The sequence below is a fragment of the Salvelinus namaycush genome, unplaced genomic scaffold (assembly GCF_016432855.1).
Source record: "Salvelinus namaycush isolate Seneca unplaced genomic scaffold, SaNama_1.0 Scaffold112, whole genome shotgun sequence".
Lineage (NCBI taxonomy): Eukaryota > Metazoa > Chordata > Actinopteri > Salmoniformes > Salmonidae > Salvelinus > Salvelinus namaycush.
This window is the reverse complement of record NW_024057809.1, coordinates 337,550-409,638: the sequence shown is the minus strand read 5'-3', so window position 1 is coordinate 409,638 and position 72,089 is coordinate 337,550.

The following is a 72,089-nucleotide window of genomic DNA, read 5'->3' as shown; positions in this document are numbered from 1 at the left end:
TGACTTGTGGGTTGATACCATTACTTTTACATTTTACTTTGTACAAATTCAAAAAGGGCACTCGCACATCTGAGCAATCGTATTTGCAGTTGCATGGCAACAATTGAACAAGATGAAGGAAAAGGGAAACCGAAAACACTGCTCTTGATAGTATCACCGATATTTAATAAGCTTAAGGCCACACGGCCTTCGTCAGAGCTATCAAGAGCAGTGTGCGGTTTCCTGTTTCCTTTTTCCTTCACATTTTACTTTGTAAAAAACAGTTATGGGACTGTTTTATTTACTACAACTCTCTTTAATATTTATCACATTTATTGTAAATAAGAACATTTTAAATGTTGCACTAGGCCTTCTAAATAATTCATATTGGGCGGGAAACAATCGATGCCAGACAACCTGATCAGCTGATTGAAACTACACCTGAAACGATACCACATGTTCACACATAAGAGTTAGCCTATAGACACGTTTACATTGGCAGTCGGATGAGTGACAATATATTAGGCCTATTATTTGTCAAATTGTACATGAAGAGATGGGCGCATCGCTTTATCAAATCCGCCACATGCAGGTAAAACATTGTGATTTCTATATAGTATCTGAAAAAGCATATTCTGCACTTTTTATGACACTTACCTTTGATAAATAACTGAATTCAAGAGGTGCAGCTCTTTTTTTCAAATGTAACTTTTTCCAAGAATATTCGTGCTGTCCCTGCATTCAGCTCATGACCACTCGGCAGCATAGCTCTGGCTACTAAGCAAAAACTAGTAACATAATAAACGTAACATTAAAATATGCTATTCTGTTGTTAATTGATGAATGGGCGCCAGCAACCAGAAATAAACGAATAATGGTGCATGTGATTTCAGTTAAGTTTTTGTTTGCGCCAAGGTCGAAACCAAGTACTTGCTCAATGTCTTTCCCTATCTGGTGAAAGATGAAACCAGGCCAGCGGGTCAGAGACTGGTGTTGAAACCAAGTACTTGTTCAATGTCTTCCCCTATCTGGTGAAAGATGAAACCAGGCCAGCGGGTGAGATACTAGTGTTGAAACTCGTGGACAAAGGCAGGAATATGACCATGGTCAACTTCTTCACATTAATTACCCCTGACAGACTTGTTGATTGCAAAGAAGACGAGCCTTCTCGGAATAGTGAACAAATAAAGGCGGGAGCCTTTATTTTAAACCATAAAAATAAGACATAATGTCAAGCTGGCAGGTGCACAGGAAACAAGGCCCATGAAACTGTTTGCAGTGCAACTGATTTGTTTTTGGGGCTTGTTCACACTAATCCCCGAAGCTGTGGACCCGAAACTTAAAGAGAAGAAATTCACCTGGCTGGTTAAAGTATTAATATTATTATCTGTTAGTTTCTGTTAGACTTTATTAATACTATAACTCTGTTACTAATCAAACCTATAAATCAAGTAGATCAAATTGATTCCACTTTAGTGTTTTATTGTCAGGGAAACAGAAATAGGCTGTAGGCCTTTGTGTTTTCTAGGACTGTAGAATTATACAAAACAAATCCTTGACTCTCTAAACAAATAACTATTGTTTTTTATTGATATTTTCCCGTTATTTCTTCATGCAATTAATCATTTACAAGAGTTTATGCACTATTTATAAAGCATTTATTTATCAAGCATGTTTTCACACCTTGCAGGTTGATATGCATCTGATGCTAAAGAGGCCCGGCAACATTCTCTAGTGGGTTCTGATATGCTGAAAGGCCATTCAAACTGATCTAGATTAGAATCCATTCTCTAGTGGTTCTGATATGCTGAAAGGCCATTCAAACTGATCTAGATTAGAATCCATTCTCTAGTGGGTTCTGATATGCTGAAAGGCAATTCAAACTGATCTAGATTAGAATCCATTCTCTAGTGGTTCTGATATGCTGAAAGGCCATTCAAACTGATCTAGATTAGAATCCATTCTCTAGTGGTTCTGATATGCTGAAAGGCCATTCAAACTGATCTAGATTAGAATCCATTCTCTAGTGGTTCTGATATGCTGAAAGGCCATTCAAACTGATCTAGATTAGAATCCATTCTCTAGTGGGTTCTGATATGCTGAAAGGCAATTCAAACTGATCTAGATTAGAATCCATTCTCTAGTGGTTCTGATATGCTGAAAGGCCATTCAAACTGATCTAGATTAGAATCCATTCTCTAGTGGTTCTGATATGCTGAAAGGCAATTCAAACTGATCTACATTAGAATCCATTCTCTAGTGGGTTCTGATATGCTGAAAGGCCATTCAAACTGATCTAGATTAGAATCCATTCTCTAGTGGGTTCTGATATGCTGAAAGGCCATTCAAACTGATCTAGATTAGAATCCATTCTCTAGTGGTTCTGATATGCTGAAAGGCAATTCAAACTGATCTAGATTAGAATCCATTCTCTAGTGGTTCTGATATGCTGAAAGACCATTCAAACTGATCTAGATTAGAATCCATTCTCTAGTGGTTCTGATATGCTGAAAGGCCATTCAAACTGATCTAGATTAGAATCCATTCTCTAGTGGGTTCTGATATGCTGAAAGGCCATTCAAACTGATCTAGATTAGAATCCATTCTCTAGTGGTTCTGATATGCTGAAAGGCAATTCAAACTGATCTAGATTAGAATCCATTCTCTAGTGGTTCTGATATGCTGAAAGACCATTCAAACTGATCTAGATTAGAATCCATTCTCTAGTGGTTCTGATATGCTGAAAGGCCATTCAAACTGATCTAGATTAGAATCCATCTTCCCCTTGTGTCCTAAACAACAGCCGACACTATTGTCCCCAGATGGTACTAGTTGGTCGGAACTTGGTCCCCAGATGGGACTTCCTGTTGACACCAAATAAGGAGTTTCCTCTTGTGTCCCCACATTGATCACCTTCCCAGTCCCCACAATGTCATCTACCCTGATTTCAATGAATCAATTACATTTGAAGAGGTGTATTTATTATAGATTATTGTTTAAGATTTGTTGATATTTTCGTTTCGTCTCCAGGTTGTCAGGAAAGGGGTGTCCCCAGAATGTGGTGTGAGAACAGGTGTCCCCAGAATGTGGTGTGAGAACAGGTGTCCCCAGAATATGGTGTGAGAACAGGTGTCCCCAGAATGTGGTGTGAGAACAGGTGTCCCCAGAATGTGGTGTGAGAACAGGTGTCCCCAGAATGTGGTGTGAGAACAGGTGTCCCCAGAATGTGGTGTGAGAACAGGTGTCCCCAGAATGTGGTGTGAGAACAGGTGTCCCCAGAATGTGGTGTGAGAACAGGTGTCCACAGAATGTGGTGTGAGAACAGGTATCCCCAGAAAGTGATATAAACACGTGTGTGTGTGTCCTTTATCCTCCTCAGTGGGGAAAGAGAGAAATAAATAAGTAAATTTAAAGACGAACGTCGTCCTGATTAATTTCTGCTGACTAATCTCTCCTTTTGTCTCTCTCTCTCTCTCTTTCCCTCTGTTCTGACTCTCTACCATCCCTCTCTCTCTCTCCCCCTCAGGGCTCCAGATCCTCTATCTGTTTTGACTCTCTACCCTCCCAGTATAGTATACACAGACTGGACAACAGGACAATGATCCTAAGCCCGGACTTGAACCCGATCGAACATCTCTGGAGAGACCTGAAAAAAGCAGTGCAGCGACGCTCCCCATCCAACCTGACAGAGCTTGAGAGGATCTGCAGAGAAGAATGGGAGAAACTCCCCAAATACAGGTGTGCCAAGCTTGTAGCGTCATACCCAAGAAGACTTAAGGCTGTAATCGCTGCCAAAGGTGCTTCAACAAAGTACTGAGTAAAGGGTCTGAATACTTATCACATTTACATATCTAAGTTTTTTTTAAATATACTTTTGCACACATAAAATAAAGTTTTTGCTTTGTAATTCTGGGTTATTGTGTGTAGATTGATGAGGGAAAAAAACAATGTAATCCATTTTATAATAAGGCTGTAACGTGACAAAATGTGTAAAAAGTCAAGGGGTCTGAATACTTTCTGAATGCACTGTATATCAGTATATTAGACTCTCTCTCTCTGCAGTGATGTTGTTTTCATCACTTCTGGTTTAACACTGACATCAAGTGATGATTGTCCAAACTGCACCCCTGTGAGAGAGAGCAGAGAGCGAGAGAGAGCAGAGAGCGAGAGAGAGCAGAGAGCGAGAGAGAGCAGAGAGAGAGCGAGAGAGAGCGAGAGAGAGCAGAGAGCGAGAGAAGAGAGCAGAGCACAGAGAGCAGAGAAAAGAGAGAGCAGGCTGAGAGAGCAGAGCGAGAGAGCAGAGAACAGAAAGAGAGAGATCAGAGAAAAGAGAGAGAGAACAGAGGGAGTGAGTGAGAGAGCAGAGAGAAGAGATAGCAGAGAGCAGAGAAAAGAGAAAGAGCAGAGAACAGAGCGAGAGAGTAGAGAGCAGGCTGAGAGAGTAGAGAGCAGGCTGAGAGAGTAGAGAGAAGGCTGAGAGAGCAGAGAGAAGGCTGAGAGAGGAGAGAGCATTAGAGAGAGGGAGAGACCGGAGAGCAGAGAACAAAAAGAGAGAGATCAGAGAGAGCAGAGAAAAGAGAGAGAGCAGAGAGAGAGCAGAGGGAGTGAGTGAGAGAGCAGAGAACAGAGAGAAGAGAGAGCAGAGAGGGCAGAGAAAAGAGAAAGAGCAGCAGAGCAGAGAACAGAGAGAGCAGAGAGCGAAGAGGGAGAGCGAGCAGAGAGAGAGAGCAGAGAGAGAGCAGAGCGAGAGAGTAGAGCGAGAGAGTAGAGAGCAGGCTGAGAGAGTAGAGAGCATTAGAGAGAGGGAGAGAGCGGAGAGCAGGCTGAGAGAGCAGAGAGGGAGAGAGCAGAGAACAGAAAGAGATCAGAGAGAGCAGAGCAAAGAGAGAGAGAACAGAGAGAACAGAGGGAGTGAGAGCAGAGAGGGCAGAGAGAGAGAGCGCAGAGAGCAGAAAGAGAGAGAGAGCAGAGAGCAGAAAGAGAGAAGGGAGAGGGCAGAGAAGAGAGAGGGCAGAGAGCAGAGAGAGCAGAGGGAGAGAGAGAGAGAGCAGAGAGAGCAGAGAGAGCAGAGAGAGAGAACAGAGGGAGTGAGTGAGAGAGCAGAGAACAGAGAGAAGAGATAGCAGAGCAGAGAACAGAGCGAGAGAGTAGAGAGCAGGCTGAGAGAGGAGAGAGCAGAGAGAGCAGAGAACAAAAAGAGAGAGAGCAGAGAAAAGAGAGAGAGCAGAGAGAAGAGAGAGCATAGAGGGCAGAGAAAAGAGAAAGAGCAGAGAGAGAAGAGAGCGAAGAGGGAGAGAGAGCAGAGTGAGAGAGCAGAGCTAGAGAGCAGGCTGAGAGAGCAGAGAGCATTAGAGAGAGAGAGGGAGAGACCGGAGAGCAGGCTGAGAGAGCAGAGAGGGAGAGAGCAGAGAACAGAAAGAGATCAGAGAGAGCAGAGCAAAGAGAGAGCAGCAGAGCGAGAACAGAGAGAGCAGAGGGAGTGAGAGCAGAGAGGGCAGAGAGAGAGCAGAAAGAGAGAGAGAGCAGAGAGCAGAACGAGAGAGAGAGAGAGAAGGGAGAGAGCAGAGAGAGCGCAGAGAGAGCAGAGAGGGAGAGAGCAGAGAGAGCAGAGAGGGAGAGGGAGCAGAGAGGGAGAGCAGAAAGAGAGAGAGAGTGAGAGAGTAGAGAGAGAGCAGAAAGCAGGCTGAGAGAGCAGAGAGAGAGAGAGCAGAGAGAGCAGAAAGAGAGAGAGAGAGAAGGGAGAGAGCAGAGAAGAGAGAGGGAGAGAGCAGAAAGCAGGCTGAGAGAGCAGAGAGAGAGCAGAGAGTGAAAGAGAGAAGAGAGAGGACAGAGAGTAGAGAGCAGAAAGAGAGCAGAGAGAGCAGAGAACAGAGAGAGAGCGAGCAGAGAGCAGGCTGAGAGAGTGAGAGAGCAGAGAGAGAGTAGAGAGCAGAGAGAGAGCAGGGAGAGAGATTAGAGAGAGAGCAGAGAGCAGAATGAGAGAGCAGAGAGAGAGAGCAGGAAGATTTGAGAACAGAGCAGAGAGAGGGAAGAGAGCAGAGTGAGAGAGAAGAGAGGGAGAGAGTGAGAGCAGAGAGTGCTGAGAGAGAACAGAGAGCAGAGAGTGCTGAGAGAGCAGAGAAAAGAGAGAACAGCAGAGCAGAGAGAGCAGGCTGGGAGAGAAGAGAGAGCAGGCTGAGAGAGAAGAGAGAGCAGAGAGCGAGAGAGAGCAGGGAAGGAGAGAGCAGAGAGAGAGAGCAGAGAGATAGATCAGGGAGAAGAGAGAGGGCAGAGAGAGCAGGCTGAGAAATCAAAGAGAGAGTGAGAGAGAAGAGAGAGCCGAGAGCGAGAGAGAGCAGGGAGTGATAGAGCAGAGATAGCAGAGAGCAGAGAGAAAGATTAGAGAGCAGAGAGAGCAGAGAGCGAGAGATAGAGCAGAGAGTAGAGAGAACAGAGCAGAGAGAGCAGAGAGCAGGCTGAGAAATCAAAGAGAGAGTGAGCGAGCAGAGAGAGAGAGCAGAGAGCAGGGAGGGATAGAGCAGAGAGATAGCAGAGAGAGAGAGAGAACAGAGAGAGCAGAGAGAGAGAGCAGAGAGAACAGAGCAGAGAACAGAGAGAAGAGAGAGAGCAGAGAGCAGAGAGAGAACAGAGAGAGCAGAGCAAAGAGAGAGAGCAGCAGAGCGAGAACAGAGAGAGCAGAGGGAGTGAGAGCAGAGGGCAGAGAGAGCAGAGAGCAGAAAGAGAGAGAGAAGGGAGAGAGCAGAGAAGAGGGCAGAGAGGGAGCAGAGAGGGAGCAGAGAGGGAGAGAGAACAGAGCAGAGGAGAGAGAGAAGAGAGAGAGCAGAGAGGGAGAGCAGAGAGAGAGCAGAGAGAGAGCAGAAAGAGATCAGAGAGAGAGAGCAGAGAACAGAGAGAGCAGAGCAAAGAGAGAGAGCAGCAGAGAACGAGAGCAGAGAGAGAGAGCAGAGAACAGAGAGAGCAGAGAGCGAAGAGGGAGAGAGAGCAGAGTGAGAGAGCAGAGCGAGAGAGTAGAGAGAAGACAGCAGGCTGAGAGAGCAGAGAGCATTAGAGAGAGAGAGGGAGAGACCGGAGAGCAGGCTGAGAGAGCAGAGAGAGCAGAGAGGGAGAGAGCAGAGAACAGAAAGAGATCAGAGAGAGCAGAGCAAAGAGAGAGAGCAGCAGAGCGAGAACAGAGAGAGCAGAGGGAGTGAGAGCAGAGAGCAGAAAGAGAGAGAAGGGAGAGAGCAGAGAAGAGGGCAGAGAGAGCCGAGAGGGAGCAGAGAGGGAGAGAGTGAGAGAGTAGAAAGCAGGCTGAGAGAGCAGAGAGTGAAAGAGAGAGAAGGGAGAGAGAGAGAGCAGAGAGAGCAGAGAGGGAGAGAGTGAGAGAGTAGAAAGCAGGCTGAGAGAGCAGAGAGAGAAGAGAGAGGACAGAGAGCAGAGAGCAGAAAGAGAGCAGAGTGAGAGAGCAGAGAACAGAGAGAGAGCGAGCAGAGAGCAGGCTGAGAAAGCAAAGAGAGTGTAGAGAGCAAAGAGAGAGCAGGGAGAGAGATCAGAGAGAGAGCAGAGAGCAGAATGAGAGAGCAGAGAGAGAGAGCAGGAAGATTTGAGAACAAAGCAGAGAGAGGGAAGAGAGCAGAGTGAGAGAGCAGAGAGTGCTGAGAGCAGAGAGCAAGAGAGCAGAGAAAAGAGAGAACAGGAGAGCAGAGAGAGAGCAGGCTGGGAGAGAAGAGAGAGCGAGAGAGAGTAGGGAGGGAGAGAGCAGAGAGAGAGAGCAGATAGATAGAGCAGAGAGAAGAGAGAGGGCAGAGAGAGCAGAGAGCAGAGAAAGCGAGAGAGCAGAGAGCAGGCTGAGAAATCAAAGAGATAGTGAGAGAGCAGAGAGAGCAGAGAGAGAGAGCAGAGAGAGCAGAGAAAACAGCAGAGCAGAGAGCGAGAGAGAGCAGGGAGGGATAGAGCAGAGAGAGAGCAGAGAGAGAGCAGAGAGTGAGAGATAGAGCAGAGAGAGAGAGAGCAGAGAGAGGGGAGAGCAGAGAACAGAGGGCAGAGAGAGAAGAGAGCAGAGAGGGAGAGCAGAGAGAGAGAGCAGAGAGAGAGCAGAGTGAGAGATAGAGCAGAGAGGGCAGAGAGAGCAGAGAGCAGAGAGCGGGCAGAGAGAGCAGAGAGCAGAGAGAGGGCAGAGAGAAAGGGCAGAGAGAGAGAGCAAAGATAGACAGCAGAGAGAGCAGAGATAGAGAGAGTAGAGTGAGAGAGAACAGAGAGCAGAGAGTGCTGAGAGAGAGCAGAGAAAAAGAGAGAACAGCAGAGAGAGAAGAGAGCAGAGAGGGAGAGCAGAGAGCAGAGAGAGAGAGAACAGAGAGGGCAGAGAGAGAGAGCAGAGCAGAGAGAACAGAGAGCAGGGAGAGCAAGAGAGAGCAGAGCAGAGAGCAGGGAGAGCAGAGAGAGAACAGAGAGAGAGCAGAGAGAGTGAACTCTGTTACTATAGTAACCCTGCATCACAACACTCTGTTGTACAATTTGTTTAATTCAATTCCACATATTTAATTGTTTGTATTTCATTTCATATTTGTTTCATGTTTCAACCAGTCGCAGGTTAACGTCAACCTGACAGAGGAAACGTAACATCAATAACCAAACTGTTTTCACAATTAACATGCTTTTCTTGTTTCAAGTATGTTTTATTATGAAAAGTACAATATATCCTTGTATACTTGTACAACTATGGAGCGTATGTCCATATATAATTATACAATTTGTTATTCAACATAAAATACAACAAATGATCACATTGGTATTTTAACAGTGTTATTGTAAGAGGTCCTCACAATTATAGGAAGACGCGCATGTGTGTGAGTGTGTGTTTGTCCAGCGTGTGTGTGTGTGTGTTTGTCCAGCGTGTGAGTCCAGTGTGTGTGTGTGTGTGTGTGTGTGGTTGTCCAGTGTGTGTGTGTGTGTGTGTGGTTGTCCAGTGTGTGTGTGTGTGTGTGTGTGTGGTTGTCCAGTGTGTGTGTGTGTGTGTGTGTGGTTGTCCAGTGTGTGTGTGTGTGTGTGTGTGGTTGTCCAGTGTGTGTGTGTGTGTGTGTGGTTGTCCAGTGTGTGTGTGTGTGTGTGTGGTTGTCCAGTGTGTGTGTGTGTGTGTGTGGTTGTCCAGTGTGTGTGTGTGTGTGTGTGTGTGTGTGTGTGTGTGTGGTTGTCCAGTGTGTGTGTGTGTGTGTGTGTGTGGTTGTCCAGTGTGTGTGTGTGGTTGTCCAGTGTGTGTGTGTCCAGTGTGTGTGTGTGCGTCTGTCCAGTGTGTGTGTGTGTGTGTGTGTGTGTGTGTGTGGTTGTCCAGTGTGTGTGTGTGAGTGTGGTTGTCCAGTGTGTGTGTGTGTGTGTGTGTGTGTGTGGTTGTCCAGTGTGTGTGTGTGTGTGTGGTTGTCCAGTGTGTGTGTGTGTGTGTGTGTGGTTGTCCAGTGTGTGTGTGTGTGTGTGGTTGTCCAGTGTGTGTGTGTGTGTGTGTGGTTGTCCAGTGTGTGTGTGTGTGGTTGTCCAGTGTGTGTGTGTGTGTGTGTGTGTGTGTGTGGTTGTCCAGTGTGTGTGTGTGTGTGTGTGTGTGGTTGTCCATTGTGTGTGTGTGTGTGTGTGGTTGTCCAGTGTGTGTGTGTGTGTGTGTGTGTGGTTGTCCAGTGTGTGTGTGTGGTTGTCCAGTGTGTGTGTGTGTGTCCAGTGTGTGTGTGTGCGTCCAGTGTGTGTGTGTGTTTGTGTGTGTGTGTGTCAGGTTATTATTTACAGGGACACTGAGGAGTCAACATAATCAACCCCAAACCCTGGATAGAGGGGCTCAGTGAATGTGATCAGGTGGATGTGATCAGGTGGGTCAGTGTGTCAGAGGAGGCTCTATAGAAGGACAGAGTGCCGGCTGACCAGTCCAGATACACTCCTACTCTGTGGGAGCTGGAGGGGAGGACGTCTATGGGAGTGGAGTTATTATTGTGCCAAGCTCTGTAACGGTTGTCATAGCAGAACAGACACCAGGACTTGTCATTACCTTTTTCTCTTCCTCTCCTGTTGATTCCTTTATATGTCACTCCTATATCAGCCCTTCTCCCACTCCACTCTACCTCCCAGTAACAGCGCCCAGTCAGACCCTCTCTACACAGCACCTGTCCACAGTCCTCAAATCTCTCTGGGTGATCAGGATACGGCTGCTCCTCTGTCCTACATGTCACCTTTCTGTTCTCCTCAGACAGAGAGAGGAGTCTGTGTGCTGTGTTTGGGTCCAGTGTGAGATCACAGACATCTGATGGATGAAACCAGACACAATATTAGAAATCATCATCATTCACATTAGAATGTTAACTCACTTTTCACTAATTCATTTAATGTAGATGTTTCTAGGTATCAAAAGGAGAAGTGAAGGTAACTTGAGACTTGTTGAATGATCATATGTTATACTGTATGGTAATATAAAACACACTTATTCCCATTAATTACACACACACACACACACACACACACACACACACACACACACACACACACACACACACACACACACACACACAAACACACACACACTGTCAAAGCAACTCTTTGTAAACGTTGGTGTCCCTGATTTCTGCTTCTGTAGAACTACAGCTGATATTTAATATGACCAAGTCAGTAATGATGGTGGTCTTTAACTTTGACTTTACTTGAATTAAGACTTATTCTTAGTCATATTCTTCACAGCAGTCAACACTCACATTTTCTAAGCCCAGGTTTCATTGTGTTCTCTCCACCATGTTCCACACTGTAGCGGTAAGCAGAAGAACAGACAGTCATTGAGGGATACACCTGAACTCACACACACACACACACACACACACACACACACACACACACACTGGACACACACACAGTCAGCATATAACTTTGTCCAAGTGGTGGTCAGAATGTTTGTCTTAACCAGCCTGATAAGTCAAACATGTCTGATATGAACATGGACATAAACCCTCTACATACTTGAGTTTCTCCAGTCTGCAGTGTGGATCCTCCAGTCCAGCAGAGAGCAGTCTGACTCCTGAGTCTCCTGGGTGATTGTAGCTCAGGTCCAGCTCTCTCAGGTGTGAGGGGTTTGACCTCAGAGCTGAGACCAGAGAAGCACAGCCTTCCTCTGTGACTAGACAGCCTGACAGCCTGACAAAGAGTCAAATCATATTAAAATCACACTGATATTCTTTGGTGGTGAAAATAGTGGCAGTATATTTTTCTCCATATTCATGTCACACCCTGATCTGTTTCACCTGTCTTGTGATTGTCTCCACCCCCTCCAGGTGTCACTTATTTCCCTGGTGTATATATCCCTGTGTTTCCCTGGTGTATATATCCCTGTGTTTCCCTGGTGTATATATCCCTGTGTTTCCCTGGTGTACATATCCCTGTGTTTCCCTGGTGTATATATCCCTGTGTTTCCCTGGTGTATTTATCCCTGTCTATCCCTGGTGTATATATCCCTGTGTTTCCCTGGTGTATATATCCCTGTGTTTCCCTGGTGTATATATCCCTGTGTTTCCCTGGTGTATATATCCCTGGTGTTTCCTCGGTGTATTTATCCCTGTGTTTTCCTGGTGTATATATCCCTGTGTTTCCCTGGTGTATATATCCCTGGTGTTTCCTCGGTGTATATATCCCTGTGTTTCCCTGGTGTATATATCCCTGTGTTTCCCTGGTGTATATATCCCTGGTGTTTCCTCGGTGTATATATCCCTGTGTTTCCCTGGTGTATATATCCCTGTGTTTCCCTGGTGTATATATCCCTGTGTTTCCCTGGTGTATATATCCCTGTGTTTCCCTGGTGTATATATCCCTGTGTTTCCCTGGTCATATATCCCTGTGTTTCCCTGGTGTATATATCCCTGTGTTTCCCTGGTGTACTTATCCCTGTGTTTCCCTGGTGTATTTATCCCTGTCTATCCCTGGTGTATATATCCCTGTGTTTCCCTGGTGTATATATCCCTGTGTTTCCCTGGTGTATATATCCCTGTGTTTCCCTGGTGTATATATCCCTGTGTTTCCCTGGTGTATATATCCCTGTGTTTCCCTGGTGTATATATCCCTGTGTTTCCCTGGTGTATATATCCCTGTGTTTCCCTGGTCATATATCCCTGTGTTTCCCTGGTGTATATATCCCTGTGTTTCCCTGGTGTACTTATCCCTGTGTTTCCCTGGTGTATATATCCCTGTGTTTCCCTGGTGTATATATCCCTGTGTTTCCCTGGCGTATATATCCCTGTGTTTCCCTGGTGTATATATCCCTGTGTTTCCCTGGTGTATATATCCCTGTGTTTCCCTGGTGTATATATCCCTGTGTTTCCCTGGTGTATATATCCCTGTGTTTCCTGTTTCTCTGTACCAGTTCGTCTTGTATGTTCATCAAGTCAACCAGCGTTTTTCCCTACTCCTGCCTCTATTATTTTTTGATAGTCCTCCCGGTTTTTGTCCCTTGCCTGTTTTCTGGACTCTGTACCCGCCTGCCTGACCATTCTGCCTGTCCTGACCTCTAGCCTGCCTGACCATTCTGCCTGTCATGACCTCTAGCCTGCCTGACCATTCTGCCTGTCCTGACCTCAAATCTGCCTGCCACACTGTACCTCCTGGACTCTGATCTGGTTATGACCTTTTGCCTGTCCACGACCATTCTCTTGCCTTCCCCTTTTAGTATATTAATAAATATCAAAGACTCTAACCATCTGCCTCCCGTGCCATCTGGGTCTCGCCTTGTGCCTTAAACCACACTGCTATTCTTTGAGGGTATCACCTTTTATTTGAAGTATTCTGACCAATTCACTCATAGTGTATTAAAGTAGTCAAAAGTATAGTATTTTGTCCCATATTATTTGAACAATGACTACATCAAGCCTGTGACTGCCATGATTAAGAAAGAATCATGAATAATAATGAGTGAGAAAGTTAGAGGCTACAACAAAACATGCTAACATCTCACCGTTACCAATAACAGAGGCTAAAACAAAACATGCTAACCTCTCACCATTACCAATAACAGAGGCTACAACAAAACATGCTAACCTCTTACCATTACCAATAACAGAGGCTACAAAAAAAACATGCTAACCTCTCACCATTACCAATAACAGAGATTACAACAAAACATGCTAACCTCTCACCATTACCAATAACAGAGGCCACAACAAAACATGCTAACCTCTCACCATTACCAATAACAGAGATTACAACAAAACATGTTAACCTCTCACCATTACCAATAACAGAGGCTACAACAAAACATGCTAACCTCTCACCATTACCAATAACAGAGGCCACAACAAAACATGCTAACCTCTCCATTACCAATAACAGAGGCTACAACAAAACATGCTAACCTCTCACCATTACCAACAACAGAGGCTACAACAAAACATGCTAACCTCTCACCATTACCAACAACAGAGGCTACAAAAAAAAACATGCTGACCTCTCACCATTACCAACAACAGAGGCTACAACAAAACATGCTAACCTCTCACCATTACCAACAACAGAGGCTACAAAAAAAAACATGCTGACCTCTCACCATTACCGATAACAGAGGCTACAACAAAACATGCTAACCTCTCACCATTACCAATAACAGAGGCCACAACAAAACATGCTAACCTCTCCATTACCAATAACAGAGGCTACAACAAAACATGCTAACCTCTCCATTACCAATAACAGAGGCTACAACAAAACATGCTAACCTCTCACCATTACCAACAACAGAGGCTACAAAAAAAAACATGCTGACCTCTCACCATTACCGATAACAGAGGCTACAACAAAACATGCTAACCTCTCACCATTACCAATAACAGAGGCCACAACAAAACATGCTAACCTCTCACCATTACCAATAACAGAGGCTACAACAAAACATGCTAACCTCTCACCATTACCAATAACAGAGGCGACAACAAAACATGCTAACCTCTCACCATTACCAATAACAGAGGCGACAACAAAACATGCTAACCTCTCACCATTACCAATAACAGAGGCGACAACAAAACATGCTAACCTCTCACCATTACCGATAACAGAGGCGACAACAAAACATGCTAACCTCTCACCATTACCAATAACAGAGGCTACAACAAAACATGCTAACCTCTCACCATTACCAATAACAGAGGCGACAACAAAACATGCTAACCTCTCACCATTACCAATAACAGAGGCCACAACAAAACATGCTAACCTCTCACCATTACCAATAACAGAGATTACAACAAAACATGTTAACCTCTCACCATTACCAATAACAGAGGCTACAACAAAACATGCTAACCTCTCACCATTACCAATAACAGAGGCCACAACAAAACATGCTAACCTCTCCATTACCAATAACAGAGGCTACAACAAAACATGCTAACCTCTCACCATTACCAACAACAGAGGCTACAACAAAACATGCTAACCTCTCACCATTACCAACAACAGAGGCTACAAAAAAAAACATGCTGACCTCTCACCATTACCAACAACAGAGGCTACAACAAAACATGCTAACCTCTCACCATTACCAACAACAGAGGCTACAAAAAAAAACATGCTGACCTCTCACCATTACCGATAACAGAGGCTACAACAAAACATGCTAACCTCTCACCATTACCAATAACAGAGGCCACAACAAAACATGCTAACCTCTCCATTACCAATAACAGAGGCTACAACAAAACATGCTAACCTCTCCATTACCAATAACAGAGGCTCCAACAAAACATGCTAACCTCTCACCATTACCAACAACAGAGGCTACAAAAAAAAACATGCTGACCTCTCACCATTACCGATAACAGAGGCTACAACAAAACATGCTAACCTCTCACCATTACCAATAACAGAGGCCACAACAAAACATGCTAACCTCTCACCATTACCAATAACAGTGGCTACAACAAAACATGCTAACCTCTCACCATTACCAATAACAGAGGCGACAACAAAACATGCTAACCTCTCACCATTACCAATAACAGAGGCGACAACAAAACATGCTAACCTCTCACCATTACCAATAACAGAGGCGACAACAAAACATGCTAACCTCTCACAATTACCAATAACAGAGGCGACAACAAAACATGCTAACCTCTCACCATTACCAATAACAGAGGCTACAACAAAACATGCTAACCTCTCACCATTACCAATAACAGAGGCGACAACAAAACATGCTAACCTCTCACCATTACCAATAACAGAGGCTACAACAAAACATGCTAACATCTCACCATTACCAATAACAGAGACTACAACAAAACATGCTAACCTCTCACCATTATCAATAACAGAGGCTACAACAAAACATACTAACCTCTCACCATTACCAATAACAGAGGCTACAACAAAACATGCTAACCTCTCACCATTACCAATAACAGAGGCGACAACAAAACATGCTAACCTCTCACCATTACCAATAACAGAGGCTACAACAAAACATGCTAACCTCTCACCATTACCAATAACAGAGGCTACAACAAAACATGCTAACCTCTCACCATTACCAAAAATAGAGGCGACAACAAAACATGCTAACCTCTCACCATTACCAATAACAGAGACTACAACAAAACATGCTAACCTCTCCATTACCAATAACAGAGGCTACAACAAAACATGCTAACCTCTCACCATTACCAATAACAGAGGCTACAACAAAACATGCTAACCTCTCACCATTACCAATAACAGAGGCGACAACAAAACATGCTAACCTCTCACCATTACCAATAACAGAGGCTACAACAAAACATGCTAACATCTCACCATTACCAATAACAGAGACTACAACAAAACATGCTAACCTCTCACCATTATCAATAACAGAGGCTACAACAAAACATACTAACCTCTCACCATTACCAATAACAGAGGCTACAACAAAACATGCTAACCTCTCACCATTACCAATAACAGAAGCGACAACAAAACATGCTAACCTCTCACCATTACCAATAACAGAGGCTACAACAAAACATGCTAACCTCTCACCATTACCAATAACAGAGGCTACAACAAAACATGCTAACCTCTCACCATTACCAAAAATAGAGGCGACAACAAAACATGCTAACCTCTCACCATTACCGATAACAGAGGCTACAACAAAACATGCTAACCTCTCACCATTACCAATAACAGAGGCCACAACAAAACATGCTAACCTCTCACCATTACCAATAACAGTGGCTACAACAAAACATGCTAACCTCTCACCATTACCAATAACAGAGGCGACAACAAAACATGCTAACCTCTCACCATTACCAATAACAGAGGCTACAACAAAACATGCTAACCTCTCACCATTACCAATAACAGAGGCGACAACAAAACATGCTAACCTCTCACAATTACCAATAACAGAGGCGACAACAAAACATGCTAACCTCTCACCATTACCAATAACAGAGGCTACAACAAAACATGCTAACCTCTCACCATTACCAATAACAGAGGCGACAACAAAACATGCTAACCTCTCACCATTACCAATAACAGAGGCTACAACAAAACATGCTAACATCTCACCATTACCAATAACAGAGACTACAACAAAACATGCTAACCTCTCACCATTATCAATAACAGAGGCTACAACAAAACATACTAACCTCTCACCATTACCAATAACAGAGGCTACAACAAAACATGCTAACCTCTCACCATTACCAATAACAGAAACGACAACAAAACATGCTAACCTCTCACCATTACCAATAACAGAGGCTACCACAAAACATGCTAACCTCTCACCATTAACAATAACAGAGGCTACAACAAAACATGCTAACCTCTCACCATTACCAAAAATAGAGGCAACAACAAAACATGCTAACCTCTCACCATTACCAATAACAGAGGCGACAACAAAACATGCTAACCTCTCACCATTACCAATAACAGAGACTACAACAAAACATGCTAACCTCTCACCATTACCAATAACAGAGGCTACAACAAAACATGCTAACCTCTCACCATTACCAATAACAGACACTACAACAAAACATGCTAACCTCACCATTACCAATAACAGAGACTACAACAAAACATGCTAACCTCTCACCATTACCAATAACATAGGCTACAACAAAACATGCTAACCTCTCACCATTACCAATAACAGAGGCTACAACAAAACATGCTAACCTCTCACCATTACCAATAACAGAGACTACAACAAAACATGCTAACCTCACCATTACCAATAACAGAGACTACAACAAAACATGCTAACCGCTCACCATTACCAATAACAGAGGCTACACCACAACATACTAACCTCTCACCAATACCAATAACAGAGACTACAACAAAACATGCTAACCTCTCACCATTACCAATAACAGAGGCTACAACAAAACATGCTAACCTCTCACCATTACCAATAACAGAGGCTACAACAAAACATGCTAACCTCTCACCATTACCAATAACAGAGGCGACAACAAAACATGCTAACCTTTTACATTTTTACTAACGACATGCCACTTTGAGTAAGACCAGTGTGTCTATGTATGTGGATGACTCAACATGTCAGCGACTGAAATGACTGCAACACTTAACCTCTCATAATGTCTGGAACAGAGTGAATGAAATGGAACACATGGAAACCACGTGTTTGATACCATTCCACTTATTCCCCCCAGACATTACAAGCCTCTCCTCCACAATTAACTAAGAGCTGCAGTTAGTTTCAGAGTGGGTGGCAAGGAATAAGTTAGCCCTAAATATATATAAAACTAAAAACATTGTATTTGGGAAAAATCACTCACTAAAACTTAAACCTCAAATAAATATTGTAATAAATCATGTGGAAATTTAGCAAGTTGAGATGACTAAACTACTTGAAGAAACCCTGGATTGTAAACTGTCATGGTCAAAACATATTGATACAACAGTAGCTAAGATGGGGAGAAGTCTGTCCATAATAAAGCACTGCTATGCCTTGTTATCAAAGCTATCAACAAGGCAGGTCCTACAGGCCCTAGTTTCTACCTTCTTAACACCATCAACAAGGCAGGTCCTACAGGCCCTAGTTTCTACCTTCTTAACAACACTATCAACAAGGCAGGTACTACAGGCCCTAGTTTCTACCTTCTTAACAACACTATCAACAAGGCAGGTCCTACAGGCCCTAATTTCTACCTTCTTAACAACACTATCAACAAGGCAGGTCCTACAGGCCCTAGTTTCTACCTTCTTAACAACACAATCAACAAGGCAGGTCCTACAGGCCCTAGTTTCTACCTTCTTAACAACACTATCAACAAGGCAGGTCCTACAGGCCCTAGTTTCTACCTTCTAAACAACACTATCAACAAGGCAGGTCCTACAGGCCCTAGTTTCTACCTTCTTAACAACACTATCAACAAGGCAGGTCCTACAGGCCCCAGTTTCTACCTTCTTAACAACACTATCAACAAGTCAGGTCCTACAGGCCCTAGTTTCTACCTTCTTAACAACACTATCAACAAGGCAGGTCCTACAGGCCCTAGTTTCTACCTTCTTAACAACACTATCAACAAGGCAGGTCCTACAGGCCCTAGTTTCTACCTTCTTAACAACACTATCAACAAGGCAGGTACTACAGGCCCTAGTTTCTACCTTCTTAACAACACTATCAACAAGGCAGGTCCTACAGGCCCTAGTTTCTACCTTCTTAACAACACTATCAACAAGGCAGGTCCTACAGGCCCTAGTTTCTACCTTCTTAACAACACAATCAACAAGGCAGGTCCTACAGGCCCTAGTTTCTACCTTCTTAACAACACTATCAACAAGGCAGGTCCTACAGGCCCTAGTTTCTACCTTCTAAACAACACTATCAACAAGGCAGGTCCTACAGGCCCTGGTTTCTACCTTCTTAACAACACTATCAACAAGGCAGGTCCTACAGGCCCTAGTTTCTACCTTCTTAACAACACTATCAACAAGTCAGGTCCTACAGGCCCTAGTTTCTACCTTCTTAACAACACTATCAACAAGGCAGGTCCTACAGGCCCTAGTTTCTACCTTCTTAACAACACTATCAACAAGGCAGGTCCTACAGGCCCTAGTTTCTACCTTCTTAACAGTACTATCAACAAGGCAGGTCCTACAGGCCCCAGTTTCTACCTTCTTAACAACACTATCAACAAGGCAGGTCCTACAGGCCCTAGTTTCTACCTTCTTAACAACACTATCAACAAGGCAGGTCCTACAGGCCCTAGTTTCTACCTTCTTAACAGTACTATCAACAAGGCAGGTCCTACAGGCCCTAGTTTCTACCTTCTTAACAACACTATCAACAAGGCAGGTCCTACAGGCCCTAGTTTTATCGCATCTTGACTACTGTTCAGTCGTGTGGTCAGGTGCCACAAAAAAGGATTTAGGAAAGTTGCAATTGGCTCAGAACAGGGCAGCACGGATGGCCCTTGGATGTATACAGAGAGCTAACATTAATAATATGCATGTCAATCTCTCCTGGCTGAAAGTGGAGGAGAGATTGACTTCATCACTACCAGTATTTGTAAAATGTGCTGACATTCTGAATGTACCGAGCTGTCCTTTTAAACAACTAGCTCACAGCTCAGACACCCATGTATACCCCACAAGACATGCCACAAGAGGTCTCTTCACAGTCTGCAAGTCCAGAACAGACTATGGGAGGCACACAGTACTACATAGAGCCATGACTACATGGAACTCTATTCCACATCAAGTAACTGAAAATTAGATTTAAAAAACAGATAAAAAACACCTTATGGAACAGAGGGGCCTGTAAAGAGATACACACACACACACACACACACACACACACACACACACACACACACACACACACACACACACACACACACACACACACACACACACACACACACACACACAACAACATACTCACGATAAACATGGATTTAGTACTGTAGATATGTGGTAGGGGCCTGAGGGCACAGTGTGTTGTGAAGTCTGTGAATGTATTGTAATGTTTTAAAAGTCTATGAACTGCCTTAATTTTGCTGGACCCCAGGAAGAGTAGCTGCTGCTTTGGCAGGAACTAATGGGGATCTATAATAAATACAATACAATACAAATACTTGTTGACCAACTACAGGAATACTGACCTCAGAGTCTCCAGTTTACAGTGGGGATTCCCCAGTCCAGCAGAGAGCAGCTTCACTCCTGAATCCTTCAGGTCATTGTTACTCAGGTCCAGCTCTCTCAGGTGTGAGGGGTTTGACCTCAGAGCTGAGACCAGAGAAGCACAGCCTTCCTCTGTGACTAGACAGCCTGACAGCCTGCAAAGAGTCAAATCATATTAAAATCACACTGCTGTTCTTTGGTGGTGAAAATAGTGGCAGTATATTTTTTCAACCTATTTAGATACATCAGTGTCCTGAAACCTGCCATATCTATTCATAAATGGATGTTTCATTATTAGAAATGACAAATTATCAAAGTATTGCTTGTAGAGAGAAAAATGTGTATTACAAATATGTGAGTAGACTGACCAGACCAGTTTAAAAGCAGTACCAGTCAAAAGACAGACAGAGAGGTATCATATTTAGATTGTATTGAGTATACAGTCCACACCATATCTATTTTGACAGTGAAGCTAACATTTTAAATGTGGCTCTATACTACAACATTTTGGATTTCAGATCAAATGTTTCATATGAGGTGACATTGACACATTTGAAGTTTGTTTTGGTTTTGTTTTGCCCAATAGTATCTGAATTGTTGATGATGACAGGAGTTATTTTCTTTCTAAGTGAGTAGATAACATGTTTCTAAACACTACTAAATTAATCCTGATGATGCCTTGATTAATACAAATCATGAATAATAATGAGTGAGAAAGTTACATAGGCTACAACAAAACATGCTAACCTCTCACCATTACCAATAACAGAGGCTACAACAAAACATGCTAACCTCTCACCATGACCAATAACAGAGGCTACAACAAAACATGCTAACCTCTCACCATTACCAATAACAGAGGCTACAACAAAACATGCTAACCTCTCACCAATACCAATAACAGAGACTACAACAAAACATGCTAACCTCTCACCATTACCAATAACAGAGGCTACAACAAAACATGCTAACCTCTCACCATTACCAATAACAGAGGCTACAACAAAACATGCTAACCTCTCACCAATACCAATAACAGAGACTACAACAAAACATGCTAACCTCGCACCATTACCAATAACAGAGGCTACAACAAAACATGCTAACCTCTCACCATTACCAATAACAGAGGCTACAACAAAACATGCTAACCTCTCACCAATACCAATAACAGAGACTACAACAAAACATGCTAACCTCTCACCATTACCAATAACAGAGGCTACAACAAAACATGCTAACCTCTCACCATTACCAATAACAGAGGCTACAACAAAACATGCTAACCTCTCACCATTACCAATAACAGAGGCTACAACATGCTAACCTCTCACCAATACCAATAACAGAGAATACAACAAAACATGCTAACCTCTCAACATTACCAATAACAGAGGCTACAACAAAACATGCTAACCTCTCACCATTACCAATAACAGAGGCTACAACAAAACATGCTAACCTCTCACCATTACCAATAACAGAGACAACAAAACATGTTAACCTCTCACCATTACCAATAACAGAGGCTACAACAAAACATGCTAACCTCTCACCATTACCAATAACAGAGGCTACAACAAAACATGCTAACCTCTCACCATTACCAAAAACAGAGGCTACAACAAAACATGCTAACCTCTCACCATTACCAATAACAGAGACTACAACAAAACATGCTAACCTCTCACCATTACCAAAAACAGAGGCTACAACAAAACATGCTAACCTCTCACCATTACCAATAACAGAGACTACAACAAAACATGCTAACCTGTTACCAATAACAGAGGGGGTATGATATTTTCAAAACATGAATGTAGAAGTGTTCAGAAACATCTTCTATTCTTACTGACAATACAAGTGAAGTGACTCCAAAATGACAGGACATTATTCACCATTCAGTTACTATGAGGAAAAACGTAATCCAAAATTGGACGAATCTCTGAACTTTTTACGAAATGTATTTGTCCAAATAATTAAGACTTCTTCAAATGGGAAAACGACATACATACAGTGCTATCATTTCTAAACAGTAAAATATATATGTATAAATACCTTTAAATAAAAGGTGACATTCTCTACTGTCACCTCATATGAAACATTTGATCTCAAATCCAAAACTGTCCAAACACATATGTTGTGGACTATGTGTGCCTGGTAAACACATGTGGATCTGGTGAACAGTTATCACTTGTTGACCAACTACAGGAATACTGACCTCAGAGTCTCCAGTTTACAGTGGGGATTCCCCAGTCCAGCAGAGAGCAGCTTCACTCCTGAGTCTCCTGGGTGATTGTAGCTCAGGTCCAGCTCTCTCAGGTGTGAGGGGTTTGACTCCAGAGCTGAGACCAGAGAAGCACAGCCTTCCTCTGTGACTCCACAGCCTGACAGCCTGACAAAGAGATCATCATGACTTCACAAACACACTGTTAATTTAACACCAAGAGTGTAGAAGGACAATGGCAGATGCATTTGGTTCATTCTCTCAAACAACATATAGATTCATCTTCCGTCTCCTAGAATTGTATGGTCATAATTTATACTAATGTCAAAACCAATGCATTGATACAATATGTTTTTCAATTGAATAATATACACATATTATTATGCATATTTTTCTCTAAACTGAATATTTCTTCCTGATGATTAGTTCTTATATGTCATTTTTATTTACTCACAGAACAGCTCTGGAGGCTTTGACCACTGGCAGCAGCCTCAGAAGACCTTCCTCTGATCTGGAGTATTTCTTCAGGTCAAACACATCCAGCTCCTTTTCTGAAGTCAGCAACACAAAGACCAGAGCTGACCACTGTGCAGGTGACGGGTTGGGTTTTGAGTGACTTCCTGATCTCAGGAAGCTTTGGATCTCCTTCACTAGAGAATGGTCATTCAGTTCATTCAGACAGTGGAACAGATTGATGCTCCTCTCTGGAGAGGGATTCTCCCCGATCTTCTCCTTGATGTACTTGACTGTTTCTTCATGGGTCTGTGAGCTGCTTCTTGTCTTTGTCAGTAGACCTTGTAAGTGCTTCTGATTGGACTCCAGTGAGAGGCCCAGAAGGAAGCGGAGGAAAAGGTCCAGGTTTCCCGTCTCACTTTGTAAGGCTTTATCCACAGCACTCTTGTAGACAGTAACTTTAGGCTTGTCTCTGAACAGCGCAAAACAGTTGCTGGACATTGATTGCGGTTCATCCATTAGATTCTCTTTGTTGTTGATGAATGAGAGGAACACATATACAGCAGCCAGAAACTCCTGAATGCTCAGATGAACAAAGCAGTACACCTTGTCCTGGTACAGCCCACATTCCTCTTTAAAGATCTGTGTGCACAATCCTGAGTACACTGAGGCTTCATTGACATCAATGCAAGCCTCTTTCAGGTCTTTTTCATAGAAAATCAGATTGCCCTTCACAAGCTGCTGAAAAGCCAGTTTTCCCAGTGACAGAATGCTCTCTTTATTCCAGTGTGGACCTGTCTCTTCTTTCCCAAGATACTTTTCATTCTTCTGTTTGGTATGAAACACCACAAGGTGTGTGTACATCTCAGTTAGAGTCTTGGGCATCTCTTCTCTCTTATGTTCCAGCATGTGTTCAAGGACTGTTGCAGAAATCCAACAGAAGACTGGAATGTGGCACATGATGTGGAGGCTCCTTGATGTCTTTATGTGTGAGATGATTCTGTTGGCCAGGTCCTCATCACTGAATCTCTTCCTGAAGTACTCCTCCTTCTGTGGGTCACTGAACCCTCGTACCTCTGTCACCTGGTCAACACACCCTGAAGGGATCTTATTGGCTGCTGCAGGTCGGGTAGTAATCCAGAGGAGAGCAGAGGGAAGCAGATTTCCCTTGATGAGATTTGTCAGCAGAACATCCACTGAGGTTGACTCTGTGACGTCCCAACAGATCTTGTTCTTCTGGAAGTCTAGGGGCAGTCGGCACTCATCCAGACCATCAAAGATGAACAAAACTTTGTACTTGTTGTAGATGGAGATTCCTGATTGTTTGGTTTCCATTGAGAAGTGATTGAGAAGTTCGATGAAAGTGTGTTTGTCCTCTTTCATCAAATTCAGCTCCCGGAAAGGGAATGAAAATACAAATTGGACATCCTGATTTGCTTTTCCTTCAGCCCAGTCCAGAATGAACTTCTGCACAGAGACTGTTTTTCCAATGCCAGCGACTCCCTTTGTCAGCACAGTTCTGATAAGTTTGTCTTGTCCAGTTAAGGGTTTGAAGATGTCGTTACATTTGATTGCAGTCTCTGGTCTTGCTTGTTTCCTGGTTGTTGTCTCAATCTGTCTCAGCTCATGTTCATTATTGACCTCTCCTGTTCCACCCTCTGTGATGTAGAGCTCTGTGTAGATCTTATTGAGAAGTGTTGGGTTTCCTTGTTTAGCGATCCCCTCAAAAACACATTGAAACTTCTTCTTTAGATTAGATTTGAGTTCACGTTGGCAAATCACAGCAAGCTCATCTGAATCTAGAAATAACACAGAGGATATTAATATTACGTCTGTTTAAATGCCTACAGTATTGTAGGACTGTTAAAAAGTTTTACATTAAATTATAATAAATTATTCTCTTAACTGACTCTATAAATGTGTAAATGTTTTCATAATGCATTACAGACTGTTGTGACTGATTATATTATTATTGGTATTATTGATGGTATTATTAATGTTGTCTCTCTCCCTGTCTAAATTAATCACCACAACACATCCCTGCTGCTACTTGATGAGGTCACTAGGTGTTGTGTTAAGGCTGCTACAATATCATTGAGTTACACAGCTACTTTAGCTGTACTTTAGCTACAGCTTTTAAATGTTATAAAACACCATTCAACATGAGGCATACAGATCTTACATTTCTCCAGTGTGTCAGCAAGCTCCTTCTGGTTCATTTTCCTCAGGATGTGCAGTGTGATCTTCAGAGCCCCCTCTCTGGCACTGCTCTCCTGCTTCTCATCTTCAGCATCCACCACTTCCTTATCCTGCTTCTGACTCTCAAAGCCTTCTGGGAGTTCTGGACTAAGAATCCTCTTGAACATCTTCATCTCGTTCTTCACAAATGTCATAATTTTCTCTTCAAGCAACTGAAATAAATAAAATAAATAAGTTAAGCAAGAGACAAAATGCTTTCTCATCAACACATTAATGAATGATTGACATATCAACTTTAATTGAGGTAAACAAAAACAAATGTACATAACAGGACCACATACACTGAATATGGAGGCCAGGTCTGTTTGATGACTCTGGGAAGACTGACCACTGAGAATCTCTGACTCTGATCTCTCCTGTTGGTTTCTGTGGACAAAACATGAGATTACATCTCTTCATCCAGGGAGTACACGCGCACACACACACACACACACACACACACACACACACACACACACACACACACACACACACACACACACACACACACACACACACACACACACACACACACGGGGGGAATGTTGTGTTTCATTATTATTGTTTTAGGACTATGACAATGGACAAAAGGATTAGCCTATGGATTATGAAAACAACAAAAGAAATGGGAAAATGGGAGAGGAGAAATGACTAGAGACAGTGTTGTTTAACTCACTGACCAGGACCCATGAGTTCTTCTTACCTTTGTTCAGTAGAAAAGTCTCCCTCTCTAAACTGTATAGGTTGATTCATAGACTTGTCACTCTTCATGGACACACAGCTGGGTACAGGGGAGGCTGGTCTCTCCTGCTTGATTGGACTTCAACACAACAGAGACAAACATTACATCTCTCATCTACTCTGAGCTCAGATGGGAAACATAAGAACAGTTTCATTCCAAAACACTATATATAACTATTCAGAAATGTTCGTAAATTAGCTTTTAATGTTTAAAGAAGTTATGTTTATGTTAAGTTATGTTTTTTTTGCTAAATGAGGAGATGGCACATGGGTACCTGCTTCTATAAACCAATGAGGAGAAGGCACGTGGGTACCTGCTTCTATAAACCAATGAGGAGATGGTACGTAGGTACCTGCTTCTATAAACCAATGAGGAGAAGGCACGTGGGTACCTGCTTCTATAAACCAATGAGGAGATGGTACGTAGGTACCTGCTTCTATAAACCAATGAGGAGATGGTACGTAGGTACCTGCTTCTATAAAACAATGAGGAGATGGCACGTGGGTACCTGCTTCTATAAACCAATGAGGAGATGGCACGTGGGTACCTGCTTCTATAAACCAATGAGGAGATGGCACGTGGGTACCTGCTTCTATAAACCAATGAGGAGATGGCACGTGGGTACCTGCTGCTATAAACCAATGAGGAGATGCTGCGCGAACTGCGTCACAAACAGAACTGACTTCTAGACGCTCGTTGGCGCGCGCGAGCAGTGTGTCATTTTTAATAACGAAATTAATTTAGCGACGCGAGCGTTGTAGTCAGCCTGTCCGCCTCGCTAAAAGGCTGGTGTCGTTACTCTGCCTTCTCCGGGGGCATGTTGAGGTAAATTTACTAACCGGGAGGGTTGAATTATGTAATTTATTGGTGGGCTGGAAGACGCACTCTTGTCTTTTCTATTCCGAGGTTGTTTACTCGCAATATCAGATATTAAGATGTTTTTTATAATGAATGTTTACTGAGGTTGAGGTTCTGACTAGTGATTATTTACCCGGTGTTCAATACCTGCTATTGAGGCGCCCTGAAAATAATATTCAAAAGATTGGTCCTTGGACACAGAGGGGTTAAACACTAAAGTTACCGTCCATCTAGTGAAGAGAGGAGAACCGGACAGAGGTAGCCAGCATCCGTCAACGAGAGAGGGAGAAGCCCTCCACGGATTTAACAGGTGGAAGAAACAACCGGGGAGCTCCATCTGTCCACAAGAAATGCAGACAGCCGGTGATGAAGTAGTGGTAGCTATGGTAACTAGGATGCTGCTGGTATAGTAGCTAGCTAGCTTACCGAGCTGTACCGACTAGCTAGCTGGTCGTTCTGTACCTCGTCTAGATGATGAATCCGGTGAACCACAAAATGAAACAAGGATAGAGAGTGAAAAGGATCTGGCTACACTCATACTGTCCCTGACCGTAAAGAAAAAAGCAAATTGAACACTGAACTTCGGTGTCTCAACACTGTAGTGAACTCGGTATACCGACTAGCTAGCCAAGCTAGTCGGTACACCTCGTGAGCTGTCCTAAGTAGTTAAGAGTTAACAGCAGGTGTCTTGATAATACTATAGAATAATGCAGTGAGTCAGTGGTTCCTGCGCCACATGTAATTGCATTGCAGTAGTTAAAAATAATGTTTTGATATTTTTATATGATCAATCCATAAATAATATAGACCTACATGCAACAGTATGTCTTGTGCTTTTGACAATGATTTATGTATAGTAATTATGTATAACAAGTGATTCCATGTACATGTATGTCTGCATAGCATTTTGTCTTCATTTTGTCAGATTAACTCATGCTTATTTCTGAAGATTAGCTCAGGTTTTCACCCAGAGGCTAAGGAGTTGGAGCTGTGGCTGGAGTTGGACCTGTGGCAGGAGTTGGACCTGTGGCAGGAGTTGGACCTGTGGCTGAAAGGTGGCTGGTTCGAATCCCGGGCCGGGCGCTGGAAAAAACGGGCGGGATTGATCTGACCACTGGAGGGCTGCTGGGTTCACATCCTCAAAACATTAACCTTTCGTTGATCAGAACTCTAGAGGTTCTTCTTCACTGAACCCAAAAATATATATCACTTTTATTGATTTCATATTTTAAGGAAGTGATAGAAGCCTTTTTGGTTCTATAAGGAACCTTCTTTTCTAAACATGTTTTTCTTTTGATTATTTAATTATCTACATCATGTTATTTCAAGTTCTCCCTTTGGAGCGCAACATCACATTGTTAAATAATAATCCTAAATTGGGCATGGCTATAAATTGGGCAATTGAAGGCATCTAGGGCGTAATATGTGTCTGATGAAAATGAACATTGTATGCAACGTTGTAGGCAACATTATTGGGACGGGACTTGATGCTACTATGCCAAAGATATTTAGAGTTGTTAAACGGGTGTGAAGAGTGTGTTGATATAACGGTAATATTGTCAAAATTCTGCTTGTAACAACGATCAGAATTGGTTAAAACAATATGCATTCCATTATATTAGGCAATAATTAAGAGTAGACAAAGTGGTCTTGTCATGTGAAAATTATATCAAATGTCTTAGTACTGAGTACGAGTACTGTCAGGGTGGAGCGGAACCCCTGCAGTACCTCCACAGACCCCGGATTGAGAACCCCTGCAGTACCTCCACAGACCCCGGATTGAGAACCCCTGCAGTACCTCCACAGACCCCGGATTGAGCACCCCTGATTTAGCAGATGCTCTTATCCAGAACGATTTACAGTTTGTGCATTCATCTTAAGATAGCTATTTATTTTGGAAATAAACATTATAAATTATTCATAAAATTATCATCTTACCTCTTAGCTTTGGTGTCATGTCCCTCAGAGAGATGCATTTTAGAGGCAGGGCCCCCCTCCTCTCTCTTCCCGGAGAGACTCATTTTAGAGCACTGTCCCCTAAACAGAGATCCAGCATGTTGGTTGTGATTAACACAGTGACAACTAATTCTTGTTCTCATGTATTCATTATCTCTTTGAGAAAAAAAACATTTACTAACAGACATATCGAAACAGTCAGGTGATTTAATGCATCTCATGAACATGTAGTTGTGACATTTCCTCTCCATGGTAACTGTCAATAATAATAATAAGTCACTGTTTGTTAAGGTAGTTATAGACAGTGCAGCAACACAAGGCCATGTCTCACACTTATTTGTATTCACTAACAGTAGGCTATTTATTGTCTTTCAATCTGTTGTTTTCTGATTGTATCTGAGAATGTAGACAGAAGGGCTAAAACGGACATGATTGATCTGAGGGGGAAATCATTGATCCATTCAGAAAGGTTTTTTGCATCAAGTAAGAGATTTTATATTATGTAAAGTAGGCTAGGTTATAATGTATAGTAGTGGGTTGTTAGTGATATGTAGATGTTATATTATGTAAAGTAGACTAGGTTATAATGTATAATAGTGGGTTGTTAGTGATATGTAGATGTTATATTATGTAAAGTAGACTAGGTTATAATGTATAGTAGTGGGTTGTTAGTGATATGTAGATGTTATATTATGTAAAGTAGACTAGGTTATAATGTATAGTAGTGGGTTGTTAGTGATATGTAGATGTTATATGATGTAAAGTAGACTAGGTTATAATGTATAGTAGTGGGTTGTTAGTGATATGTTAAATTATGTAAAGTAGTCTAGGTTATAATGTATAGTAGTGGGTTGTTAGAGATATGTAGATGTTATATTATGTAAAGTAGACTAGGTTATAATGTATAGTAGTGGGTTGTTAGTGATATGTAGATGTTATATTATGTAAAGTAGACTAGGTTATAATGTATAGTAGTGGGTTGTTAGTGATATGTTAAATTATGTAAAGTAGACTAGGTTATAATGTATAATAGTGGGTTGTTAGTGATATGTAGATGTTATATTATGTAAAGTAGACTAGGTTATAATGTATAGTAGAGGGTTGTTAGTGATATGTGGATGTTATATTATGTAAAGTAGACTAGGTTATAATGTATAGTAGTGGGTTGTTAGTGATATGTAGATGTTATATTATGTAAAGTAGACTAGGTTATAATGTATAATAGTGGGTTGTTAGTGATATGTAGATGTTATATAATGTAAAGTAGACTAGGTTATAATGTATAGTAGTGGGTTGTTAGTGATATGTAGATGTTATATGATGTAAAGTAGACTAGGTTATAATGTATAATAGTGGGTTGTTAGTGATATGTAGATGTTATATTATGTAAAGTAGACTAGGTTATAATGTATAGTAGTGGGTTGTTAGTGATATGTAGATGTTATATTATGTAAAGTAGACTAGGTTATAATGTATAATAGTGGTTTGTTAGTGATATGCAGATCGAGGTCTATACCTCAGCTATAGCCTACATATCATAGATGACCAGCCTGAACCTGTTCAGATCAGTTCAGAGACCATCAGGTTTGTCAGCATGATAAGTGATCATAGCCTCATAATAGTTTGTAGGTAGCCTAGACCTACAGTACGAGAGTCTGCCCGTCTTTCCTACATACCAACACATCTATTTAATGTTACAGAGAAATATGTGTCACAGTTTCAACAGCCATTTTGTAACTGCGTAGGCTACAAACATACTTTTAATTTCATATGAGGAAATCACATAACTTACAGTCACTGGTGCAGCCGCCTGTTTTCTTGCAGATGAAGTAGCTTTCATAGGAAACTCATTCAACCAGCCTAAACAACAGTAAATAAAAGATGTCAACCGGTCAAAGGAGAATACATGAAAGACAGGTATTTTGCTACAGATGTAGGATATTAATTTGAGACAGTTTACTACAGCATAAAAATGATGTGGATTATAATTAACATTTTAAAGTGGAAAGTGGAAATGACAAACTTCAGAAGCCTTTTAAAACATCAAATACACTACAAGTTTTAGTTTTCCTGCAACAGAGTGATCAATTTCAGATCCTACATCTGTACAGAGATTGTCTTTATCTGAAAAAGGCAGTTTGAGTTATTATCAACGTTACAACTGTCAGCTGCTGTAAACCTCTGTGATTGGATGTTATAGACCCCCAACTGAACAGTTTCTTCCCCGTGCTAAAAGCTTTTAGCTCTATGCTCACTCTACCTAGTTCAATATATTGTTGTACGTAAACTTTGTGCAAACTCCACCGCCTGTATTCTGTCTCTTAATGTTTTCTATCACTAGCAGCACCATGTCACCATGTTAAATACTGTGAACAGATGATCTCAACTCTGAGGAGATGTCATTGTGATGTCATTTACTACATGTCAACCTGTTGATAAAAGAACCCAGAACTCTGAGGAGATGTCATTGTGATGTCATTTACTACATTTCAACATGTTGATAAAAGAGGCTGAACCCAGAACTCTGAGGAGATGTCATTGTGATGTCATTTACTACATGTCAACCTGTTGATAAAAGAACCCAGAACTCTGAGGAGATGTCATTGTGATGTCATTTACTACATGTCAACCTGTTGATAAAAGAACCCAGAACTCTGAGGAGATGTCATTGTGATGTCATTTACTACATGTCAACCTGTTGATAAAAGAACCCAGAACTCTGAGGAGATGTCATTGTGATGTCATTTACTACATTTCAACCTGTTGATAAAAGAACCCAGAACTCTAAATCAACACTTACTGATATTATCCTAACATCCTTTACCTCATATTATTGTGTCTCTTTGTTCAACGAATGTTGGGTTGCCTATTCTATTAACATTGAAGCAACCAGCGGGCAGGGAAGTATACCCTGGTCGCTGGAGAAAAAGTCAAACACCCTACGCATCGCATCACTGCAATAGGGTTAACCCAGTATCAGTCTAAATAGTGTTAACCCAGTATCAGTATAAATAGTGTTAACCCAGTATCAGTATAAACAGGGTTAACCCAGTATCAGTATAAACAGGGTTAACCCAGTATCAGTATAAACAGGGTTAACCCAGTATCAGTATAAATAGGGTTAACCCAGTATCAGTATCAATAGTGTTAACCCAGTATCAGTATAAATAGGGTTAACCCAGTATCAGTATAAATAAGGTTAACCCAGTATCAGTATAAACAGGGTTAACCCAGTATCAGTATAAATAGTGTTAACCCAGTATCAGTATCAATAGTGTTAACCCAGTATCAGTATAAACAGGGTTAACCCAGTATCAGTATAAACAGGGTTAACCCAGTATCAGTATGAATAGGGTTAACCCAGTATCAGTACCAATAGTGTTAACCCAGTATCAGTATAAATAGGGTTAACCCAGTATCAGTATAAATAGGGTTAACCCAGTATCAGTATTAATAGGGTTAACCCAGTATCAGTATAAACAGGGTTAACCCAGTATCAGTATAAATAGGGTTAACCCAGTATCAGTATAAATAGGGTTAACCCAGTATCAGTATAAACAGGGTTAACCCAGTATCAGTATAAATAGGGTTAACCCAGTATCAGTATAAATAGGGTTAACCCAGTATCAGTATAAATAGGGTTAACCCAGTATCAGTATAAATAGGGTTAACCCAGTATCAGTACCAATACAGTTAACCCGGTATCAGTATAAACAGGGTTAACACAGTATCAGTATAAATAGGGTTAACCCAGTATCAGCATAAACAGGGTTAACCCAGTATCAGCATAAACAGGGTTAACCCAGTATCAGTATAAACAGGGTTAACCCAGTATCAGTACAAACAGGGTTAACCCAGTATCAGTATAAACAGGGTTAACCCAGTATCAGTATCAATAGGGTTAACCCAGTATCAGTATAAATAGACCAGTATCAGTATCAATAGGGTTAACCCAGTATCAGTATAAATAGGGTTAACCCAGTATCAGTATAAACAGGGTTAACCCAGTATCAGTATAAACAGGGTTAACCCAGTATCAGTATAAATAGTGTTAACCCAGTATCAGTATAAATAGTGTTAACCCAGTATCAGTATAAATAGGGTTAACCCAGTATCAGTATAAACAGGGTTAACCCAGTATCAGTACAAACAGTGTTAACTCTCCTATTGCCATGGTTACACCTTCCTGAAAACAATGACTCCCTACTTTGCTGAAACCTGTTTTGCCAGTTCATGTCCTTAAAGACTAGAATGTTCCAATGTGGTTAGCCAAAAAGATGACAAGATAGTTCACACATTCATCATTCAGGGTTACTATCAAACAGATATGTCACATTTCTGGTTCGTCCATAACTTGTTTCCTGCTTGTAGCAGGCCGTGTTTACAGGAATCCTTTTCTCTAACTAGAAGTCATGTGATTTCATGAGAATATTTTTCTGCAGTGAGAGTGTAATGCATGTCAAGGTTGTCAGGACCCGGTGCGAGAAACAGTCACTAATAATCGTCAGAACCCAGAAGATGAGGCAGACACAGCAGTACTAGAGATGGTGGTTTAATTAAAGAACAAAATCTTCAGGCAAAGAATCTAAATCCACAATGTCCAAAAAATAAAGCCAAGAGGCACAAAATGGAAATCCTCCAAAATTCAAAAGAAATTCCACAAAGTGGTAAAAACAGCAGGGAAAAACAAACCTCAAAAGACTACTCAAAAATACACAAGAACTAAACCAGAGAACCTCTGGAAAATCCAATAAGAGAAATCTATGTTCAGAACAAGGCTTGGGCTGGGGCTGGGTGCTAACATACAAACACTGAGCAAGGAACTGAGGAACACACAGGGATTAAATACTAACAAGGGAACGACCCACAGGTGCAAACAATAATTAGAGCAAGAAAAAACAAAAGGTACAAAAAAGGTGCAATGGGGACATCTAGTGACCAAAACCTGACAAAGGTGTCATTGGATGAAGGTCAACAACATTTATAAACAACATTGTTAAATTAACTGTTGTCATAAAACACATCTATGCTGTTATTTTCTTTATGTTGGTTAGTTTTTAAAATGTTTGATTGTCACAGACATCAGATTGGTTCAATGATATGTGTTGTTTTACAGGGTCAGTCATAGCAGTATGATATGTGTTGTTTTACAGGGTCAGTCATAGTAGTATGATAGGTGTTGTTTTACAGGGTCAGTCATAGTAGTATGGTGACCATGGAGCAAATTAGTATTTGAGGTTTAAAAAGGCTTCTGAAGTTTGTCATTTCCACTTAGAAATTTCAGACTTGAGTTTTCCCTACGAAAACCACTACAAAATGTCCATTAATTATAATTCACATAATAATTCACATTTCTTGTTGCTGCAGGAATATTTTCCTGCTGTAGTAAACTGACTCAAATTAAGATCCTACATCTGTATGTGCAAATGTACTGATTCTACAAAGGTTGAGTCTCTAGATTCTCTTGCCTGCTCTGGAGAAATAATGAAATGGTTGTCATGGTGATTTAAACTGGGACTGTTATCTCCCAACTCTGAGGAGATGTCATTGTGATGTCATTTACTACATTTCAACCTGTTGATAAAAGAACCCAGAACTCTGAGGAGATGTCATTGTGATGTCATTTACTACATTTCAACCTGTTGATAAAAGAACCCAGAACTCTAAATCAACACTTACTGATATTATCTAACATCCTTTCACTCATATTATTGTGTCTCTTTGTTCAACGGATGTCGGGCAGCCTATGCTATGAATGTAGTTGAAAACAGCAGGCAGGGAAGTTAACACCCTACGTATTGTACCAATAGGGTTAACCCACATGGTGGGAATTGTTACCTGGCTCACACAAGAGCATGTCTCAGACACCAATGTAGCAAACAGTGGGGCAGGGAAGCGAACCCAGGTTGCATGTGTTAAAGGCAAACAACCTACGCATCGCGCCATTGGCATCAATTGGGTTACTTGGTTGGAATTGTGACGTGGCTCATATAGTGAGGATCACTACACTATAGTGGAACTATGATACAATTACATTATCATATGAAATGTAGAGGATCACTACACTATAGAGGAACTATGGTACAATTACATTATCATATGAAATGTAGAGGATCACTACACTATAGAGGACCTATGGTACAATTACATTATCATATGAAATGTAGAGGATCACTACACTATAGTGGAACTATGATACAATTACATTATCATATGAAATGTAGAGGATCACTACACTATAGAGGACCTATGGTACAATTACATTATCATATGAAATATAGAGGATCACTACACTATAGAGGAACTATGGTACAATTACATTATCATATGAAATGTAGAGGATCACTACACTATAGAGGAGGTATGATACAATTACATTATCATATGAAATATAGAGGATCACTACACTATAGAGGAACTATGATACAATTACATTATCATATGAAATGTTAAATGTAGAACTATAATATATGAATATTGATGTATTGAATTTGACTTGACCAGGTCCAGTCAGCTCCATGTTGTTTGATTAAACTGACACCAACCTGTCTCAGTAGAAGTAGACTGTTAGGAGTGTTTTACTTCACTATACTAACATTACACCATACATTTAATTTATCTACTGTTAGGAGTGTTTTACTTCACTATACTAACATTACACCATACATTTAATTTATCTACTGTTAGGAGTGTTTTACTTCACTATACTAACATTACACCATACATTTAATTTATCTACTGTTAGGAGTGTTTCACTTCACTATACTAACATTACACCATACATTTAATTTATCTACTGTTAGGAGTGTTTCACTTCACTATACTAACATTACACCATACATTTAATTTATCTACTGTTAGGAGTGTTTTACTGCCATTCACTATACTAACATTACACCATACATTTAATTTATCTACTGTTAGGAGTGTTTTACTTCACTATACTAACATTACACCATACATTTAATTTATCTACTGTTAGGAGTGTTTTACTTCACTATACCAACATTACACCATACATTTAATTGATCTACTGTTAGGAGTGTTTTACTTCACTATACTAACATTACACCATACATTTAATTTATCTACACACTTTACAATAATCCCTGCTGGATTCTTACCTTGTAGCCTGAATTCACACACAGAACATGTCAAGTCATTGAGATATTTTCTGTTCTGTTCTGTATTTTCTTAAGGGTGAGGTCTGAGCTGGAATGTGAAGCTAACTGAAGTTGCCTATTTTTAGAAAACCAGTATATCTAGCTTGCATCATAGTACACCCCTCAGGCTACGTTCAGGTTTCAGCATCAGGCAGGTATCAACAGCCGAGTCGTAGGCTACAACCTGGGTTGTATTCATTAGTTTACTCCACAGCCAACAGTTTTACAATGATACAGAAACAGTTTACTCCAAACGCTGTACAATGTGGACTAAACGGTTTCTGTTGCCAAACGTTTTGCTACGATGGGCACTAATGAACACACACAACTTGTTTTGAGGAAGTGTAAGTTGTTGTTAGGCTTTCTAAAATATTAATTTGTCTCTCTTTCACACAACAAACCTTCCTGAGTGAAAAGCATAAAAAGCAGATTAGAAAGAGAAAATGTTAGTTTGTTGCTTGTTGTGTTTTAAGCCTGTTTTGAGAAGACAAGTCTATAGACCTATGATCCAGTACACTCTTAGAATAAAGGGTTCCAAACGGGTCCTCCGGCTGTCCCCATAGGAGAACGCTTTTGGGTTCCAGGTAGAACCCTTCTGGCTTCCATGTAGAACCCTCTGTGGAAAGGGTTCTTCATGGTATCCAACAGGGTTCTACCTAGTTCCAAAAAGGGTTCCACAAAGGGTTCTCCTATGGGGACAGCCAAAGAACCCTTTTAGATTCTAGATAGTGTAGGAGCGATCACCCTGGGGCACACAGATGGCCAAAGAACGAATTCACCCCACGCATCTAATTTATATCGAAAACAGTAGGACTATTATAACACTGTCCACCAAAAATATCATCAACTATATGAATACACATAACAATATCATCAACTATATGAATACACATAACAATATCATCAACTATATGAATACACATAACATATCATCAACTATATGAATACACATAACAATATCATCAACTATATGAATACACATAACAATGTCATCAACTATATGAATACACATAACAATATCATCAACTATATGAATACACATAACAATATCATCAACTATATGAATACACACAACAATATCATCAACTATATGAATACACATAACAATATCATCAACTATATGAATACACATAACAATATCATCAACTATATGAAAACACATAACAATATCATCAACTATATGAATACACATAACAATATCATCAACTATATGAATACACATAACAATATCATCAACTATATGAATACACATAACAATATCATCAACTATATGAATACACATAACAATATCATCAACTATATGAATACACATAACAATATCATCAACTATATGAATACACATATCAATATCATCATCTATATGAATACACATAACAATATCATCAACTATATTAATACACATAACAATATCATCAACTATATGAATACACATAACAATATCATCAACTATATGAATACACATAACAATATCATCAACTATATTAATACACATAACAATATCATCATCTATATGAATACACATAACAATATCATCAACTATATGAATACACATAACAATACCATCAACTATATGAATACACATAACAATATCATCAACTATATGAATACACATAACAATATCATCAACTATATGAATACACATAACAATATCATCAACTATATGAATACACATAACAATATCATCAACTATATGAATACACATAACAATATCATCAACTATATGAATACACATAACAATATCATCAACTATATGAATACACATAACAATATCATCAACTATATGAATACACATAACAATATCATCAACTATATGAATACACATAACAATATCATCAACTATATTAATACACATAACAATATCATCAACTATATGAAAACACATAACAATATCATCAACTATATGAATACACATAACAATATCATCAACTATATGAATACACATAACAATATCATCAACTATATGAAAACACATAACAATATCATCAACTATATGAATACACATAACAATATCATCAACTATATGAATACACATAACAATATCATCAACTATATGAATACACATAACAATATCATCAACTATATGAATACACATAACAATATCATCAACTATATTAATACACATAACAATCGTCGTCTTACCTTTTATCTCTCAATAGAAACAGAGTCTGAAATTCGGTCGTTGAAAGTTACTTCCTTGTGCTCTGCTCATTTACATATCAGGATCTGCCTGTTCTCTCTCCCCTCCCTCTCTCTTTACAGCTCTTACAATGTGCCTTGGAATACATTCTACAACTGTCTGGGACTCTATTGGAGGGATGTGACACCATTCTTCCACAAGAAAATCCATCATTTGGTGTTTTGTTGATGATTGTGTTCAACTCAGTTATGACCTGGTGACCTGGAGATGGCCATGGCATATTGTGAAACATCAGCAAGTTGAACAGTCTTCATCACTGAAGATCCTGACAAACGTACCCCAACAATCACCAATCGTCAAGTTCTTCCCGAGGTTGGGGAGAGACTGTGCTCCTCTCTCCCCAGGGGTAGCAGCAACTCTCTCCCCAGGGGTAGCAGCTCCCCTCTCCTGTCTCCCCAGGGGTAACAGCTCCTCTCTCCCCAGGGGTAGCAGCTCCTCTCTCCACCGGGGTAGCAGCATCTCTCTCCCCAGGGGTAGCAGCTCCTCTCTCCACCGGGGTAGCAGCATCTCTCTCCCCAGGGGTAGCAGCTCCCCTCTCCTGTCTCCCCAGGGGTAACAGCTCCTCTCTCCACAGGGATAGCAGATCCTCTAACCCCAGGGGTAGCAGCTCCTCTCTCCCCAGGGGTAACAGCATCTCTCTCCCCAGGGGTAGCAGCTCCTCTCTCCCCAGGGTTGAAGCTCCTCTCTCCCCAGGGGTAGCAGCTCCTCTCTCCCCAGGGGTTGCAGCTCCTCTCTCCCCAGGGGTTGCAGCTCCACTCTCCCCAGGGGTAGCAGCTACTCTCTCCCCAGGGGTAGCAGCTCCTCTCTCCCATGGGTAGCAGCTCCTCTCTCCCCAGGGGTAGCAGCTCCTCTCTCCCCGGGGGTAGCAGCTCCTCTCTCCCCAGGGATAGCAGCTCCTCTCTCCCCAGGGGTAGCAGCTCCTCTCTCCCCGGGGGTAGCAGCTCCTCTCTCCCCAGGTGTAGCAGCTCCTCTCTCCCCGGGGGTAGCAGCTCCTCTCTCTCCGGGGGTAGCAGCTCCTCTCTCCCCAGGGGTAGCATTGCCTCTCACCCCAGGGGTAGCAGCTCCTCTCTCCCCGGGGGTAGCAGCTCCTCTCTCCCCAGGTGTAGCAGCTCCTCTCTCCCCGGGGGTAGCAGCTCCTCTCTCCCCGGGGGTAGCAGCTCCTCTCTCCCCGGGGGTAGCAGCTCCTCTCTCCCCGGGGGTAGCAGCTCCTCTCTCCCCGGGGGTAGCAGCTCCTCTCTCCCCAGGGGTAGCAGCTCCTCTCTCCCCAGGGGTAGCAGCTCCTCTCACCCCAGGGGTAGCAGCTCCTCTCTCCCCGGGGGTAGCAGCTCCTCTCTCCCCGGGGGTAGCAGCTCCTCTCTCCCCGGGGGTAGCAGCTCCTCTCTCCCCGGGGGTAGCAGCTCCTCTCTCCCCAGGGGTAGCATCTCCTCTCTCCCCAGGGGTAACAGCTCCTCTCTCCCCAGGGGTAGCAGCTCTTCTCGCCCGAGGGGTAGCAGCTCCTCTCTCCCGTAGGATTTGAAGACATTGGTGGCTTAGCCCATAGCCAGTAGGGGGGTCCGGGAAGGAATTTCCACAGCTAAATCCATGAATACAACACCAGTGTTTTGCCAAATACCACTCAACAACTTCAAACACAGACTCTGACCTGTCCAATGAGCCAAACGGTCTCTTTCCATCATATCCTATTCTTCTGTTGTTGTCTCTGTGTTTTGTCTGGTGTCTCTCTCCATCATATGATATTCTTCTGTTGCTGTCTCTGTGTCTTGTCTGGTGTCTCTCACCATCATATCCTATCCTTCTGTTGCTGTCTCTGTGTCTTGTCTGGTGTCTCTCTCCATCATATCCTATCCTTCTGTTGCTGTCTCTGTGTCTTGTCTGGTGTCTCTCTCCATCATATCCTATCCTTCTGTTGCTGTCTCTGTGTCTTGTCTGGTGTCTCTCACCATCATATCCTATCCTTCTGTTGCTGTCTCTGTGTCTTGTCTGGTGTCTCTCTCCATCATATCCTATCCTTCTGGTGCTGTCTCTGTGTCTTGTCTGGTGTCTCTCTCCATCATATCCTATCCTTCTGTTGCTGTCTCTGTGTCTTGTCTGGTGTCTCTCTCCATCATATCCTATCCTTCTGTTGCTGTCTCTGTGGCAATATTTCGAGAATAAAGTGGCAATATTTTGAGAATAGACTGAATTTAATTGTTAGATTAAAGTCTGTTATATTTCTATATGAATGTAGGGGATGTGTTTAAGTGCATGTCTCCCTGGCTACCTGTTGCTGTATCACTGTTGAAATGCCTCAGTTAGATGTCCTGGTGAAACTATAATAAAGTCTGTTACATTTCTAGATGAATGAGGGGATGTGTTTAAGTGCATGTCTCCCTGGCTACCTGTTGCTGTGCCACTGTTGAAATGCCTCAGTAGATGTCCTGGATCCACACAGAATTGGCTTTACTAAAGTTTGTATCATTCACAACTAAAGTTGCCAAATAACTGTTTCAACATAGACACTTCATCTGCTCCGGAATGAGAAATATATGCTTTCTATTTTATTCTGCTAAATTCAAATAAATTCTTCTTACTATAAAATCATATAATATAAAAGAATGGCACAGGACTTATAAGCATATATTGTCTGCTAATTGAACAAGCCTACATTCCACGGCATGGAGCATAGCCAGATAACATACAGTATCTAGTCTGCTAAATGAACAAGCCTACAGTCTATAGCATAGCCAGATAACATACAGTATCTAGTCTGCTAAATGAACAAGCCTACAGCCTATGGCATGGTGCACAGCCAGATAACATACAGTAGTCGACTCATATTCTGTTCACCTGAAATACATTTTCTTCATATCATGTTTGTTTAGACCTGCCTAAAATAAATAATGGATTTCTTGTGATGGTGAATATTAACTTTAGTCTTTTTAAATGTAGATGTACCAAATGTGCTCATCAGTGGTTTGTATGAGGTTTGTAGACAGTGGTTTGTATGAGGCTTGTAGACAGTGGTTTGTATGAGGCTTGTAGACAGTGGTTTGTATGAGGCTTGTAGACAGTGGTTTGTATGAGGCTTGTAGACAGTGGTTTGTATGATGCTTTTAGACAGTGGTTTGTATGAGGCTTGTAGACAGTGGTTTGTATGAGGCTTGTAGACAGTGGTTTGTATGAGGCTTGTAGACAGTGGTTTGTATGAGGCTTGTAGACAGTGGTTTGTATGGGGCTTGTAGACAGTGGTTTGTATGAGGCTTGTAGACAGTGGTTTGTATGAGGCTTGTAGACAGTGGTTTGTATGAGGCTTGTAGACAGTGGTTTGTATGAAGCTTGTAGACAGTGGTTTGTATGAGGCTTGTAGACAGTGGTTTGTATCAGGCTTGTAGACAGTGGTTTGTATGAGGCTTGTAGACAGTGGTTTGTATGAGGCTTGTAGACAGTGGTTTGTATGAGGCTTGTAGACAGTGGTTTGTATGAGGCTTGTAGACAGTGGTTTGTATGAGGCTTGTAGACAGTGGTTTGTATGAGGCTTGTAGACAGTGGTTTGTATGAGGCTTGTAGACAGTGGCTTGTATGAGGCTTGTAGACAGTGGTTTGTATGAGGCTTGTAGACAGTGGTTTGTATGAGGCTTGTAGACAGTGGTTTGTATGAGGCTTGTAGACAGTGGTTTGTATGATGCTTTTAGACAGTGGTTTGTATGAGGCTTGTAGACAGTGGTTTGTATGAGGCTTGTAGACAGTGGTTTGTATGAGGCTTGTAGACAGTGGTTTGTATGAGGCTTGTAGACAGTGGTTTGTATGAGGCTTGTAGACAGTGGAGGCCTGGAATTGATAAACGTGTTTATGTTAATTAACAGTCATTTACCTTGAGACCAACATGACAATAACCGGCTGACAAAATATGACCTCCACTACTCCAGGTCTGTGTCTGGGTCTCCTACATCATGACAGCTCCAGGTCTGTGTCTGGGTCTCCTACATCATGACAGCTCCAGGTCTGTGTCTGGGTCTCCTACATCATGACAGCTCCAGGTCTGTGTCTGGGTCTCCTAAATCATGACCTCCACAGCTCCAGTTATGTGTCTGGGTCTCCTACATCATCCTCTATCATATAATTTCCGCCTGACTGCTGCTGTTCTAAGTGCTCCACTTACCTGCTGTTGTCATCTGTCCTCCTGGACCTGTAGAACAATGGACATGTAGAATGGAATTAGTTATAAGACCTCTATGATTCATTTCATTTTCTCAGTTCTACCAGCTAAAGTGAGATTTTTAGATTTCATAACATTTGAGAACGTATTTTTCATGTTTTGTTCACCTACAAACTAAACACAAATCTGTTGTTCTTTTCCCCTCCCTTCCTGGATTCCCTCCCCCTTCCTTTCTCAGTTAAAGTTTGTTTATTTGTTATATACACATGATATACACTGTGTGTACAAAACATTAGGAATACCTGTTTATTCCATGGCAGACTGACCAGGTGAATCCAGGTGAAAGCTATGATCCCTTATTGATGTCACGTAGGACTGTGTCGGTCATGACATTTTGTCAGCCGGTGATTGTCATGCTGATAACTGACAGTCTCATGGTAATTGACCCTTAATTAACATCAACACATTAAGCATCTCCTGGATTCCACTCACAGCCTACAAGCCACTGATACAGACCTTTGGAACATCTATATTTTAAAAAGTCTAATAAATCCATGTAATATATTCTACACCATCACAATAACTCCATGTAATATATTCTACACCATCACAATAACTCCATGTAATATATTCTACACCATCACAATAACTCCATGTAATATATTCTACACCATCACAATAACTCCATGTAATATATTCTACACCATCACAATAACTCCATGTAATATATTCTACACCATCACAATAACTCCATGTAATATATTCTACACCATCACAATAACTCCATGTAATATATTCTACACCATCACAATAACTCCATGTAATATATTCTACACCATCACAATAACTCCATGTAATATATTCTACACCATCACAATAACGCCATGTAATATATTCACACCATCACAATAACTCCATGTAATATATTCTACACCATCACAATAACTCCATGTAATATATTCTACACCATCACAATAACTCCATGTAGTATATTCTACACCATCACAGTAACTCCATGTAATATATTCTACACCATCACAATAACTCCATGTAATATATTCTACACCATCACAATATCTCCATGTAATATATTCTACACCATCACAATAACTCCATGTAATATATTCTACACCATCACAATAACTCCATGTAATATATTCTACACCATCACAATAACTCCATTATTTATTTTAGACAGGTCTAAAGAAACATGACATGAAGAAAATCTATTTCAGAAGAAAACACTAAGAATCCAGGCCGTATGACATCCGGCCGTGATTGGGAGTCCCATAGGGCGGCGCAAAATTGGCCCACCATCGTCCAGGTTTGGCCGGGGTAGGCCGTCCTTGTAAATAAGAATGTGTTCTTAACTGGCTTGCCCAGTTAAATAAAGGTTAAATTAAAAAAAGTTTAAATGTAAAAAAGAATCTTACAATAACTTTTTCATCTTTAGAGCTATTCTGGGAACCTTTCCTAATCAATGGGTTCATAATTGAACCTTTCTTCTCATAAATAGTTCTTGGAGGAACCTGAAGGTGAAAAGGTTCCTGGGGGAACATTTCAATATGCTGGCACCCTCTTATTATCAATAGCTCCTGTTTCAAAATAAAGAAAAACCCTGGAGTGTCCAAGCTTTTGACTGGTATTGTATGTGTGGAATAATTTTTTATTTAGAATGGTCCACAACAAAACCATGTCATCCATATCCTGCACTGGAATAGTGAATGGAGGTTAGGGGCGCTAAGCGTTCCCTACAGTCAATTTAATGAAATTGCCAAAATTATATAGCCTAATCATTAGCTTACTCCTGTCTATACAGAAATAAATAAAATAATAAAAAATATGTTACTAAAAATAATTTCTCGACAACAAACAATCATTAGCTTCTTTAAAATAAAATAATTTGTGGATTGTTGTTTCAAATGTCATTGCCTCTCTAAGAAGAAAAGGTTATTCAAGGAACATTTTTGAGTTGCCACTGTGGGGAACCTTCCTGAAATATTGGAATTCCCTGAGGAACGTTTTTGAAAAGGTTCTTTGAGGAATCTTTTTTGGAGGTAGGGGTTCATTTTTTAACCATTTTATTGCTATATATTAATAATATGCAGCAGTAATAATAATAATATTATTAATAATAATGTTAGTAATAATCCATATAATAACACAAAACATTCATTTAAGTGAACAAAATATAAACTCCATGTTTCTTGAGCGGAAATATAAGGTCCCAGAAATTGTTGATACGCACAAAAAGTGTATTTCTCTTAAATTTGTTATACATATTTTTTACATTTCTTTTAGTGACCATATATCATTTGCCAAGATAATCCATTAACCTGACAAGTGGACAACATGATCATTACACAGGTTTACCTTGTGCTGGGGACTAGGAATGTCCACCAGAGACCCCGTGTAACCACGCCAGCCCAGGACCTCCACATCCGGCTTCTTCACCTGCGGGATCATCTGAGACCAGTCATCCAGACAGATGATGAAACTGTGTGTTTGAACAACCTAATAATTTCTGCTTCTGAACAGAGTTCCCCATGGTGGCAGTGGGGTTATGTTATGGGCAGTCATAAGCTACGGACAATGAACACAATTGCATTTTATCAACCGCAATTTGAATGCACAGAAATACCGTGACGAGATCCTGAGGACCATTGTCGAGCCATTTATCCGCTGCCATCACCTCATGTTTCAGCAAGATAATGCACGGCCCAATGTTGCAAGGATCTGAACACAATTCCTGGAAGTTGAAAATGTCCATGTTCTTTGATTGCCTCCATGCTTGTGACCCATTCAGCATGTGTGGGATGCTCTTGATTGACATGTATGACAGCGGGTTCCATTTCCCGCCAATATCCAGAAAGTTCGCACCAGCATTGAAGAGGAGTGGGACAACATTCCACAGGCCACAATCAACAGCCTGACCAACTCTGGTGGTCACACCAGATACTGACTGGTTTTTCTGATCCATGCCCCCACTTTTTTTTAAAGGTATCTGTGACCAACAAATGCATATCTGTATTCCCAGTCATGTGAAATCCGTAGATTATGGCCTAATGAATTTATTTAAATGATGTATTGTAATTATATATAATATATTATATATATTGCAAATATCGTATTTTAGTAGGCTATATGTAAAGACTTGATTAATCAAGAATAGTCTGTCGGGTGAGAATATTATCAAGTGATTGTCAAATTGTGAATGAGAGACTGATGAAGTGTGTGCACCCTTTGCAAGAAAAATATCACAGCTCATGCATTTAATGCCGCAAGAAGTAGAGGTGGGATAAATTCCAAACAAAACAAATAAATAATAGTTTTTTGGGGGGGTCAACATTTGTAAAAAAAAAAATAATCCTTTATTAGTCCTGTATGAGTGGAGAACGGTACCACTCGGCACTAATGTTGAGGGATTTCTGACTGCTGCAACCCCCCAGTCTACGGATTATTGGGCAGCATTCTGCACTCTAAGAAGAAAAGGTTCTTTGAGGAACCTTTTTTAAACGAAGGAGTTCCTTGAGGAACCTTTTTGAAATGTAGGGGTTCCTTGAGGAACCTTATTGCAATGTAGGGGTTCCTTGAGGAACCTTATTGAAATGTAGGGGTTCCTTGAGGAACCTTTTTTAAATGTAGGGGTTCCTTGAGGAACCTTATTGAAAACGTTAGAATAAGCTTTTTTAGAGTTATAAGTATTTTTATAACCCTTTTATTATTAACTTCTAGTTCCTCCCAAACCCGGATCCGGGAGCACCCCCATCAGGAAAAAAGCTGACTAGCATAGCCTAGCATAGCGTCACAAGTAAATACTAGCATCTAAATATCATTAAATCACAAGTCCAAGACACCAGATGAAAGATACACATCTTGTGAATCCAGCCATCATTTCTGATTTTTAAAATGTTTTACAGGGAAGACACAATATGTAAATCTATTAGCTAACCACGTTAGCAAAAGACACAACTTTTTTTTCTCCACCATTTTTTTCCTGCATAGGTAGCTATCACAATTTCGACCAAATAAAGATATAAATAGTCACTAACCAAGAAACAACTTCATCAGATGACAGTCTGATAACATATTTATTGTATAGCATATGTTTTGTTAGAAAAATGTGCATATTTCAGGTATAAATCATAGTTTACCATTGCAGCCACCATCACAACTCTCACCAAAGCAACTAGAATAACTACAGAGACCATCGTGTATTACCTAATTACTCATCATAAAACATTTCTTAAAAATACACAGCGTACAGTAAATGAAAGACACAGATCTTGTGAATCCAGCCAATATTTCAGATTTTCTAAGTGTTTTACAGCGAAAACACAATATAGCATTATATTAGCTTACCACAATAGCCAGAAACACAACACCATTTACCAGCAGCAAAGGTTAGCGATCGTAACAAACAGGCAAAAGATATATAATTTTTGACTAACCTTGATATTCTTCATCAGATGACAGTCCTGTAACATCATATTACACAATGCATATAGGGTTTGTTCGAAAATGTGCATATTTAGCGGCACAAATCGTGGTTATACAATGTGAATAGTGGCCAAAACTTCAAGCAATCTGTCCGGCGCCATCTTGGAGAGGCACCTATTCTAATCAATAAGTAATCATAAACTTGACAAAAAAAATACAGGTTGGACAGCAAATGTAAGATACATTAGTTCTTAATGCAACCGCTGTGTTAGATTTTTAAAAATAACGTTACTGCGCAATACAGCGTGCGCTAAAGCGAGACCGCACCGAAATTCATGGCGGAATTATTATTTGACATTTGTCAACATAAATACGAATTAACAGCATAAAGACTGCTTACTATTAGCTGAGCTTCCATCAGAATCTTGGGCAAGGTGTCCTTTCTCCAGAACAATCGTCTTTTGGTTGAAAGATGTCCTCTTCTCCTGTAGAAATAGCAGCTAACGATAGCCACCCACTGGAGAGGTGTCCAACTCGTGAAAGCGCGTCACAAAGAAATCCCAGAAAATCGCAATAAACTGATATAAACTGCTATAAGTCGGTTTAAATTAACTACCTTATGATGTCTTTAACACCTATAACGAATAAAAACATGACCGGAGATATAGAACTGCTAAAACAAAAGCTTTTGCAGGACGCCATTGTGATGTCCCTCTTGCGCCAGGCACCCCGTTGAAAAGAACGGTACTTCCGTTCCATGAGCTTTTATAGTCCCCCAGATGGTGCAATCCACTCCATTCAAATTCTCACCGCTTACTGACATCTAGAGGAAGGCGTATGCAGTGCATGTAGCCCCATAGCTTACATGGGGACTTATAAACTGACCTCAGAACAGGGACCTCGATTTCAGAAATCTCACTTCCTGACAGGAAATGTGCTGCAGAATGAGTTCTGTTTCACTCAGAGAAATAATTCAAACGGTTTTAGAAACTAGAGAGTGTTTTCTATCCAATAGTAATAATAATATGCATATTGTACGAGCAAGAATTGAGTACGAGGCAGTTTAATTTGGGAACGAAATTATTACAAAGTGCAAATAGCACCCCCTATTGACAAAAGGTTAATAACATTTAGATATAGTAATAATAACAATAATAATAATGATGATAACGATCATAATAATTACAATAATAATAATTATTATTATTATAATGATAATAACAATAATTATAATAATTATTATGATAATTTCAATAATAATAATGATACATATATTTATCATGATAATAATGAGTCCAATAATAATCCATGTAATGACACAGATTGTATAAGAATATGTATTTTATTTATAATGTATAAGGTATATATGTACATACGTTATTAAGTATAATAACAAAAAATGATCTTATCCATATATCAAATCAAATCAAATCAAAATGACATTTTATTGGTCAGATACACATATTTTGCAGACGTTATTGAGCGTATATACATATGAAACGAGTAACGCAATATGTAAACATTATTAAAGTCTTCCGTTATTAGAGTGACCCGTGATTCCATGTCTATGTACATAGGGCAGCAGCCTCTAAGGTGCAGGGTTGAGTAACCGGGTGGTGGCCGACTAGTGATGTCTATTTAACAGTCTGATGGCCTTGACAACGAAGCTGTTTTTCAGTCTCTCTGTCCCAGCTTTGATGCACCTGTACTGACCTCACCTTCTGGATGATAGTGGGGTGAACAGGCAGTGGCTCGGGTGGTGATGATGCACCTGTACTCACCTTCTGGATGATAGTGGGGTGAACAGGCAGTCGCTCGGGTGGTGATGATGCACCTGTACTGACCTCACCTTCTGGATGATAGTGGGGTGAACAGGCAGTAGCTCGGGTGGTGATGATGCACCTGTACTGACCTCACCTTCTGGATGATAGTGGGGTGAACAGGCAGTGACTCGGGTGGTGAGGATGCACCTGTACTCTCCTTCTGGATGATAGTGGGGTGAACAGGCAGTGACTCGGGTGGTGAGGATGCACCTGTACTGACCTCTCCTTCTGGATGATAGCGGGGTGAACAGGCAGTGGCTCGGGTGGTGAGGATGCACCTGACCTCTCCTTCTGGATGATAGTGGGTTGAACAGGAAGTGACTCGGGTGGTGATGATCATATAGGCCTTCCTGTGACATTGGGTGCTGTAGGTGTCCTGGAAGGCAGGCAGTGTGCCCACGGTGATGCAGTAGGCAGACCGCACCACCCTCTGGTTGTGTTTCGGAGGATGCAAGGCTCTCGACAGTCGCCTCTTGTATACACACCTTTTTTGCTGATGGTGGACATCTTGGATGGCTCATCTTGACTGCACTGCACAGGACGAACAAATTACACAGAACGTAATTTCACTTAATACCTAGTACCTTCACCTTGATAAATTGACACAAACAATGTACTGAACACAGTACCGGTTTCTCAGCACACAATAACGTTGGATACCAGCCGCCACCAATAAACCAACAGAAGAAGGTGCTGGAGTGACAACGGTAGCTAGCTAGCCATACACCGATAAATCAACAGAAGAAGGTGCTGGGGCGACAACGGTAGCTAGCTAGCCGTACACCGATTAACCAACAGAAGAAGGTGCTGGGGTGACAACGGTAGCTAGCTAGCCGTACACCGATAAACCAACAGAAGAAGGTGCTGGGGCGACAACGGTAGCTAGCTAGCCATACACCGATAAACCAACAGAAGAAGGTGCTGGGGTGACAACAGTAGCTAGCTAGCCGTACACCGATAAACCAACAGAAGAAGGTGCTGGAGTGACAATGGTAGATAGCTAGCAGTACACCGATAAACCAACAGAAGAAGGTGCTGGGGAGACAACGGTAGCTAGCTAGCCGTACACCGATAAACCAACAGAAGAAGGTGCTGGAGTGACAATGGTAGATAGCTAGCAGTACACCGATAAACCAACAGAAGAAGGTGCTGGGGTGACAACGGTAGCAAGCTAGCCGTACACCGATAAACCAACAGAAGAAGGTGCTGGAGTGACAACGGTAGCTAGCTAGCCGTACACCGATAAACCAACAGAAGAAGGTGCTGGGACGACAACGGGTGCTAGCTAGCCGTACACCGATAAACCAACAGAAGAAGGTGCTGGGGTGACAACGGTAGCTAGCTAGCCGTACACCGATAAACCAACAGAAGAAGGTGCTGGGGTGACAACGGTAGCTAGCTAGCCGTACACCGATAAACCAACAGAAGAAGGTGCTGGAGTGACAACGGTAGCTAGCTAGCCGTACACCGGTAAACCAACAGAAGAAGTTGCTGGAGTGACAATGGTAGCTAGCTAGCCGTACACCGATAAACCAACAGAAGAAGATGCTGGGGTGACAACGGTAGCTAGCTAGCCGTACACCGGTAAACCAACAGAAGAAGGTGCTGTGGTGACAACGGTAGCTAGCTAGCCGTACACCGATAAACCAACAGAAGAAGGTGCTGGAGCGACAACGGTAGCTAGCTAGCCGTACACCGATAAACCAACAGAAGAAGGTGCTGGAGTGACAACGGTAGCTAGCTAGCCGTACACCGATAAACCAACAGAAGAAGGTGCTGGGGCGACAACGGTAGCTAGCTAGCCGTACACCGATAAACCAACAGAAGAAGGTGCTGGGGCGACAACGGTAGCTAGCTAGCCGTACACCGATAAACCAACAGAAGAAGGTGCTGGGGCGACAACGGTAGCTAGCTAGCCGTACACCGATAAACCAACAGAAGAAGGTGCTGGGGCGACAACGGTAGCAAGCTAGCCGTACACCGATAAACCAACAGAAGAAGGTGCTGGGGCGACAACGGTAGCAAGCTAGCCGTACACCGATAAACCAACAGAAGAAGGTGCTGGGGCGACAACGGTAGCTAGCTAGCCGTACACCAATAAACCAACAGAAGAAGGTGCTGGGGCAACAACGGTAGCTAGCTAGCCGTACACCGATAAACCAACAGAAGAAGGTGCTGGAGTGACAATGGTAGATAGCTAGCAGTACACCGATAAACCAACAGAAGAAGGTGCTGGGGTGACAACGGTAGCAAGCTAGCCGTACACCGATAAACCAACAGAAGAAGGTGCTGGAGTGACAACGGTAGCTAGCTAGCCGTACACCGATAAACCAACAGAAGAAGGTGCTGGGACGACAACGGGTGCTAGCTAGCCGTACACCGATAAACCAACAGAAGAAGGTGCTGGGGCGACAACGGTAGCTAGCTAGCCGTACACCAATAAACCAACAGAAGAAGGTGCTGGGGCGACAACGGTAGCTAGCTAGCCGTACACCGATAAACCAACAGAAGAAGGTGCTGGAGTGACAATGGTAGATAGCTAGCAGTACACCGATAAACCAACAGAAGAAGGTGCTGGGGTGACAACGGTAGCAAGCTAGCCGTACACCGATAAACCAACAGAAGAAGGTGCTGGAGTGACAACGGTAGCTAGCTAGCCGTACACCGATAAACCAACAGAAGAAGGTGCTGGGACGACAACGGGTGCTAGCTAGCCGTACACCGATAAACCAACAGAAGAAGGTGCTGGGGTGACAACGGTAGCTAGCTAGCCGTACACCGATAAACCAACAGAAGAAGGTGCTGGGGTGACAACGGTAGCTAGCTAGCCGTACACCAATAAACCAACAGAAGAAGGTGCTGGAGTGACAACGGTAGCTAGCTAGCCGTACACCGGTAAACCAACAGAAGAAGGTGCTGGAGTGACAATGGTAGCTAGCTAGCCGTACACCGATAAACCAACAGAAGAAGGTGCTGGAGCGACAACGGTAGCTAGCTAGCCGTACACCGATAAACCAACAGAAGAAGGTGCTGGAGCGACAACGGTAGCTAGCTAGCCGTACACCGATAAACCAACAGAAGAAGGTGCTGGGGCGACAACGGTAGCTAGCTAGCCGTACACCGATAAACCAACAGAAGAAGGTGCTGGGGCGACAACGGTAGCTAGCTAGCCGTACACCGATAAACCAACAGAAGAAGGTGCTGGGGCGACAACGGTAGCTAGCTAGCCGTACACCGGTAAACCAACAGAAGAAGTTGCTGGAGTGACAACGGTAGCTAGCTAGCCGTACACCGATAAACCAACAGAAGAAGGTGCTGGGGTGACAACGGTAGCTAGCTAGCCGTACACCGGTAAACCAACAGAAGAAGGTGCTGTGGTGACAACGGTAGCTAGCTAGCCGTACACCGATAAACCAACAGAAGAAGGTGCTGGAGCGACAACGGTAGCTAGCTAGCCGTACACCGATAAACCAACAGAAGAAGGTGCTGGAGTGACAACGGTAGCTAGCTAGCCGTACACCGATAAACCAACAGAAGAAGGTGCTGGGGCAACAACGGTAGCTAGCTAGCCGTACACCGATAAACCAACAGAAGAAGGTGCTGGGGCGACAACGGTAGCTAGCTAGCCGTACACCGATAAACCAACAGAAGAAGGTGCTGGGGCGACAACGGTAGCTAGCTAGCCGTACACCGATAAACCAACAGAAGAAGGTGCTGGGGAGACAACGGTAGCAAGCTAGCCGTACACCGATAAACCAACAGAAGAAGGTGCTGGGGCGACAACGGTAGCAAGCTAGCCGTACACCGATAAACCAACAGAAGAAGGTGCTGGGGCGACAACGGTAGCTAGCTAGCCGTACACCGATAAACCAACAGAAGAAGGTGCTGGGGCGACAACGGTAGCTAGCTAGCCGTACACCGATAAACCAACAGAAGAAGGTGCTGGGGCGACAACGGTAGCTAGCTAGCCGTACACCGATAAACCAACAGAAGAAGGTGCTGGGGCGACAACGGTAGCTAGCTAGCCGTACACCGATAAACCAACAGAAGAAGGTGCTGGGGCGACAACGGTAGCTAGCTAGCAGTACACCGATAAACCAACAGAAGAAGGTGCTGGAGTGACAACGGTAGCTAGCTGGCCATACACCGGTATACAGGGTCCTTCATCCACGCCTGTCTGTCATTGTTTTCCCACAGTTCTGTTAACAAAGGCGAGAGCAGGTAGGCGGGATCGAAGGATGTTGTCTTTTAATTAAATCAAACCCAGTCGGGGGCTGGGAAGGTGGGGGTCCTGTCCCCATACAGAAGGTGGGGGGCCTGTCCCCATACACCAGGTGGGGGGCCTGTCCCCATACACCAGGTGGGGGGCCTGTCCCCATACACCATGTGGGGTTCCTGTGCCCATACAGCAAACAAAAAACTCAGAGCTGGTTTAAACTCTGGTTTGGAACCAATGGGGTCATTGGTATGCAGGAACCATTGGGGTCATTGGTATGCTAGCTACAACATGTAATAATTGACCAGAGGTAATTGACATTAGCTAGCTAAAATTAGCCAGCTAGCTAGCAAAACCTTCCTTGACATTCTTCTCCCTAAAGAATGCAGAACAGGGACTACCACTTAGCAGGAGTTTGTTGTGTAAATTTTGAGAAACTGTATTCCAGCAAGTGTTGTTGTGTAGCTACCAGTCTGTCCTGGAATGGGTTGTTGATGTGGGTGGTTGTAGTCATGCAGAAGCTATTGATAATAAGAGGGCGCCAGCATATTTTCGCCTTCAGGTTCCTCCAAGAACCATTTATGATAAGAAAGGTTAAAATATGAATCCATTGATTAGGAAAGGTTCCCAGAGGAACTCTAAACATGAAAAGGTTCTTGTAAGAATATTTTTTACATTTCAATTTTCCTAACTGAACCCCTAATTATTTACATTTTTTATTATATTTTTTATTTAACTGGGCAAGTCAGTTCTTATATAATATAATAATAAAACGTTCTTATTTACAATGACGGCCTACCCCGGCCAAACCTGGACGACGCTGGGCCAATTGTATGTCGCCCTATGGGACGCCCAATCACGGCCGGATGTGATACAGCCTGGATTCTTAGTATGTTCTTCTGAAATAGATTTTCTTCATGTCATGTTTCTTTAGACCTGTCTAAAATAAATAAATAGTTATTGTGATGGTGTAGAATATATTTCATGGAGTTAGTGTGATGGTGTAGAATATATTACATGGAGTTAGTGTGATGGTGTAGAATATATTACATGGAGTTATTGTGATGGTGTAGAATATATTACATGGAGTTGTTGTGATGGTGTAGAATATATTACATGGAGTTATTGTGATGGTGTAGAATATATTACATGGAGTTATTGTGATGGTGTAGAATATATTACATGGAGTTATTGTGATGGTGTAGAATATATTACATGGAGTTATTGTGATGGTGTAGAATATATTACATGGAGTTGTTGTGATGGTGTAGAATATATTACATGGAGTTATTGTGATGGTGTAGAATATATTACATGGAGTTATTGTGATGGTGTAGAATATATTACATGGAGTTATTGTGATGGTGTTGTATATACTACATGGAGTTATTGTGATGGTGTAGAATATATTACATGGAGTTATTGTGATGGTGTAGAATATATTACATGGAGTTATTGTGATGGTGTAGAATATATTACATGGAGTTATTGTGATGGTGTAGAATATATTACATGGAGTTATTGTGATGGTGTAGAATATATTACATGGAGTTATTGTGATGGTGTAGAATATATTACATGAAGTTATTGTGATGGTGTAGAATATATTACATGGAGTTATTGTGATGTTGTAGAATATATTACATGGATTTTTTCTACTTTTTAAAATGTAAAACAAAGGTCTGTATCAGTGGTTTGTAGGCTACTCATGGAATCCAGGAGATGCTTAATGTGTTGATGTTATTTAAGGGTCAATTACCATGAGACTGTCAGTTATCAGCATGACAATCACAGGCTAACAAAATGTCATGACCGACACAGTCCTAGGTGACATCAATAAGGGATCATAGCTTTCACCTGGATTCACCTGGTCAGTCTATGTCATGGAATAAACAGGTATTCCTAATGTTTTGTACACAGTGTATATCATGTGTATATAATAAACACACTGGAACTGAGAAGGGAAGGGGGAGGGCAGCCAGGAAGGGAGGGGAAAAGATGGCCAGATTTGTGGTTAGTTTGTAGGTGAACAAAACATGAAAAATACATAGGCCCTTAAATTATGTGTCCTCAAATATTATATAAGCTAAACATCTCACATTAGCTGGTAGAACTGAAGAATGAAATGAATCATAGAGGTCTTATAACTTATTACGTTCAACAGGTCCATTGTTTTGTCTCATGTCTCTTTATATTAGGAAAGGTGGGTATGGCTGCCTTTTCCTGTTATACTCCTTGCCTATGGAATAGCCTGCAGACTAAACTTAAACTTGAGACTCTTGTCCGTAGCCCCCAGGGCCCTGTTGCTCATTTTAAATATTTATTGGAGGATTTTTATTTTTGTATTGCTTGTAACTGTTTCGGGTAATGCAGGTTCTTGTGCTGTTCGGGGAATAACCTGCGTAAATGTAATCTGTTGTTGTATTTTTTTTGTGATCTTTGATCGTTTTGTTTGTCTTGTTTAGTTTTTTAATCATTGTACCTAAACTGTATGTGTAAACGCAGGGCCTGTAAAAGAGACCTTGGTCTCAGTCTGTGTTCCTTGTTGAAATAAAGGTATAATATTCATATACCCTGGGGGCTACGTAGCTTCTGATCTGTCATGTTTGTCTCATGTCTCTTTATATTCATATAGCCATGGGGCTCCGTAGCTTCTGATCTGTCATGTTTGTCTCATGTCTTTATATTCATATACCCTGGGGGCTATGTAGCTTCTGATCTGTCATGTGTCTTTATATTCATATACCCTGGGGGCTACGTAGCTTCTGATCTGTCATGTTTGTCTCATGTCTTTATATTCATATACCCTGGGGGCTATGTAGCTTCTGATCTGTCATGTTTGTCTCATGTCTTTATATTCATATACCCTGGGGGCTACGTAGCTTCTGATCTGTCATGTTTGTCTCATGTCTTTATATTCATATACCCTGGGGGCTACGTAGCTTCTTATCAGTCATGTTTGTCTCATGTCTCTTTATATTCATATACCCTGGGGGCTATGTAGCTTCTTATCTGTCATGTCTCTTTATATTCATATACCCTGGGGGCTATGTAGCTTCTTATCTGTCATGTCTCTTTATATTCATATACCCTGGGGGCTATGTAGCTTCTGATCTGTCATGTCTCTTTATATTCATATACCCTGGGGGCTATGTAGCTTCTTATCTGTCATGTTTGTCTCATGTCTCTTTATATTCATATACCCTGGGGGCTATGTAGCTTATGATCTGTCATGTTGAGAGTTGTGCTGTTATGCAGACACTTGATTTTGTCTTTCCAGTTGTTTTGCCCTGGTCGTGTCAGTATAGTTGCCCTGGTCTTGTCAGTATAGTTGCCCTGGTCGTGTCAGTATAGTTGCCCTGGTCGTGTCAGTATAGTTGCCCTGGTCGTGTCTGTATAGTTGCCCTGGTCATGTCTGTATAGTTGCCCTGGTCGTGTCTGTATAGTTGCCCTGGTCGTGTCTGTATAGTTGCCCTGGTCGTGTCAGTATAGTTGCCCTGGTCGTGTCAGTATAGTTGCCCTGGTCGTGTCAGTATAGTTACCCTGGTCGTGTCAGTATAGTTGCCCTGGTCGTGTCAGTATAGTTGCCCTGGTCGTGTCAGTATAGTTGCCCTGGTCGTGTCAGTATAGTTGCCCTGGTCGTGTCAGTATAGTTGCCCTGGTCGTGTCAGTATAGTTGCCCTGGTCGTGTCAGTATAGTTGCCCTGGTCGTGTCAGTATAGTTGCCCTGGTCGTGTCAGTATACAGTAACTTTAAAGAGCAACTGCACCTAAAAATACAACTTCTCATTTAGAAACCAGCGTATGTGGCATTGATATGAGCCAGTATTGATATGGCTCAGTACATCACTGGGGCCAAGCTTCCTGCCATCCAGGATTTCTATACTAGGCGGTGATAGAGGAACAAAAAATGATTAATCAATTTAATACACACCATCACAATAAATCCATTATTTATTTTAGGCAGATCTAAATAAACATATATTACAGAAGAACATAATATGAGTTGGCCTACTAAATGTTATCTGGCTATGCTCCATGTCATAGGATCTAGGCTTGTTCATTTAGCAGATAAGATAGGCCTATACATATAAGTCATGTGCCATTATTTTATATTATATGATTATATAGTAAGAAGAATATAACTGAATTTAGCTGAATGAAATAAAAATTATATTTTTCTCATTCCGGAGTGAATGTGCATATGAAGTGTCTATGTTGACCATATGAAGTGTCTATGTTGACCATATGAAGTGTCTATGTTGACCATATGAAGTGTCTATGTTGACCATATGAAGTGTCTATGTTGACCATATGAAGTGTCTATGTTGACCATTAAAGTGTTAATTTGAAACAGCTATTTGGGAACTTTAGTTGTGAATGATACAAACCTTAGTAAAGCCAATTCTAAAGTGTAGTTTCACCAGGACATCTGAGGCATTTCAACAGTGATACAGCAACAGGTAGTCAGGGAGACATGCACTTAAACACATCCCCTACATTCATCTAGAAATATAACAGACTTTATTCTAAAAACAATTGACTTTATTCAAAAAATGTAATGTAGAGTTTATTATCAAAATATTGCCACTTTTTAAAGTACTATCAAAAAATGTGACTTTAGAGAGAGGCGAAAAAAAAGTACGGTGGGGTTATTTAAACAGTTTAGCTCATTGGACAGGTCAGAGTCAATGTTTGTAGTTGTTAACCTTTCTCGCCCCGGGGTTCCGCTAGCGGAACACCCACAACATTCCGCTGCCTTCGCAGAGCGCGAAATTCAAAAAATATTTTTTTGAAATATTTAACTTCCACACATTAACAAGTCCAATACAGCAAATGAAAGATAAACATCTTGTGAATCCAGCCAACATGTCCGATTTTTAAAATGTTTTACAGCGAAAACACAATATATATTTATGTTAGCTCACCACAATAGCCAAACACACAATGCAATTTATCCACCGCATAGGTAGCTTTCAAAAAACCGACAAAATATAGATATAATTAGTCACTAACCAAGAAACAACTTCATCAGATGACAGTCTTATAGCATGTTACACAATACATTTATGTTTTGTTCGAAAAATGTGCATATTTGAGGTATAAAATCATAGTTTTACATTGCAGCTACAATCACAAATAGCATCGAAGCAGCAAGAATAATTACAGAGAGCAACGTGAAATACCTAAATACTCATCATAAAACATTTATGAAAAATACATGGTGTACAGCAAATGAAAGATAAACATCTTGTGAATCCAGCCAATATTTCAGATTTTTTAAGTGTTTTACAGCGAAAACACAATATAGCATTATATTAGCTTACCACAATAGCCAACCACACAAATGCATTTATCAGTAGCAAAATGTAGCGATTACAAAAACCAGCAAAATATATTAAATTATTCACTAACCTTGACAAACTTCATCAGATGACGGTCCTATAACATCAAAGTTATACAATACACTTATGTTTTGTTCGAAAATGTGCACATTTAGAGCTGAAATCCGTGGTTATACAATGTGACCATGTAGCAATTATTTTCCAGAATCTCCGTATATGTTTCTGACACTCAGCTATTCTGACCAAATAACTCATCATAACCTTTACAAAAAAATACATGTTGTATAGGAAATTAAAGATACACTAGTTCTTAATGCAACTGCCGTGTTAGATTTTTAAAATGAACTTTACCATAACAAACAGCTCCCGTTATAGCGAGACAGCGCCCGCAAAAAGTGCGGATAATAGGACTAAACATTTTCCACAGAAATACGAAATAACATCATAAATGGTTCTTACTTTTGCTGAGCTTCCATCAGAATCTTGTACAAGGAGTCCTTTGTCCAGAATAAATTGTTGTTTGGTTTTAGAATGTCCTCTTCTCCTGTCGAATTAGCAACCTTAGCTAGCCAAGTGGCGCGAAGATGTCCATCTTCACCAAACGCAGAGAACGGAAAACGCCAAAACTCCCGATAAACGTTCAATAATCTGATAAAACTATATTGAAAAAACATACTTTACGATGATATTATCACATGTATCAAATAAAATCAAAGCCGGAGATATTAGCCGTCTATACCGAAAGCTTTTCAGAAGGCAATCTGGGGTTCCTTCCCGCGCCTTGGCAGACAAAGGAAATTGGGTTCACGTCATTCCAAGAGCTCTCGTTTGACCTCAGATCAAGCTAGACACCCCATTCCACCTCCCACTGCCTGTTGACATCTAGTGGATGGCGTATGAAGTGCATGTAGATCCATAGATTTCAAGCAATTGAATAGGATGGCCCTGGAACAGAGCCTCGATTTCAGATTTTTCACTCACTTCCTGTCAGGAAGTTTGCTGCAAAATGAGTTCTGTTTTACTCACAGATATAATTCAAATGGATTTAGAAACTTGGGAGTGTTTTCTATCCAATAGTAATAATAATATGCATATTGTACGATCTAGAATAGAGTACGAGGCCGTTTAAATTGGGCACGATTTTTTCCCAAAGTGAAAATAGCGCCTCCTACACACTAACAGGTTAAGTTTTTGGCAAAACACTGTAGATGTATGTGTTCAAAAGTAGCCCCCAATGTCTTCAAATCCTAGGGGAGAGAGGAGCTGCTACCCCTGTGGAGAGAGGAGCTGCTACCCCTGTGGAGAGAGGAGCTGCTACCCCTGGGGAGAGAGGAGCTGCTACCCCTGGGAAGAGAGAGGAGCTGCTACCCCTGTGGAGAGAGGAGCTGCTACCCCTGGGGAGAGAGGAGCTGCTACCCCTGGGGAAAGAGGAGCTGCTACCCCTGGGGAGAGAGAGGAGCTGCTACCCCTGGAGAGAGGAGCTGGTACCCCTGGGGAGAGAGGAGCTGGTACCCCTGGGGAGAGAGGAGCTGCTACCCCTGGAGAGAGAGAAGCTGCTACCCCTGGGGAGAGAGGAGCTGCTACCCCTGGAGAGAGGAGCTGCTACCCCTGGAGAGAGAGGAGCTGCTACCCCTGGGGAGAGAGAAGCTGCTACCCCTGGGGAGAGAGGAGCTGCTACCCCTGGAGAGAGAGGAGCTGCTACCCCTGTGAGAGAGGAGCTGCTACCCCTGGGGAGAGAGGAGCTGCTATCCCTGGGGAGAGAGGAGCTGCTACCCCTGGGGAGAGAGGAGCTGCTACCCCCGGGGAGAGAGGGGCTGCTACCCCTGGGGAGAGAGGAGCTGCTACCCCTGGGGAGAGAGGAGCTGCAACCAGGAGAGACTGTGACCCTGCTCGGGAAGAGCTTAACGCTTGGTGATTGTTGGGGAGCGTTTGTCAGTGATGAAGACTGTTCAACTTGCTGATGTTTCACAATATACCATGTCTCAGTCACCAGGTCTCAACACAATAGAACACAACCATCAACAAAACACAAATGATGGAATTTCTTGTGGAAGAATGATGTCACATCCCTCCAATAGAGTTCCAGACAGTTGTAGAATGTATTCCAAGGCACATTGTAAGAACTGTAAAGAGAGAGGGAGGGGAGAGAGAACAGGCAGATCCTGATATGTAAATGAGCAGAGCAAACGAAAGTAACTTCCAACGACCGAATGATCATTCAGACTCTGTTTCTATTGAGAGATAAAAGGTAAGACGACGATTGTTATGTGTATTAATATAGTTGATGATATTGTTATGTGTTTTCATATAGTTGATGATATTGTTATGTGTATTCATATTGTTGATGATATTGTTATGTGTATTCATATAGTTGATGATATTGTTATGTGTATTCATATAGTTGATGATATTGTTATGTGTATTCATATAGTTGATGATATTGTTATGTGTATTCATATAGTTGATGATATTGTTATGTGTATTCATATAGTTGATGATATTGATATGTGTATTCATATAGTTGATGATATTGTTTTGTGTTTTCATATAGTTGATGATATTGTTATGTGTATTCATATAGTTGATGATATTGTTATGTGTATTCATATAGTTGATGATATTGTTATGTGTATTCATATAGTTGATGAAATTGTTATGTGTATTCATATAGTTGATGATATTTTTGGTGGACAGTGTTATAATAGTCCTATTCTCCATAAAATGTTCGATATAAATTAGATGCGTGGGGTGAATTCGTTCTGTGTCCATCTGTGTGCCCCAGGGTGATCGCTCCTACACTATCTAGAATCAAATCAAATCAAATTTAATTGGTCAGATACACATTGTTTGCAGACATTTTTGCGAGTGTAGCAAAATGCTTGTGCTTCTAGATCCGACAATGCAGCAGTATCTAACAGTTCAAATCTAACAATTCCACAACAAAACCTAATACAGGAATCGGATAAGAATATATGAATATAAATATGTGGATGAGCAGTGTCAGAGCGGCTAATATGCAATAGATAATATAGAATAGATAGTGTAGAATACAGTATACATCACATACATATGAGATTAATAATGTAGGATATGTAAACATTATTAAAGTAGCATTATTAAAGTGACTAGTGTTCCATTTATTAAAGTGGCCAATGATATCAAGTCTGTAGGTAGACAGCTGCCTCTCTGTGTTAGTGATGGCTGTTTAACAGTCTGATGGCGTTGAGATAGAAACTGTTTTTCAGTCTCTCGGTCCCAACTTTGATGCACCTGTACTGACCTCGCCTTCTGGATGATAGCGGGGTGAACAGGCAGTGGCTCAGATGGTTGATGTCCTTGATGATCTTTATGGCCTTCCTGTGACATCGGGTGGTGTAGGTGTCCTGATTGCAGGTTGTTTGCCCCCGGTGATACGTTCTGCAGACCGCACCACCCTCTGGAGAGCCCTGCGGTTGTGGTCGGAGCAGTTGCCGTACCAGGCGGTGATACAGCCCGACAGGATGCTCTCAGTTGTGCACCTGTAACAGTTAGTGAGGGTTTTCGGTGACAAGCCACATTTTTTTCATCCTCCTGAGGTTGAAGAGGCGCTGTTGCACCTTCTTCACCACACTGTCTGTGTGGGTGGACCAATTCAGTTTGTCCGTGACGCCGAGGAACTTAAAATGTTCCACCTACTCCACTACTGTCCCGTCGATGTTGAGTGAGAGGTTATTTTCCTGACACCACACTCCGAGAGCCCTCACCTCCTCCCTGTAGGCCGTCTCGTCGCTGTTGGCAATCTTTTTGAAGTTTTTGTTTTTTTACAATCAGACGAAAACATCATCACACAACACATATGATATGTGAAACAGCCTGAGCAGACAGCAGAAACAACAGAACATGGGATAAGATGTGATGAGAACATCATCACACAACACATATGATATGTGAAACAGCCTGAGTAGACAGCAGAAACAATATGGGATAAGATGTGATGAGAACATCATCACACAACACATATGATATGTGAAACATCCTGAGCAGACAGCAGAAACAAAGGAAATGGGATACGATGTGTACATGCATCCATTTAAAAACATACTTCAGAGTATTCCGAATAATAACAGGATATTGGTGTGCATGTAAACGCGATAACTGTTGTTGTCTAGTTACTACAGGTGTTTACTACCATCTAGTGGAGACACCAATAAAACACTATTATCAGGGTGGAACAGAAAGTCAATTTGTTATTTTGTACAGGATCCATTTTGAGACGACAGAGCAGAAAACACTATATGGAGATGACTGAAAAATAAAGTAATAATCTATTCTAATGGACAGAGTAAGAGAATGAATACCTGGAATGAGATATTACTAGTTAGTAGAACTGCTACTTGAGCTGCTGACAGACAGCAGTTTGATATGTTGGATAAAAGAATACAGACAGACACAAATGTCAAGTTCAATAGCCTTGTTCAAACATTGTACAAGTTCCTACACACGGAGTCCGGGGAACAGCCAAGCTAGTCGATTACCTATCAACTACACAGCGTAACATCATCCTTTTCAATAGGAAGTGCAAACATAACGGCACAACATTAATTAACAGTCAAGTCATAACAATTGAAAAAGCATTACATTTTCTTTTTACTTCAGTTGTCATCTTCCTCTCTTTTAGTTTTTTTTTGTAAATAAAACAGAGGACAAGTTAACTCTCTGTAGGCACGTGCCCAGCCTCCAAAGTCCTGTGTGGTCTTCCGGCAGCGGTTTTATCCCTATCGCTGAAGGGGGTTTCGCCCAGGGAGCCATACAAGCTAGAACCGCCACTGCCTGGAGGGCAGGTAGTTTTCCCCAGTGATGCGTTGTGCAGACCTCACTACCCTCTGGAGAGCCCTGCGGTTGCGGGCGGTGCAGTTGCCGTACCAGGCGGTGATACAGCCAGACAAGATGCTCTCAATTGGGCACTTGTAAAAGTTAGTGAGGGATTTTGGTGACAGGTCACAATTTTGTCAGCCTCCTGAGGTTGAAAAGGCGCTGTTGCGCCTTCTTCACCACGCCGTCTGTGTGGGTGGACCATTTCAGTTTGTCAGTGATATTTACACCGAGGAACATAAAAGTTTCCACCTTTTCCACTGCTGTCCCGTCGATGTGGATAGGGGGTGCTCCCTCTGCTGTTTCCTGAAGTCCACGATCATCTCCTTTGTTTTGTTGACGTTGAGTGAGAGGTTATTTTCCTGACACCACATTCTGAGGGCCCTTACCTCCTCCCTGTAGGCTGTCTCGTCATTGTTGGTATCAAGCCTACCACTGTTGTGTCGTCTGCAAACTTGATGCTTGAGTTGGAGGCGTGCGTGGCCACGCAGTCGTGGGTGAACAGGGAGTACAGGAGGGGGCTGAGAACGAACCCTTGTGGGGCCCCAGTGTTCAGGATCAGCGGAGTGGAGATGTTGTTTCCTGCCTCCACCAGAGGGCAGCCCGACAGGAAGTCCAGCACCCAAATGCACAGGGTGGGGTCGAGGCTTAATGATGGCCTAAGGCTTAATGATGAGCTGAAAGGGTTCTAAGTTTTGTTTTATTCACTGCTTTAGCACACTCCGCCAACCCTGATGTCCTAGCCGTGTCTGAATCCTGGCTTAGGAAGGACATAAAAAATCCAGAAATTTCCATCCCCAACTACAACATTTTCCGACAAGATAGAACTGTCAAAGGGGGCAGAGTTGCAATCTACTGCAGAGATAGCCTGCAGAGTTCTGTATTACTATCCAGGTCTGTGCCCAAACAATTTGAGCTTCAGTGGAGGTAAACCTAGGCATTGAGTGACGATGAGAGAGGTTTTGTCTCCAGAGGCACCAGTTAAGCCAGGTGAGGTCACCCCATGTGTGGGTGGTGGAACAAAAGGGCTATCTAAAACATATTGGGCAGGGCTGGGGGCTCTACAGTGAAATAAGACAAAAATCACGAACCAGAACAGCAATAGACAAAGCAAATTGACATTAGGGAGAGGCATGTTTGGCCATGTGATCATAAGGGTCCAATGAGTAGCAATGGATGAGTCGGGGAGCTGATTCAGTAGTCGCTACTACGCTAGGCAAGCTGGAGGCACGGCGATTCAGACAGCTAGCGGGCCTGGGCTGGCAGATGGGCCTCCGGCGATGTCAGGCTAACTGGTGCTTTCTTTAGCCAGGAGTAGCCACTCAGATTGCAGCTAGCTGAGATGATCCGGTGTAAAAGTTCAGATCTTGCGGTAGGAATCCGGAGATGTGGTAGAGAAAAAGCAGTTCGATATGCTCTGGGTTGAAATCGCGCTGTGCGAGCTGAGGCTGATGTCCGAGTTAACAGTGAGGACCACTAGCAGTGGCTAACTGATGACTAGCTAGTAGCTAGTTAGCTGTCTAGCTTCTGATGGGGTATCCGGTTTCGAAGTATAAAAATAGCAGATCCGTACCACATTGGGTGAAGCGGGTTGCAGGAGAGTATATTAAGTTCATAGATGAAAAGTGAGATTAAAATATATACGAAATATATACGAAAAAAAATGAGGGAAAACGATATTTACACGGGACAAGACAAAACACACGTCTGACTGCTACGCCATCTTGGTTCTGCGTAGTTGAAGCACGGGACTTCATTTTGTAGAGGACAGTGTGAGCCAGGGTACAATACCCATCACATCAATAGGGTTAACTCTATTTATACTGATTCTGGGTTATATATATATATAATATGCTTATATATGCTTACTATATGCTTTCCACCTGGCTACCTCTACCCCGGTCAACAGCCCTGCACCCCCCACAGCAACTCGCCCAAGCCTCCCCATTTCTCCTTCACCCAAATCCAGATATCTGATGTTCTGAAAGAGCTGCAAAATCTGGAACCCTACAAATCAGCCAGGCTAGACAATCTGGACCCTCTCTTTCTAAAATTATCTGCTGAAATTGTTGCAACCCCTATTACTAGCCTGTTCAACCTCTCTTTCGTATCGTCTGAGATCCCCCAAAGATTGGGCAGCTGCTGTGGTCATCCCCCTCTTCAAAGGGGGAGACACTCTTGACCCAAACTGCTACAGACCTATATCTATCCTACCCTGCTTTTTTAAAGTCTTCGAAAGCCAAGTTAACAAACAGATCACCGAACATTTCGAATCCCACCGTACCTTCTCCGCTATGCAATCTGGTTTCAGAGCTGGTCATGGGTGCACCTCAGCCACACTAGAGGTCCTAAACAATATCATAACCGCCATCGATAAGAGACAATACTGTGCAGCTTTATTCATCAACCTGACCAAGGCTTTCAACTCTGTCAATCACCACATTCTTATTGGCAGACTCAACAGCCTTGGTTTCTCAAATGACTGCCTCGCCTGGTTCACCAACAACTTCTCAGATAGAGTTCAGTTTGACAAATTGGAGGGGCTGTTGTCCGGACCTCTGCAGTCACTATGTGGGTGCCACAGGGTTCAATTCTCGGGCCGACTCTCTTCTCTGCATACATCAATGATGTCGCTCTTGCTGCTGGTGATTCTCTGATCCACCTCTACTCAGACGACACCATTCTGTATACATTCTGTATACATCTGGCCCTTCTTTGGACTCTGTGTAAACTAACCTCCAGACGAGCTTCAATGCCATAAAACTCTCCTTCCGTGGCCTCCAACTGCTCTTAAACGCTAGTAAAACTAAATGCATGCTCTTCAACCGATCGCTGCACACACCTGCCCGCCCGTCCAGCATCACTACTCTGGACGGTTCCGACCTAGAATATGTGGATATCTACAAATACCTAGGTGTCTGGTTAGACTATAAACTCTCCTTCCAGACTCACATTAAGCATCTCCAATCCAAAATTAAATCCAGAATCTGCTTCCTTTTTCGCAACAAAGCATCCTTCACTCATGCTGCCAAACACACCCTCGTAAAACTGACTAACCTACCGATCCTTGACTTCGGCGATGTCATTTACAAAATAGCCTCCAACACTCTACTCTACAAATTGCATGCAGTGTATCACAGTGCCATCCGTTTTGTCACCAAAGCCCCATATATTACCCACCACTGCGTCCTGTAAGCTCTCGTTGGCTGGCCCTCGCTTCATACTCATCGCCAAACCCACTAGCTTCAGGTCATCTACAAGACCCTGCTAGGTAAAGTCCCCCCTTATCTCAGCTCGCTGGTCACCATAGCAGCACCCACCCGTAGGACGCGCTCCAGCAGGTATATTTCACTGGTCACCCCCAAAGCCAATTCCTCCTTTGGCCGCCTTTCATTCCAGTTCTCTGCTGCCAATGACTGGAACAAACTGCAAAAATCACTGAAGCTGGAGACTCTTATCTCCCTCACTTACTTTAAGCATCAGCTGTCAGAGCAGCTCACAGATCAATGCACCTGTACATAGCCCATCTGTAAACAGCCCATCTATCTATCTCATCCCCATACTGTTATTTATTTATCTTGCTCCTTTGCACCCCAGTATCTCTACTTGCACATTGATCTTCTGCACATCGATCACTCCAGTGTTTAATTGCTATATTGTATTTACTTCACCACTATGGCCTATTCATTGCCTTACCTCCCTTATCTCACCTCGTTTGCACACACTGCATACCTACTTTTTCTTTTTCAAACTGTATATTTTTCAACTGTATTATTGACTGTATGTTTGTTTATTCCATGTGTAACTCTGTGATGTTTTTTGTGTTGCCCTGCTTTGCTTTATCTTGGCCAGGTCACAGCTGTAAATGAGAACTTGTTCTCAACTTTCCTACCTGATTAAATAAAGGTGAAATCAAATAAATAAAAAATATTTATACTGATACTGGGTTAACACTATTTATACTGATACTGGGTTAACCCTATTGATACTGATACTTGGTTAACCCTATTTATACTGATACTGGCTTAATCCTGTTTATACTGATACTGGGTTAACACTATTGATACTGATACTGGGTTAACACTATTTATACTGATACTGGGTTAACACTATTTATACTGATACTGGGTTAACCCTATTTATACTGATACTAGGTTAACACTATTTATACTGATACTGGGTAAATATTATTGATACTGATACTGGGTAACATTAATGATACTGATACTGGGTAAACACTATTGATACTGATACTGGGTTAACCCTATTTATACTGATACTGGGTTAACCCTGTTTATACTGATACTGGGTTAACCCTATTTATACTGATACTGGGTTAACCCTATTTATACTGATACTGGGTTAACCTTATTTATACTGATACTGGGTTAACCCTGTTTATACTGATACTGGGTTAACCCTGTTTACACTGAAACTGGGTTAACTGTATTGGTACTGATACTGGGTTAACACTATTTATACTGATACTGGGTTAACACTATTTATACTGATACTGGGTTAACCCTGTTGCTGCGACGCATCGGATGTTTTCCTTTTTCGCCAGCAACCTGGGTTCACTGCCCTGCTGTTTGCTTCACTATTATTATCATAGACGACCTGTTTAACAAAGATACATAATAATATGAGTGAAAGTATTTTAGGATAATATCAGTAATTGTTGATTTAGAGTTGTCTTCTGGGTTCAGCCTTGTAGCTGCCTTTATCAATTGAGTGAAATGTAACAAATGACATCACAATGACATGTCCTGGGAGATAACCAGGACATGGGAGATAACCAGTCCCTGTCTCAGAGTTGGGAGATAACCAGTCCCTGTCTCAGAGTTGGGAGATAACCAGTCCCAGTCTCAGAGTTGGGAGATAACCAGTCCCTGTCTCAGAGTTGGGAGATAACCAGTCCCTGTCTCAGAGTTGGGAGATAACCAGTCCCAGTTTAAATCACCATGAGAACCATTTCATTATTTCTCCAGAGCAGCAAGGGAATCTAGAGACTCAACCTTTGTAGAATCACAATCACCTTTATTCACCAAGTACATTTGCATATACAGGTGTAGGATCTTAATCTGAGTCAGTTTACTACAGTAAGAAAGTATTCCTGCAGCAACAGGAAATGTAAATTATTATGTGAATTATAATTAATGGACATTTTTGTAGTGGTTCATACATTTTTGTAAGGATAACTCAAGTCTGATTTTTCTTAGTCGAAATTACAATCTTCAGAATCCTTTTAAAGCTATAAGAGAATGAACAGTGGCTATACACATATACTGTACAGTTGATATACAGTTGATATACAGTTGATATACAGTACAGTGGATATACAGTTGATATACAGTACAGTTGATATACAGTACAGTGGCTATACAGTTGATATACAGTACAGTGGATATACAGTTGATATACAGTGGATGTCCACATTTACAGTATCAGTATAAATATATCTAAGAGAGATGAACAGAGAGATAATGCAGTATAGTTCAGTTATTTAGTGTTCAGTTCAGAGATGGCTTGATGTGGTGCAGCGTGGAGTGAATAGTCCTTTAGTCTCTATAGACCAGATGGCCAGTTGGTGAGGGCCACAGCATAGTCCTTTAGTCTCTATAGGCCAGATGGCCAGTTGGTGAGGGCCACAGCATAGTCCTTTAGTCTCTATGGGCCAGATGGACAGTTGGTGAGGGCCACAGCATAGTCCTTTAGTCTCTATGGGCCAGATGGCCAGTTGGTGAGGGCCACAGCATAGTCCTTTAGTCTCTATGGGCCAGGTGGCCAGTTGGTGAGGGCCACAGCATAGTCCTTTAGTCTCTATGGGCCAGTTGGCCAGTTGGTGAGGGCCACAGCATAGTCCTTTAGTCTCTAGGGGCCAGATGGCCAGTTGGTGAGGGCCACAACATAGTCCTTTAGTCTCTATGGGCCAAATGGCCAGTTGGTGAGGGCCACAGCATAATCCTTTATTCTCTATGGGCCAGATGGCCAGTTGGTGAGGGCCACAACATAGTCCTTTAGTCTCTATGGGCCAAATGGCCAGTTGGTGAGGGCCACAGCATAATCCTTTAGTCTCTATGGACCAGGTGGCCAGTTGGTGAGGGCCACAACATAGTCCTTTAGTCTCTATGGGCCAAATGGCCAGTTGGTGAGGGCCACAGCATAATCCTTTACTCTCCATGGGCCAGATGGCCAGTTGGTGAGGGCCACAGCATAGTCCTTTAGTCTCTATGGGCCAGGTGGCCAGTTGGTGAGGGCCACAGCATAGTCCTTTAGTCTCTATGGGCCAGATGGCCAGTTGGTGAGGGCCACAGCATAGTCCTTTAGTCTCTATGGGCCAGATGGCCAGTTGGTGAGGGCCACAGCATAGTCCTATAGTCTCTATGGGCCAGATGGCCAGTTGGTGATGGCCACAGCATAGTCCTTTAGTCTCTATATGCCAGGTGGCCAGTTGGTGAGGGCCACAGCATAGTCCTTTAGTCTCTATGGGCCAGATGGCCAGTTGGTGAGGGCCACAGCATAGTCCTTTAGTCTCTATGGGCCAGGTGGCCAGTTGGTGAGGGCCACAGCATAGTCCTTTAGTCTCTATGGGCCAGTTGGCCAGTTGGTGAGGGCCACAGCATAGTCCTTTAGTCTCTATGGGCCAGATGGCCAGTTGGTGAGGGCCACAGCATAGTCCTTTAGTCTCTATGGGCCAGATGGCCAGTTGGTGAGGGCCACAGCATAGACCTTCAGTCTCTATGGGCCAGATGGCCAGTTGGTGAGGGCCACAGCATAGTCCTTTAGTCTCTATGGGCCAGGTGGACAGTTGGTGAGGGCCACAACATAGTCCTTTAGTCTCTATGGGCCAGTTGGCCAGTTGGTGAGGGCCACAGCATAGTCCTTTAGTCTCTAGGGGCCAGATGGCCAGTTGGTGAGGGCCACAGCATAGTCCTTTAGTCTCTATGGGCCAGATGGCCAGTTGGTGAGGGCCACAACATAGTCCTTTAGTCTCTATGGGCCAAATGGCCAGTTGGTGAGGGCCACAGCATAATCCTTTAGTCTCTATGGACCAGGTGGCCAGTTGGTGAGGGCCACAACATAGTCCTTTAGTCTCTATGAGCCAAATGGCCAGTTGGTGAGGGCCACAGCATAATCCTTTACTCTCCATGGGCCAGATGGCCAGTTGGTGAGGGCCACAGCATAGTCCTTTAGTCTCTATGGGCCAGGTGGCCAGTTGGTGAGGGCCACAGCATAGTCCTTTAGTCTCTATGGGCCAGATGGCCAGTTGGTGAGGGCCACAGCATAGTCCTTTAGTCTCTATGGGCCAGATGGCCAGTTGGTGAGGGCCACAGCATAGACCTTCAGTCTCTATGGGCCAGATGGCCAGTTGGTGAGGGCCACAGCATAGTCCTTTAGTCTCTATGGGCCAGGTGGCCAGTTGGTGAGGGCCACAACATAGTCCTTTAGTCTCTATGGGCCAGTTGGCCAGTTGGTGAGGGCCACAGCATAGTCCTTTAGTCTCTAGGGGCCAGATGGCCAGTTGGTGAGGGCCACAACATAGTCCTTTAGTCTCTATGGGCCAAATGGCCAGTTGGTGAGGGCCACAGCATAATCCTTTAGTCTCTATGGGCCAGGTGGCCAGTTGGTGAGGGCCACAGCATAGTCCTTTATTCTCTATGGACCAGGTGGCCAGTTGGTGAGGGCCACAGCATAGTCCTTTAGTCTCTATGGGCCAAATGGCCAGTTGGTGAGGGCCACAGCATAGTCCTTTAGTCTCTATGGGCCATATGGCCAGTTGGTGAGGGCCACAGCATAGTCCTTTAGTCTCTATGGGCCAGATGGCCAGTTGGTGAGGGCCACAGCATAGTCCTATAGTCTCTATGGGCCAGATGGCCAGTTGGTGAGGGCCACAGCATAGTCCTTTAGTCTCTATATGCCAGGTGGCCAGTTGGTGAGGGCCACAGCATAGTCCTTTAGTCTCTATGGGCCAGATGGCCAGTTGGTGAGGGCCACAGCATAGTCCTTTAGTCTCTATGGGCCAGGTGGCCAGTTGGTGAGGGCCACAGCATAGTCCTTTAGTCTCTATCGGCCAGTTGGCCAGTTGGTGAGGGCCACAGCATAGTCCTTTAGTCTCTATGGGCCAGATGGCCAGTTGGTGAGGGCCACAGCATAGTCCTTTAGTCTCTATGGGCCAGATGGCCAGTTGGTGAGGGCCACAACATAGTCCTTTAGTCTCTATGGGCCAAATGGCCAGTTGGTGAGGGCCACAGCATAATCCTTTAGTCTCTATGGACCAGGTGGCCAGTTGGTGAGGGCCACAACATAGTCCTTTAGTCTCTATGAGCCAAATGGCCAGTTGGTGAGGGCCACAGCATAATCCTTTACTCTCCATGGGCCAGATGGCCAGTTGGTGAGGGCCACAGCATAGTCCTTTAGTCTCTATGGGCCAGGTGGCCAGTTGGTGAGGGCCACAGCATAGTCCTTTAGTCTCTATGGGCCAGATGGCCAGTTGGTGAGGGCCACAGCATAGTCCTTTAGTCTCTATGGGCCAGATGGCCAGTTGGTGAGGGCCACAGCATAGACCTTCAGTCTCTATGGGCCAGATGGCCAGTTGGTGAGGGCCACAGCATAGTCCTTTAGTCTCTATGGGCCAGGTGGCCAGTTGGTGAGGGCCACAACATAGTCCTTTAGTCTCTATGGGCCAGTTGGCCAGTTGGTGAGGGCCACAGCATAGTCCTTTAGTCTCTAGGGGCCAGATGGCCAGTTGGTGAGGGCCACAACATAGTCCTTTAGTCTCTATGGGCCAAATGGCCAGTTGGTGAGGGCCACAGCATAATCCTTTAGTCTCTATGGGCCAGGTGGCCAGTTGGTGAGGGCCACAGCATAGTCCTTTAGTCTCTATGGACCAGGTGGTTAGTTGGTGAGGGCCACAGCATAGTCCTTTAGTCTCTATGGGCCAGATGGCCAGTTGGTGAGGGCCACAGCATAGTCCTTTAGTCTCTATGGGCCATATGGCCAGTTGGTGAGGGCCACAGCATAGTCCTTTAGTCTCTATGGGCCAGATGGCCAGTTGGTGAGGGCCACAGCATAGTCCTATAGTCTCTATGGGCCAGATGGCCAGTTGGTGAGGGCCACAGCATAGTCCTTTAGTCTCTATATGCCAGGTGGCCAGTTGGTGAGGGCCACAGCATAGTCCTTTAGTCTCTATGGGCCAGATGGCCAGTTGGTGAGGGCCACAGCATAGTCCTTTAGTCTCTATGGGCCAGGTGGCCAGTTGGTGAGGGCCACAGCATAGTCCTTTAGTCTCTATGGGCCAGTTGGCCAGTTGGTGAGGGCCACAGCATAGTCC